Genomic DNA, 65399 nt, shown 5'->3' on the forward strand with positions numbered 1-65399 from the left:
CAACAACTTGAAAATGACTCTTTATCTTGCCAAAAATGTGTACTTTCTGGTTCATGGACCAAACACATGAACTCAAATGGTGAAACTTAGGAAAATGTGGTTTGGAGGGCACCAAAGGAATCCTAGCAGAGCTCCTAACAAAGGGCTCCAAGATTGACACCTAGCTTGGGTGATACAATTTGCCCTAGGGAACTCTGATTCTAGTGCAGCAAAACCAAGATCATTAGCCTAACCTATGCCTTAATCCCATTTGTTGATGACAAATGAGAATTTAATACCAAGTCAGAACCCTAGCTGTTATTACCCAAAACAGTAAGAACATTCTAAAAGCTAAGCTTAGCACTCTTGGTCCAAATCCTAGGAACGATTCTCTGAGGATTTTCTAAAGATTAAGGCTGATTTAGCAAAGATTATTTGCTAATCACCCCCTAAAACTCAACTATAAAATGGAAGTTCCCCATCAACACTCCAGCGGGGGGAACACTAAGAGATACAAACTCTAAAAAGCTTCTCTACTCTCTTCTCCTTAATTCTTTGAAAGTTCTTAGTGAGGTTCTAAATCTCTGAAGCTCTTAGTTTCAAACTTAGAAACTAAGCTCTTCAGCCTATAGCTCACAAACGTCCCTCACATCTCTACTTACAAGTTTCTACCAGTCCCTAGCAGAAAGTCCTAGCAGCTTCACTACGCACTCTCTCTCACCAATCATACTACCTGAAATGTCCCTCATTACTTACTATACATATTATATCCATGAGCATACCTTGGCACCATTATGATCTTACTACACTAGCTGGAATCTCTCTCTCTCCCTTCATCTTACACTAAATTTCCTCATTATTTGTTATAATGGACCCCATAATATTTATTTACTCATTTACTATTGAAGGTTATGATGTAACTGTTGCTATAGAATTTTTCCCTCATATTATTGTATTAGAAGTCTCTTCTCCAAAGCCATGGATGATGAGTTTGAAAATGTAGATAATTTCCTTAATCTTTGAAATAGCTAATAGCTAGAGGTTTATTCTGTTCTATCTTATTTTACCCCTAGGACAGCTTTTCACTAGGACAGCTTAACACTAGAACAGTTTACTGCTGGGATATTTTACTGCAGAAATATTTTACTGATGGGCTATTTTCTGCAGAATACTCTTTAATCATGCTGACGTGTTTGCTATAGGAATTGTTTATGGGCCACCCTTTTCAGTCTCAACCTAAGTCCAAGGCATAAAATAAAGTAAATTCTTTGGATCTTCACCGATAGCCTTTGGGCTGTGCTTCGAGTCCATCGTTGAGTTTCGGTTTAGGCCCCCAACCCAACACAAATCTCATTTGTCGAAAGGAAAAACTTTTTCGCCCCCGACATTTTGGCGACTCCACTGGGGAGCCTAATAAAGCCAAAAGTTCACCATGCCTCCTAGGTTGCAAAATAGCTGTCAGGAAGGGACTCAAAACAACAGTCCCCCAGCAGCGCAATGCCATCACAGCCTAGCCACACAAGGAGAACATGTTGGCCAACATGGATTTAATCAAGAGGGTTCTGACCATCAATTTGCTTCCTCTTGGAGATGTTACAAGGAATGCAGCAAGCTCAGTTTGAATTTGCTGAATCTATGAGGGTCTTGAGAGAGACTTAAAAGCCAACACCCTAGCCATTACATGAAGGACCAGATCCTAGAACACAGCGGGAGAGGGGTCAGCCGCTGGGAATCCTCAATCTGGTGAGCAAAATGCCTCTCTTCCTCAGTTTGTTACATTATCTAATCTCACTACTTTGCTAGAAAGGGAAAGGCTTAGCCAACCAAGGGAACCAAGGCACTTCGTTCGAAGGCCACCATACCCAGCTGAGTTACTAAGCAAGCCATATCTGGAGAAATATAAGACTCCCACCTTCTCTCTTTATGATGGGAGGAAAGGGAATGCAATCGATCATGTCAACAAATTTCTTGATTCTATGGGTCCTTTTGCTGGAAATGGTGATCTTTGCCCAAGGGAGTTCTCAAAATCTCTTACCGATCATGCCTATACATGGTATTCCACTCTTTAGCTGGGTTCCATTGCAATATGGGATGACATGGTTGAAAATTTCTTCTCAAAATACTTCCATGGAGAAGAAAAAGTTACTATTCTCACACTCCATAACACCAAGCAAAAGTCCTCCAAAGGACTCCTTGATTTCATCCAACGATTTAGGGGTGCTACTTTTGATTGCTATGGGCAGTACAAAGAACAAGAGCTTGTTAAGATTTGCATTGACAACATGTCTCATGAGTACCGGGCCCATTTAGGGAACCTTGAGATTATTCAGCTTGCCTAGTTGCTCCAGAAAGCTCGAAAGACAGCCATGTCAGTCAGGCCTCCCACCGTTGAAAAAGCTAAACCAAAAAATAAAAGTATTCCTCAAGCTCTCACAGTCTCCAGCGGTGAACCAATAGTTGGAGAAAAGCGAAGAAGAAGAAGAAGAACAAGAAGAAGAAGAAGAAGAGTACCCTCCTATACCATGCACCGATGAAGAAATGAATGCCGTCATTGACAAATGGATGGCTAATGGAGTACTTAGGCCCTTCAAGCCTACCGAGAGCCTACTCCGGAAGATATGAGAAACCCTTGCTATTGTCGATATCATTGAAATGTGAGCCATGGAACTAGAGATTGTAGAGTAGTCCGGAGAACATTTCATAGGAAAATTTCAGATGGTACTTTGAACTTCACTCATGAGCAAGAGGTCCAACGGAACCCACTGCCTCAGCATCACAGAGGGAAAGTCACAGTAGTTGTACTTTTTCATAATGGGGCTAATGAGGATGAAATGGCCAACGGTACAAGTATGACCCCAGCAGCTATCTCTGCCCTTCAAAGAAGCCCTACCTTTCAGACTTTGTTCAATCAATTAGGGCTCAAAGGGGAGTCAAGGAGAACAACGACCGAAGCTCTTGTATTCATTGTTGCCAACTCTAGAACACACTGCTTCACGACTGAAGCTCATGCCAGCCAAGCCTTCCTAGAGACTACTAATACCATTACCTTCACCAACGAGGACATGGAGGTACAACACCCTGATCATAGTAAACCATTATATATTGCTGCTTAGATTAATGATGTCCACATAAGAAGGGCACTAGTAGACACTAGTGCATCACTTAATCTTATTCCAGCCATCACACTCAAAGCCGTTGGGATCCCACTCAGCAGAATCACTAGGACTCCTATTGAGGTTTTTAGTTTTGCTGGAATTCATGAATGCACTATTGGGAGTATACAGTTAGTTCTCAAAGTGGGGCCCATTGTTGCCCTCACCAGATTTCATGTTATCGACTCACCTGTTTCTTATCATGCTTTACTTGGGAGGCCATGGCTCCACAAACACAAGCTTGTGCCATCCACTTACCACCAATGTGTCAAGGGAAGATTTAATGGTAAGCCTATACGCATCCTTGCTAATCCTACACCATTTGATCTATCCGAGGCACACTACTTTGAGGCTACTTTCTATGATGAGCTCACCCCAAGTGGGGAAGATTCTACTTCAAGGCCTGTTGGGATCCCATTACCCAGCTGACAAGATATTGAGAATGATTTAGAAATAGACATGAGATCTTTCCTTGATCAAAGGAAAAAGAAAAGGAGAACACGGGGAAACCCCTAGCGGTGTCTCATAGGCCCGATGTGTACAAATCCAGCCGGCGGATGGTCGTTTGGGGTATCATTTTTACGGTACGTGGGGCCTAGTTGTCCCAAGCATAAAGGTCCCAGACTGAATGAAAGCACTACACCAACATGTTGTTATACTCAAGAGACATAAGCCCCAACGATAGAAAAAAAAGTATGCCTAGCAGTCTGGCAGAACTACCTGAAGAGCCCTCAGTGGTAACTAATTTTTCACCTGATGTGGAGTTAGAGACCATTAATCTCAGTGATGATCCTAGTATCCAGCGGCCAACTTCGGTTAATGCAACTTTGCCACCGTTGGAAAAAGCTCAGCTTATTTCATTATTAAAGGAGTACATTGATGTCTTTGCTTTGGAGTACCATGAGATGCCCGGTTTGGATCCTAACCTAGTAGCACATGCTCTTAACGTGGAACCAGGGGCAAAACCAGTAATACAGCCGATGCGGACCTTCCATCCTGATGTCGAAAATCAGATTATTCAAGAAGTTCAAAAACTCCTCATAGCTGGGCTCATCAAGCCTATCATGCACCCAAAGTGGCTTTCAAATATTGTACCAGTCAAGAAAAAGAACGGACAAATAAGATGCTGCATTGACTTCCGGGATCTTAATAAAGCATGTCCCAAAGATGAGTTTCCACTTCCAAATATGGATATGTTCATTGATTCAGCTGCTGGGCATGCTATGTTTTCATTCATGGATGGCTTTAGCGGTTATAATCAAATCAGAATGTCATCCAAAGATGCAACCAAAACAGCCTTCCAAACTCTTATTGGCAACTTTTACTATACCATCTTGCCCTTTGGTCTCAAAAATGCCGGAGCCACATATCAAAGGGATATGACCGTAATCTTTCATGACATGATGCATAAAGAAATTGAGGACTATATGGACGACATTGTTGTGAAGTCAAAGACAAGAAGAGATCATCTTGCTATCTTACGAAATGTATTTGAAAGGTGTCGACTCTACAAGCTTGGCATGAATCCACTCAAATGTGCCTTTGGAGTTACAGCTAGGAAATTTCTAGGATTTCTTATCCGCCAAAGAGGCATAGATGTTGATCCTAGCAAAGTGCAAGCCATTGCTACTATGAAGCCACCTACTACACTCACACAACTTAAAAGTTTCCTTGGTAAACTCTCATACATCCAGCAGTTCATTCCAGGTCTTGCTGCCCTCACAACTGTCTTCACACCATTATTGGAAAAAAGAAGACCCTTCCGCTAGGATTCCAAATGCCAGCAGATATTCCTCCAGCTGCAGCAACTCATGACCAAACTGCCAACTGTATGTGCACCCATACTAGGGAAACCACTCAAGCTATATTTGGCTACCAATGATGAGGCAATTAGGGTACTTATAGCCCAAAATGATCAAGAGGGGACGAGCGACCGGTTTATTATGTTAACAGAAAATTAAAAGATGCTGAAACCCGCTACCCGAGGGTTGAAAGGGCTTGTCTTGCTCTAATATATGCTGCCCAGCAGCTGCGTCATTATCTGCTAGCTCACATGGTATAACTTTTAACAAAATCTCATCCAATCCACTCACTCTTGAGGTGACCGGTTCTTTCTGGAAGGCTAGCACAATGGCTCTTGCAATTATTTGAGTTTGAAATCATAGTAATCACCCCAACAGCTATAAGGGGTCAAGCCATCACTGATTTATTGTCAAATTTCCCTAGTGAAGGCAGCTGGGACATTATTGATGATGTACCTGGCGAGCTGCCAAAAATTGCACTGATGGAAACAGCTAGGGCTATTTGGACTTTACGATTTGATGGATCCTCTACCACTTCTGAAGGTGGGGCTGGAATAGTCCTATCCAAAAGTACCGAAGAAGCAGTAGCTATGTCATTCAAGCTTGATTTTCCATGCACCAACAATATGGCTGAATATGAAGCATATCTTATGGGCCTAGTGGTAGCTCGTGAAATGGGTATCAAACATCTTCAAGTAATTGGAGATTCAAATCTAGTTGTTTGCCAAGCTAAAGGAGATTTTGCACTCAAGGAACCATCTTTAGCTCCATATAAAGCTATGACTCAAAGGTTGGAGGACTCTTTTGAAGAATTTAATATTGAACACTCCCTAAGGTCCGACAATCGCTTTACCGATGCTCTAGCCACATTTGGATCAAAATTCAAATTTGAAGGTGCAACTACAGATGTAACTATTGTGAAAAGGCCTATTCCAGTTTTACAAATGCTAAAAGAAGAGTTCTTTGATGAACTGCTGGGACAGACAAATTGGCAGTCTCCCTTTAAAGAAGCACTGTTATCACCGAATGAGAAAGATCACTTATAGGTGCTCAAAGATTATGCTCTAATGGCAGGAGAGCTGTACAAAAAAATTTCCTAAAAGAGTTCTAGCTAGATGCTTGAGCCATGGTGAGTCCACTAAGAAATTAAAGGAAGTTCATGAAAAATCCTGTGGTGCTAGCGGTTCTGTCAGTCTCTACAGACGCCTCCAGTGGTTAGGTTATTACTGGCCAGAAATGAGCAAACAAGTTGCCACCGTCAAAGAACAATGCACCAACTGCCAATACGCTTTTGATCAGATGGATTCATGTGCAGCCTTTACCACTAGTGATTGGCGTATACCCTTCCTTGAGTATCTCATAGAGGGCATCTTGCCCAACAATCATGAGGAGGCCTACCACTTGAAAAAGTTGGCCACTCGATATTTTATGGAATGGGGTATTCTTTTCCGAAAAGGGTTCAATAGGGAGCCTTTGAGATGCCTAGGGACCCCCGAAGCACAATCGGTTACGCAAGAGGTACATGCGGGAGAGTGTGGTGACCATCAAGGCAAAAGGTGGCTCCTCTAGTAGCTGCTCAACCTGGGGTATTTCTGGCCCACCATGAAACAAGATGCAGCTGAATGTGTGAAGACTTGCCATACTTGCCAACCTCCAAAACATAATGACTTCTTGGCCATTCCATACTTGGGGGCTTAATCTAATAGGCCCAATCAATCCAGCATCCAAGGGTCATATTTGGATACTAGTGGCTACCGAGTACTTCACAAAGTGGGTTGAAGCCAATGCAATGGCCAAGTGGAAGCTACCAACCGAGTGCTATTAAGAATTCTCAGCAAGATTGTGCATGAATATGAGGGTGGTTAGGCTGAGCACCTGCTGGAAACCCTATGGGCATACTGAAACTCAAGCAAAACAGCCACCGGTTTATCACCATTCTCTCTTGTATATGGTACCGAGGCTATATCTCCAGTTGAGCTATTGGTTCCTACCCCAAGGGTTGTTCATGGACAAGAAATAGACGTGGATGTTGCCACTTGTGCAAAAATCAGAACTGTGGACCTTGAAACCTTTGAGGAAACACAAAATCTTGCCTACAACCATACCCAGTGGTATCAACAACAGATGGCCAATGCTTACAATAAGGTCATGAAATTAAAGATTTTTGTTAAGGGATAAATGGTTCTAAAGGCAGCAGATCATATAAGGAGGACTCTCTTAGCACCCTCCAAGTTTGCCCCAAGTTGGAAAGGGCCCTATCTCATAAGGGAAGCCAATGACAGCAGTTATTATCATCTAACTACGGCAGAAGGTGAAAGTCTCACGGAACTTATCAATGGCAAATGGCTTAAGTTGTACTATGCTTAACTCAACCTTTCAAGTATGTACTAAGTACTCTTCCTTGTATAAACCACTGCTATGTGAATAAGAATGAAGCATTGTCTTTTGCCTCAAACATGAATTTCTTATATTTGACAACACTCTAATATTACTTTCCATACTTAAGCATGCATTTTCAAAAAATATGAATAAAGTTACAACTTTAACAGCTAGGTATTTTGAACTTAAAATAGTCATAGGCACAATGAATATTTTCAAAACTATGTATATGATTTCCATGACTATATTTCGGCGTGAATATGCTATTCTTTGATAAATAAAGCATTTTTTTAAATAAGTTCATATACTTGGGCATAAACAAAACACAACTTGCACAGCTGAGGAAATATTAAGCTACTACACTAAGTTCACATGGCTGGTGCACCTTTGCACAAAACACAGCCTACATAGCTAAATAAGCCTAAAATACATAACACATTTCACTACATCATATATATTTTTTTTTTAAAAGTGTCCAAAATACCAAGCTCCTAATAATGAGAAAAAAATAAATAAAAAAATAGCTAGTCAAATAAGCCATTTGCCAAAGGTTTCCGCTGAGGAAGAAGCACCTTCGGCTGACAAGGACCGCATTATTTCACCCCTCTGACTTAACAAAAGTGAAAGCTCAGCTCTCTTTGCTGCAATTTCTTTCTCAAGATCAGCTATCTTCACTGTAAGCTCATCATCTCGAGCAATACAAGCCTCAGCAACAACCCGAATCTTATCAAGGATGGATTGGTCTCCGATCTTCATGAATAACAAGTCCTTGAGAGCATTCTTCCACTCAAGTGTTTTCTTCAAGTTTGAACTCTCAAGCTTTATATGCTGCATATCTAGCAGTACAAAAACAAGCAATTGAAGTCCAAATTTCCTTAATGAAGCACCTAGCTTGCATCCAATCATGAAGTGTGGATGCTTCCTTACAATTGCTGCCAGCAATGGCTGACCTTCTACAAGAATTTCATACTGCTAGAACATGACAGTATCACTTAAAAGGGGATGGAAGTCAGCTACCACTTTCTCATTCTCCTCATCCTCTGCAAATTTCTCCAACAACTCTTCAAGGCTCATTCATTTGGTAGTAGCACCAGAAGATTCAACCCGTAGCTTTGCAAAAAGGAGCATGATTATATCCCCAGCAGTAACAGAAAACATTCATGCTGCCAAGCATTATTATACAAGAAACTTGCTTTACTAAATTAAGTGACTCAAGATTATCAAACCTGGAGGTTCTTCGCTTTGGGGTACATCGTGAATAGTTGAAGAAGCAACGTGCCCTTGGCTGGGTACACCAGCAATAGCTTCCCCAGCAGTAACAGTATTATCAGGGTCCTTGCCAGCATGTTCTTTGCTGGACTCCCCAGCAGCAGCTTCTCCAGCAGTGACAGCAATAGTAGGACCTCCCTTGGCCATCTCTACATCCTCATCAATTGGACCTAGAGAACAAAGGACGTCAAGAGAGGAAACGCAGAAGAAACCGAAGTGAGGAATAGTAGTTTACCAAAGTCAGCAGCAGTGTCCTAAAAATCATACTCCTCCGATTGTGTCTCTTCACTACCACCGGACTGTTGCAGCCATAAAAACATATGGTTAGCACCAGAAATGAAGACAAAGAAGGAAAGAAAAAAGATAGAAAGGATGTAAGAAGATAAGGGCTCTATGAGAATACCTCTTCTGAAGATTCAAAAACCTTTACTTTGCCTACTCTAGTCTTGGTTCTGTATTACTTCAACGGCGAGCATGTGCTAGCAGATGCAACAGGTGGGACACTAGACTTAGTGCCTGAAGCTACACCTGAACCAGATTTTACAACAGCTGGGGGCTTAGGACTGCCAGCCTTGGGCTTCTCAGCACTTGCTCTTTTACGTCTCACTTTTTTGGGCTTGTCTTCAAAAGAGGGTGATTTGCCACGAGATCTCTTGGGTGCACCAGTGGCTGGATTAGACTCAGGGGCTCTTGCTATGGCATTTTTCTCACTCCATTCTATGGGAACATTGCCCCCATGAACCACCCAGCCATTAAGATCAGCCTGCCACTCAACAAATCCTAAGTTCTGTCTAAAAGCCCATGCTGAAGCTATTCTTGTATTTGGAATAAGCTGAGTATTGGCGAAAATTTCCCTCAAAGGAGGACGAATCACTACTTGCTCAACCTCCCAACTGTTCACATAATCAACAAAGGTGTTCATCACCTTCCTCAGATACAACTTCATGTTTGTGGTAGCATACCCCTCACGGTGTCTACTCAGAACCAACACTCTCTCTACCCCACTAGCCCAATATCCCATTGTTGTATCATGAACCAGTGGCTTCATTGCATCACTCAAAGGACATCCTGTGGCATTGATGTCTGGAACATCTTGATCAAACCCGAATTACCTCAAAACTCTATAGGGATTATATTGTCTCAAATCAAACTCGGCACCACTTTGATATGGAATGTATGAAGGGGATGTGATGAGCAGGAAGTTGGGAATCTTCTCATGATCATTCAGCCCAAACACTTGAGATCTGGGCCTGGCATTTGGAAAAAGGTTCGGACAGCAAAACCCAGCAACAACATAAGAATAGGGCTTCCAAGCAAAGTGAGCCCCATCATCCAACAATGTGATTAAAGGAAGATTCCAAACCTTCAACCCCATCCACTTCATAAGCAAAGGAAGAATATCTTCAAACCCATGAAATTGAAGCTCCCCATTAGGGCCAGCAGCTCCGACCACCCAATTGGTCGCCTTCACATCACCAACATCAACATAATCTTTTGAATGCTCTCATATAAAAGTTTGCAACAATACTACGTTAATACTAGACTCAATAATGTGATATGGTGATCCTTCAAGCTCATCACTACGTAACCTATCAAGCTCAGAATAAAGAGTGCCTAAACATAAAGTACCTAAAAGCAAGGACACACCTCTACATAATACTACGGCTAGAGGAAATGTAAAATGCTTCATGAACTGTACTGGGTCAAAATTAAACACATACTTGCTCATCCACAAAGCTAAGGATGCAACCCTTCTTGTATCAACATCCTCAGACTCTCTAAATTCAAAAATTCAAAAGGAGAACCTGGCTCTATTACCTCCCCAAGATGCAAAAGTACCTCCAAAAGTCTCCAACAGCTTTTCAGTAATCACAGACTCTTGCTCAGACAGCCCTAGCTCTAGCGGATTCACATCTCCAATGCTAGGCAACAAGCAAATCCTTTCCACATCTTCAAGGGTGACTGTAGTCTCACCCCAAGGAAAAAAGAAAGTGTGGGTATCAAGATTCCAGTGGCGTACCAAAAATCGAAGTGCTCTCACATCTCTATACATGCTCCACCCATGGGACACAACCACAGCCTTAAAAATCCTGGCATCCCTTAGAATTTGACAGAATCCTTCATTGGCAACCTCTTGCTCCACCCAATCAGACCAACCATCGGTTGTGTCACAAGGACACAAAAATTGAATATGGTCTGGCAGGAGCTCTTTCCGCTGGAACCGCGGGTCTATTGTATCAGAAGCAGCTGAGACCCATACTGTCTCATGACTGAGGGCTTCACCCTTCAAAATCCACTTCTTTGGCATATCGGGTGGGCTGACCTCAAAAGCATTAACTACTGGGAATAGAGAAGTTAAACAATACCAAGGGCTCTCTTAGCCTAACCTCTGCATTAGCACCCCCAGCAATTGCCTCAGCCACGCCCCCAATCGTAGCCTCATTCCCTGGCATAGTCACCCCAGTAGTACTAGCATCACCATAACCCAGTGGTTCTTCTCCTTTAGCCATAACTCGCAAAAGCAGAAATATTATTTTCTTAGAAACAAAAAAGAGGCAGAAGGACACTCATTGCCACCACGGGAAGCAAAAGAAGCTATGGGTCTCTCTCTCACTTGGCTGAAATCAACAAGGAAAGAGAGAAAAAAACTCAGTTTCCTTCTTAACCCTTGCCGAAGCTCTTTGTCTCTCTCACTCTTGGCTGACGGCAAGGAAAAGGAGGAAGAAAAGGCTCTGTCTCTCTCTCTGATTTGCTAGAAATCTTAGTCACTCTCTCTGCCTTGGTTGAATTTTGTGTTGCTCTCTCACCCTTGGCCAAAAATAAGGAGAAGAAGAAAAGGCTATTTCTCTATTTTTTGGTCCAAGCAAAAATAAAAGAAGAAATAGCCAAGGCCAGCCTTTTACTGGTAAACGTGAAAATTGCAAATGACAAGACATGGGGAAGAGGCCAACATTTAATGCAAGGAAACCTGGGGGAATATCTAAAAGTGCTGAACGTGGGAAAGTTGCAAAAGCCCACTATTCACAACTGCCACCAAATTTCAAACTCACACGTGTGACCAAACTGAAACTGCTCACATGTGACTCAAGGGGCAAAATGTTGAGGTACAAATTTTCAGGCCCTAATTTCATTAGCCCACTTCCTAAAAAAATACCCACACAGGCCTATAAACCATTTTGAGGCCACATAAATATTTCCCACATATTACCCAAATACTCTCTATATTATTGCCCAACTTGGGCTCCCATAAATATTCGCTATATAAGCCTCATAAATTACCTTAGGCCCTTTCACAAATATTACCCATTATATTCCACGTATTATCCAACTTGAGTTTTCACAAAAATACCCATCACATTGCTACCAACATCGGGCCACAAAATTATACTTCCTCCACAAAAAGGCCAAAAATCATTTAACTTGTGGGCAAAACTCCAAAAGCCCAACAAAACCCTTTACAAAACCCGTTGCTACACGGCACTCTTACTAAGTCTATTGCTGCACAGCAATATTTTTACAAAATCTCAAACTATTTTAGAAAGCCTAAATACTAATTTGGCACCTATTTTACAAAGCCCAAATACTAATTTGGCAACTATTTTATAAAACCCAAAAACTATTTTGGCATCTATTTTACAAAGCCCATATACTAGTTTGACACCTATTTTAGAAAGCCCAAATACTAATTTGACACCTATTTTACAAAGTCCAAATACTAATTTGTCACCTATTTTATGAAGCCCAAAAACTATTTTGGCACCTATTTTACAAAGCTCAAAAACTATTTTGACATCTAGTTTACAAAGCCCAAAAACTATTTTGGCACTTACTTTACAAAGCCCAAAAACTATTTTGGCACCTACTTACAAAGCCCAAATATTCTTTTGACAACTATTTGTAAAAGTCCAATATTATTTTGGCAACTATTTCTAAAAGTCCAATATTACTTTGGCACCTCCTTACAAAAACCCAATGTTATTTTGGCACATATTTACAAAGCCCAAATACTATTTTGGCAAAAATAATCACATTATGCTCAAAGCCCAAAATTATTTTCATGTGCAAAAATCTGTAACTCATGGGAAATACAATTACTCATTCTCAAGAACACTTCTCTTATAAAGTTTATGAAAGCCCATATGTATCACCCATGGCAAAACTCTTCATTTTGTAGGGATAACCAAGCCCAAAGAAGCTCAATTACAAACCCCAGCTAACCCAGCCCACATACAAATCCCAGTAGTTAAAGCTCACGTGAGCTGATCAGCCAAATTTCAGCACAACCTGACAGCTGAAGCCCATTGCCATCAGCTCCGACCTATCCAATCAGATCAGAAGTGGACACGTGTCTAGCAGGGGTTAAACCCTTCCTTGGCAAGCTGAATTCCCATAATTTCTCATGTGACACAAAGCTGAGGAGGCATGACATAAAGCTGGAAAGCATTTAGCCGAATATCTTTCCTTTCTTCCCCAACCTATTTGGTCAAGGGCTGAGAGTAGTCATAACCAAACCATGAAGGCTCCTGCAACAACTTGAAAATGGCTCATTATCTTGCCAAAAACGTGTACTTTCTGGTTCATGGACCAAGCATATGAACCCAAATGGAGAAACTTAGGGAAATGTGGTTTGGAAGGCACCAAAGGGATCTCAGCAGAATTCCTAGCAAAGGGCTACAAGATTGACACCTAGCTTGGGGTGATATAATTTGCCCTAAGGAACTCTGATTCTAGTGTAGCAAAACCAAGATCATTAGCCTAACCTATGCCTTAATCCCATTTGTTGATGACAAATCAGAATTTAATACCAAGTCAGAACCCCAGCTGTTATTACCCAAAACAGTAAGAACATTTTAAAAGCTATGCTTACCACTCTTAGTCCGAATCCTAGGAACAATTCTCTAAGGATTTTCTAAAGATTAAGGCTGATTTAGCAAAGATTATTTGCTAATCACCCCCTAAAACTCAACTATAAATGGAAGCTCCCCATCAACACTCCAGGGGGGGTGGACACTAAGAGATACAAACTCTGAAAAGCTTCTCTACTCTCTTCTCCTTAATTCTCTGAAAGTTCTTAGTGAGGTTCTGGATCTCTAAAGCTTTTAGTTTCAAACTTAGAAACTAAGCTTTTCAGCCTATAGCTCACAAACGTCCCTCACATCTCTACTTACAAGCTCCTACCTGTCCCCAGCAAAGAGTCCTAGTAGCTTCACTACACACTCTCTCTCACCACTCATACTACCTGAAATGTCCCTCATTACTTACTATACATACTATATCCATGAGCATACCTTGGCACCATAATGATCTTACTGCACTAACTGGAATCTCTCTCTATCTCTCCCTTCATCTCACACTAAATTTCCTCATTATTTGTTATAATGGACCCCATAATATTTATTTACTCATTTACTATTGAAGGTTATGATATAACTGTTACTATAGAATTTTTCCCTCATATTATTGTATTAGAAGACTCTTCTCTAGAGCTAATGGATGATGAGTTTGAAAATGTAGATACTTTCCTTAATCTGTAAAATAGCTAACAACTGGAGGTTTATTCTGCTCTGTCTTATTTTACCACTGGGACAGCTTATCACTAGAACAACTTAACACTGGAACAGTTTACCGCTGGGATATTTTACCACAAAAACATTTTACTGCTGGGCTATTTTCTGCAGAATGCTCTTTAATAATTCTAACATGTTTGCTGTAGGAATTGTTTATGGGCCACCCTTGTCAATCTCAATCTAAGCCCAAGGCATAAAATAAAGTGAATTCTTTGGATCTTCATCGATGGCCTTTGGGCCGTGCTTCGAGCCCATCGTCGTGTTTCGGTTTAGGCCCCCAACCCAACACAAATCTCATTTGTCGAAAGGAAAAACTTTTTTGCCCCAAACAATGAGTTGAAGCAGTGCTATTAATCATCCCTTACAAGAATGAATTGCTCAAATGAACAAGCTACTCACGTAATAATATGCTTATAGTATGGCTAGAAGGATTTGGATTGACTTCTGTTGTTAATAGAGACTGCAATAGTTTATAGAATGGTTTCTCACTTTTAACATTAAGTCTTGTAGTGTTGGCTAATTTGTATTTAGGGTCTCAAAATTTCATTGTTTCATGTAATTTTGTGGGCTTCTACTTGTATTGGGCTTGTACAGTTAAGTGGTCAAAATGCAAAAAATGGAGGACAACTGAAGAGGATTTCACTCCTACAAACTTCGAAGTCCAAAGATGAACTAAGATACAAACTTTAGGTTTGAAATTCTGCTGGATAATGAGTTCGCCCTTTATTCATATCATGTTCGTATGTGTGAACTTGACTACCCTAGAAAATTATATTATGAAATATTTTTTGCTATTACGGCCCCTTTGCCTACCTAGCTATTTAAGGCGCCCCATTTAACATGAATTTGCAAGACCTAATTCCCATTTGAAGATTTGGAGAGAAACTATAAAACCTAAAGCAAAACCCAGACCTATCTCTATATTTTCTTCCTCTCATTAATGCCAAATCCTAAGGAGGAGATTAAATCCATCACATATATATAAACTAATTTTCAGAGTTATTGTGTTGATTGGAGCTTGGGAAGCATCAGAGCCACCACAGAACAACCAAGGAGACATGGAGATTGTAATTGGAGCTCAATTACAGATCCGGTGATTAGAGAGAAAAAGGACTCGATGAGTCAGTTGCGAGCAAAAGCTTAAAGCGCTTGAGAATATTATTTACTTCTTAGCTTGGAGGTTTTGTGTGTAAGATGTACTAAAACTATTTCTTCTAGTGGATCACTTTCAGTGGTGAGCTGGCGAAGAGGTTTTTATGCTCGGTAATCGGATTTTTCTCTTCAATAACACATCCGTGTATTATTGTGATTGGAATTCTCTCTGGTTGTATTGTTATAGATATTATTCCATGCATGCTTATGTTAATTGTGACTCGTGCACAATTAGGCCTTAAATTATTAAATTATCCTAAAATTAACTAAGCCCTAATTAATTTAGGGTCTAAACATGTAGAGGTGTTGGAACTCTCAAACATCAAAACCACTTTGGCAAACATTGGCCACTACAACTTCTAGAAGATTATCAGGGTGAGAGTGAGATGTCAACTGGCTAAGGTTCATTCCACTGGCATCACAAGAGCTGTTCTATCATTAGTCTTCTCACCTTGCCAATCAAAATAATCTCTCTTTTTCAGTAAAGCTGGTCCGAGCGACACACGGAGCTCACATCCAGCAGGGAAATTCAAAGATGGGTTCGATATATCCATGTGACTTAATTGACTCAGTTTGAAAGTCCAGTTTCTCCAATCTATATGGACTTTAATCAATGTCAAAGTCAAAGGATTCAGGTTTCTGCAACAGACCATTTTCATGAAAGCAACTCCAACCTTATCAGCTGGAAGAATAACATCATATATATATATATATATATATATATATATATAAGTTAACAACATCAGTAGCATATATAGTTGTGTGAGAATGAGTTAGCATTATTGGATTCCGAACACTACAACCCCGTATCTTTGCAGCCACTAATCTCCCCTGCACATTTCCAAATTGAAAATTATTAGATTTTGTCATTTTGACCAATGCAATTTTGCACTTTTCATCACCTCCTTAAGTGGACAACTCTACTCAAGCCCCCATGCTTGTTGACCTCTTTTAACTTCCTTTTTCTGATAAAAATCATGCGGTGGAAACTGGAAAAAGCATAGGAACTATCACTGTATTTCCCCAAATATGGAAACATGGACAACCAAACATCAATCCGGCCTTTCTTTGTCTTGCATCTTTACCTGTTTTTTTTTTTTTTTTTGGGAAAATTCTGTTGAACATATACCTGCATTTACACACTATCAACATGCGATTTTAAGTCACATTTTCAAGTCCTAAGATGTGACTCAAATTCATGATTTTAGTTGTTTTGGGCAGTGCGACATTTTTTTATTCATTATCTAATCTTCATACTACTTTGTATATGACTAGAAACATGCTATATAGAAAATTCTTGACGAGTCTAAAAGATATCTCTACTCAAGCTTCAGGCCACGTGGCCCTGTTCCATCTTGACCATTTGTTTGTTTTTTTATTTTATTTTTTTCATTTATCTAGATAGGCATGTGTACACATGTATTACAAATTATTATTGGTTGGACTTTGATATAATTTTAAAAACACTTTAATCTTAATAAGTTGTTATATAAGCTTTGAACAAAACATATATAAACAATAATACATTCATTGCAATAATAACCCCGAAACCCACACAAGTATTTAGTGATACCGAAGCATTTTATTTCCCTGCTGCATTGAAATGGTCTCAAGTCTCTGGTACATTATTAATATCTTAGCATAACACTAATCAAAGTCAATATTGGTATCAAGGAGTGGGACTTCAAAGTTTTAACTTTAAATAGTTGCAAACGTAAGCAATGCATAAGAATATATGATTATTCTATAATGTGGTGGTATGATTTATTCTTTAAAATTTATTGAAGATAATTTTTCTTCCTTAAAAATTGAACTATTTCTAAAAGTATTTTCTATTTCTATCTCTACAAATATATTCTATTATTTCAGTTTTTTTTTTGTTGAAAAACTTTGATGTATTTGATTAATATTATTCTTTTTTTCCAAGTGGTCTATATTCTTCAAACTTGTGTTATTGTATGTTATGTTTTACTTTCTTTCTTTTTTTCGACAGCTAAACTTTAAGTTTCAAATTAATTACTTAAATTTCTTGTTCTTTTAAAGAGATTAATACGATAATCAAACGTCATCACAAATTTACAATTGACATTACTCAAATTGCCGTATACCCTTGGTACGATTGTTACTCTACAAATATAAGTGTTTGTGAGATGTGGGGGGTTAAGAGTCGAAGTTTAAATCTCCATAAAGGGAATTTTACAAACATATACACTTAAATTATGTTATAATAGAATTTCTATATTGTATAAAAAATATATATATTATATATATACACGCTACCTTAATTAAAAAAAGAAAAAAAAGGCAATATTGGTATTGGAGAGTGGACCTCATAATTCAACTATTCAAGTACTACTTTCCTTCAAACAAAAACAACAATGGTATGACAATCTTTGATTCTGGGTTAGACAAATGAGATGTTAAAGCTCAGTTGACCTCAAAAGATTTGAAGAATCAAAATTAATAAATGTTTATAATATTATGCGTTTCTCTTACTCAATACCAGATGTTGGGTATCCACTCTTACCCGTCGTCATGTATGCTGACTAATTGAGATATGATTCATTTCACAATAAGACTATTTTATTCACCCCAAAGCAAAAGGTCTCATAAAAAAAAGACCAAACGAACAATCACATTCCAACACTTACAAAACAACTATGCCAGCTTCTAGATGCTTTATATTAAGCATTCTTTTGATTGCAGTAGCTATCAGTATCACAAGTGGGTTGGGATTGTATGTAGTTGGTGAACTAATTGTGTTGCACTCTGTTTTTTTTTTAAGGAACAATTGCGTTGCACTTTGAAGTTGGAACCATCCAATCTAAATATATAATCATCGTAATTAGAGAGAAAGTAATGTGTTAATGTAATTATCTATGTAACATAATTATAAATAAAGTATTTGTGCTAGTGCACGAGTCTCTAAAAGTCTATCGTTATATTATTGTTCTCTTTTTGTCATCTCACTTGCGTTTTGTTGCTGAAATTGCTAGTTTATTGTTTGCTTTACTAGGTTTTTGGTATCTCAACAAAGCATCCCCTTGTGAATATAATTGCATAAATGCTTATTTTTTACAGCATCTAGTCACACCCCATTGAGATTTGAGACTAATTATTTTGCTTGACTTCGTAGATTAAAAAATAAAAAGGGAAAATTTAATGGATTTGACTAAGAAAATATTTTTTAAATATTTTTATAAAAAAATTAAAAAGTAACTTATTTTTTTGACAATTATTTATATTTCTTATAAAAGTAGTGTCAAAATTGGTCAAAAATATGAATCTCTTAACTACTTCAACTTGCAATGGCATGTGTTATATCCTCGTATCCATTACATATACATTTTCCACCCACCAATATAGGGTTAAAAAAGAAAAAAAAAAAAAAAAAAAAAAAAAAAATTGGCTGCGGTACTTGAACCACATGTTCAGCTAGACATTGAACGGAAAGGATGACCAAACACGATACAAGGTACCTACTGTAAGAGCAGATTTTTTCAACAACACACTGGCAATTTGGTTAACGTCTTTGGTAGTAGAATAATTGGGCTTTTACAAAGTCGTCGTTAGACTTATGATTATATGATTAAGCTCATCATTTCCTAATAGTTCTAGAATTTAAAAATTTTCAATTAATTAGGACTAAAACAGAGTATATAGAATGTAAGTCTAGTAAAAGTATTGATAATAACAAAAATCGTCAGTAAGTCATACAGTCCTCACGTGCTCTAAACAAAACCTACGCAATAAAGAAGAAGGGGACCTCACAGAGAGTACCGGTGTGGTACCGGTCAAATATCCTCTGAAGGTTAAGTTAGAGAACTTTTACAACTCTAGAGTGTCAGAGTTGAAGTGAATTATGCGTACCTTGATTTGTGAGGGTTTTTATGGTTTTTATAGTAGCGTAGGGCTGACATTCATTTTTCTTGTTAGAGAGGGTTTTTCCTTGTAGGGAAGATCCTCATTAATACATGCATCATGCAGGATCCTTTCCTTATAAAAGTTCCCTTGAATAGAGTTAGCCATAGAGTGCAAGACATTTCCTTATACAGATATTCTTGGAGGTCAAGCTAGGCTATGCTGGACCCGTCGGCCTCTTTATTTTCGTCGGCCTCTTTATTCCCGTCAGCTTCTTGCCTCGTCCGAAGACTTCCCGTCAACTTCATGTAGATGTGTTGTCAGATGTCATGGGGCAGTTAGCCATATGGCACCGTTGTCTGCTAGTATTAAGCCGACGGGTTCGGAGGGACTGTCGGCCTCTCTTTCATGCATTGACTTGAATCTCATTATGAGAGCACCCTTATCAGTTGCCCCCTACTCCATGGCTCCGTCGGGTTTAGCTGACGGGTCATGGAGTGTAATAATGACATGTAGCCTTTTTATTATCATTTATTGTCATTTCTTGGGAAAAAAAATGTTGTCATTAATGGCCTTTGGAGCAACTTTTAGTCAATGTTAGGACATGTGGCACAAGCCGGTTGGCCTCGTTTCTGATCAAAAGCATAGCTTCATTTCCTGCGCTCCTTCTCCCCCTAAACAGTTCATCACCTCCTCCTATTTTTCCTTATGTCATCTTTGCGAGCCATAAGAGAGAGAGAGAAAGAGAGATGTCGTTCTGTCGCCTTCATCACTGTCATCTTACTGTCGTCAACCATCAAATGGGCCGTTGCTTTCAACCTGTCCACTTATTATCGTAAGCTTTCTCCTCCTCGTATTGATTTATATCTTTGTATCCATCTCCACTTCTTACATTTTGAGACCTCGTCAAGATAGGTTCTTAGACAATACCTCCATCGCTTGTAAGTGGATAGATGTCAAATAGGGAAGCGATGAGTGAACTGTCCTCGTCAATTCATGAGGGTGCGGGCTACGATGAGGTCTTTCCGTCAGGGCGTCGTCCTAAGGAAGGTTACCCTAGGTCCCCAAAAAGGGAGTTGTCTACCCAGTTCTTGAGTGATGAGAACGAGGAAGAGGATGAGGGAGATGTGAAGGATGAATATGACGAGGGAGAAGGGGACGGAGAGGAAGAGGAGGGTGAGGAAGAGGATCACGAAGACAAGGGTGAGGATGACAAGGGGACACCCTCTGAGGGAACAGTTTCAGGAAGTTAAGAGGATGATGGAACCCATCCCTTCATCCTTCCTGTAATTTGGACAGTCAATGACTTTTATCCGACGACGACGACTAAAATATTCAAGAACCTTCGAGATCATCATCAAATCCCCAAGAATGTCCCTATTCGTCTGCCTAGGAAGTTTGAACGGTGCTATTCTGGGAAGACCGAGGACGTTGGCATGTATAACGCCATGTTTGCGACGGGATTGAGACTGCCACTGACAGAACTACACCGTCAACTAGCCAATTATCTAGGTTTGTCTGTCAATTAGATACCTACCAATGCTTGGAGAATATTTATAAGAGCTGAAGTACTTTGGGGTCGTCTTAGCGGTGGGAACCGTTGGCTTACTCTGGACAAGTTCTTTTATTGCTATAGACCCCAACACATCTCCTCATCCCAGGGGATCTATCACTTTGCAACAAGGAAGATGTCGCTTAGGCTGGTGTCAGACATGCCTGACTCGAATAGGAATTGGAAAAATAGGTATTTTTTGGTCCAAGGGATGAACTGGGTATGCCGTTGGGAGGAGTGAGACACTATGCCCTATGGCTTTAACAATACTTGGGGTATTGTAAAGGATTTAGGTTTAGTATCGTTTACATTCTTACTTTTTATTCATTTATTTTTTTTGTATATTTAACGTCGTCTGTTGCTTTCTTTGTTTCAATTAGTGTCCGTCCACAGATAACCGATGAGCAGGAGGCTTTCATCTGTTGTGTACTAGAGATCCCCTTTGGTGAACGGAAGTGGAAGGACCTCATCACTCTAGACACACTCTATGCCTACTATGGTGGTCCTAAGCCAACCTTTGCAGCTCAAGTAATTGAACGCCTACTCCCATCGTCGTAAGCACCCACTTCCTTTCGTTCATTCCTACTTGTACTAACATCTACTCTTCTAACATTCGTCCCTTATCCTTTGCGGAAATGGAAGCAGGAAGGCAAAGGGCTTTGGTGAGGCAGTCAGCTGCAGTGCGCAAATAGCAATTGAAAGAGAAGGCCTCGACGTCAGCTTCCAAGGTCGTTGTTAAGGGGACATCCAAGCAAAATAACAAAGGGAAGGACAATCGTCTGAATAAGAAAGGATTGGGTACTCCTGTTGTTGATAAGCAATCAAAGCAGCCTTCGCTTCCTAAACCAAGCCATAGAGCTGGTAAAGGGTTGATGACGGTGAAGGGTCTCGTCGCTCAGGGAGCCATTCATCGTCTGCTCATGCATAAGGAACATGTAGTCGAGATGGTTGAATCAATCATCAAGGAGACAGATCTGAATCCTTGTGCTGTGTAGATGACTGAGGACTTAGGGGCGTCGGGTCTCTTCGATCTGTCTAGGGTATGCTCCTTTCCTTAGACTTTGTTTCTCTCTTTTGTTTATTCTTTTGCTAATGGTTGTTTTGGTTTCAGGCATTGGTGCACATGAAGGCGCTTTAAGATAGGTGCGTTGCCCAAGAAGGGGTGATCCGTAGGTACAGGAAGCTTCAAGAGATTGAGAACAAAGAGCGGGATCAATACAAAGAGGCCATCCATACCCTCAATGAAGAGCTAACCGCTGTCACTGAGAAGATGAAGGGGGAATCCCATCTCTGAGAGGAAGCACAGAAAGCTAAGGTAGGTTTGGTGATGGAGCTGATGACCCTTCGTGAGCAGACGGAGAAGGCCAAGGCGGACGCCGTGGCGGAGTTCAGGGCTTCTCAGTCCTTTACTGATGCATGCGCCATCTACTACGGTGATGGGTTTGACGATTGCTTGAAGTAAGTTGGGTCTGTCTACTCAGACCTTAACTTGTCCAAGATCTCCATAGATGACCCAGTGCCGACGACTCCTGCAGGTAGTGATACCGTCTATAAAGAGTCTGATGATTCTGCTCATACAGAGGAGCAAGTTCATAAAGACGAAGGTGTGGTCATTGCTCAACCCATTCCTGATGGTGTCGTCACTCCCTCGGTCCCGTCTGCTGAAGACCCTCTTACCAAACATGCTGAAAACCAGTTTGCCTTGGATGCTCCTTCTACTTAGTCTTTTTGTAATTTTTAAATTTTGTGTACCCCGTCTCGTTTTCAAACAATATTTGGTGCCCTCTTGCTTTCGGGCTTAATTGTAAACATTTCCCCCCCTTTTTTATAGGCTTTTATTTAATATTTCTTTATCGTATCAATTGTTTTTAGTATTGTTATACTTTTTCCATGTGTTGGTTCCTGACTTTAAGACATGCGTTTGTCCTTCCACTTCGAGACTAGCATTTATGTTAGGATGCACCCATCCCCTTAAGGACCTAGTGAACTTTAAGGATGAACCCGTCCACATAGGTGTACCCGTCCCCTCGAGGACTTAGTGAATTTTAGGGTATCCTCGAGATGAATCTGTCTACTTGGGTGTACTCGTACGCTAAGGACTTGGGACAAGTCTGTCCACCTAAGGACTCACTAATGAACTCGTCGACTTAAGGATTTGATAAATTCTTGGCATCCCTTGTGTTAGGACATATGTGATTTGATATTAGAAACATAAGTCAACATTTTAAGTATTGGCTAATCCTTTGACAACACGTACTTTACTTGTGATTGGGTAGATCTAGGATGTGTTTAATACTTCAAGGAACAAGGTTTCAAGTTCAAGTGTTAAAACCATGCAAGTCTATCCAAGAATCAAGTAAGGAAGTGCTGGATTTTAAATCTCAACAACTAGTATCTATCGAGGTTTAAAAGCTGCTGAAGCTCGTGGCTTGACAGCTATCTCCATAGATGGATATCTATCGAGGTTTATGAAACTCAGTTTTTTAGAGTTGTTTTTCATTCAATCCGTGAGTATGTGTTTAGGTTTTCTTTTCTCACAACCCTAAATCTATATAAGGATTATTTTAAGGGTTGTCACAGGTTGCACAATTGCACAAGAGCACAATTGCACAAGTGTGAAAAAAAGTGTGACCAGAAACCTAGTTACCCTAGTTCATCTTCAAGAAGCTACTGTGTTTTGTACACCATAGGGTTTTGTGACCAAGCAACTTCATGATTTTCATCGTGTGATGAACTCAAAAAATTTGCAGCCAACATCTTTCTCAAGTTGGTGATCAAGTTGCTTACTGGGATCCGCGCATCTTTTGGTTAGTCATGTACTAGGAGCCGTGCAATACAAGGAAAGATTGTCACTTCAGAACAAGTCCAATTGGGTATTAAGTTAAGGGTTCAACTGTAGGTTGGTATAAGGTATTGGAATTCCTTTACTTGTAATCGCTTGTTTTGATAATAGTGGATTCTCAGGAGTGGTGACCTTAAAATCACCCAGTAGGGTTTATACCGTGTAGGTTTTCCCCATTCGTAAACAAACGACCGCGTCATTTAATTTCTGCTGCATATTCAGTTATTTGGTGATTTGTTCGTGATACCACGTATTTTGTATGTTAATTTGATTAATTAATTAAACTTGTCTAATTAATTAATTAATCCATCACAAGGGGTCAATATGTTTTTGGCCTATCACCTTAGGATGAACCCGTCCGCTTAAAGACTTGATAACTTCAAGGCATCCCTTGGGATGAATCCGTTCACTTATGGATTTGATAATTTCGAGGCATCCCTTGGGATGAACCCGTCCACTCATGGACTTAATAATTTCAAGGCATACCCGTCCTCTTAAGGACTTGATAATTTTAAGGCATTCCTTGGGATGAACCCGTCCACTCATGGACTTAATAATTTCAAGGCATACCCGTCCCCTTAAGGACTTAATACTTTCAAGGCATCCCTTGGGATGAACCCATCCACTCATGGACTTAATAATAGATATAGTTTTGTAGAGATGTATATATACATGACATATCTGAATATCACCTCTTATTGTGATAAACACGTGCATAAAACAAAAATTGTTCTTGAAAATGAAAAAGCTGCCCTTCAGGCCTAAAAATTACTGTAGATAGTAAAAAACTAGCTAAGAAGATATAAACTGAAAATGAGGAGTGGTGTTCTTCGTGCCATCGTCTACTGGTAGTTTCTCTTTAGGTGCTTGATGTTCCATGGAGTGGGCAACTTTTGTCCGTCTAGTGTCTCTAGGTGGTAGGTGCATTTCCTTTGCCATGAAGTGATTCTATAGGGTCCTTCCCAATTAGGTCCCAACTTTCCCTGGGAGGGATCTCTCGTAACGCCCATGACCTTCCAAGGGCGAGGTCTTCGACTTGGAAATATCTGCGTTTGACTTTGGAGTTGTAGTGTTTGGCCATGAGATCCTGGTACCGCGCTAACCTTTGTTCAGCCGTTGCCCTGACCGAGTCTACTAGGTCAAGCTGTAGGTGCATAGCTTCGACGTTCTACTCTTATCATGGTTCTCCACCCTGTAGCTTATGAGCCTGACCTCAATTGGGATAATGGTTTCGTTCTCGTATGCTAGTTGAAATGGCATCTAACTTGTAGGTGTTCTGGCCGTCATCCTATATGCCTATAGAACACTTGATAACTCTTCTGACCATATACCTTTCGCCCCCTTGAGCCGAGTCTTGATGATATTGAGCAAGGATCAGTTCGTGACCTCGACTTGTTCATTGGCTTGAGGGTGGACGTGTGAGGAGTAATGGTTCTTGATCCCCAACTTTGAGCAAAATTCCCTAAATGAGTCGTTGTCGAACTACTTTCCGTTATCAGATACCAAGACTCTAGGGATCCTGTACTTGCAGATGATGTTTCTTCACACAAAACATCGTATGCTTTTCTTTGTGATGTTGGCCAGGGCTTTAGCTTCCACCCATTTGGTAAAGTAATCTATGCCGACAATTAGGAACTTCAATTGTCTCATAGCTATTAGGAATTGGCTCATTATGTCTAACCCCTATTGAGCAAAAGGCCATAGGGCCCTTATTGGAGCGAGCTCTTCTGCCGGCTATCTAATGACGTTGCTGAACCATTACACATGTCACAGGTTTTGACATAGGCTTGGGCATCCTTTTGTATTGTAAGCCAATAGTTTCTTGCCCGAATCAGCTTATGCACCAGCGACCTTAACCCTGAATGGTTCTCGCAGATCCCTTCATGGACTTCTCTCATGACATAATCTACTTCCTCGGGACTCAAGCATCTTAGGTACAAGCAGGAGAAGCAACTTTTGTACAAGACATCCCTTATCAGGACAAATCGTGCCACTTGAACCTTCAGCTTCCTTACGGCCTCCTTACCATCAAGTAGTGCCATCTTTCAAATAAGAAACTATCGGTGTGGTCCAATTGCTTCCCGAGTCTATTTCCTACACACCGATGCCATCTATCAAAGGTGAAAGCTAAAAAAATGAAAGTACCTTACTAGGGATGAGCATATGTTCAACTGATGCGGCTTTGGCAAGACGGTCAGCTTGCTCGTTCTCTTCCCTTGGGATTTGAACAAACTTGGTCTGAAGGTCACCCACCCATTTCCTTACTTGCTCCAAGTATTTCTTCATCCTTTCCCCTTTGCATTCGTAGTCACCATTCACCTGAATTGTGACCACCTAAAAGTCGCAATACACAATCACACTTGTGGCGAAATCCAATCCTGCCACTAAAGCCTCGTACTTTGCTTCATTGTTAGTCGTAAGGAAGTCTAGACGAACCATGCATTCAATTTTGTCCCCTTCTAAAGAGTGGAGGACTACACCTGCTCCCCGACTTGCCTATTAGATGATCCATTTGTGTGGATACTCCATTGAGGATGCTCATCTGCCCATTGGTCTTCTGTATTGGTGAATTCCGCAATGAAATCAGCGATCGCCTGTCCCTTCATGGCAATACGCGGGTGGTATTACACGTCAAATTCACTCAACTCGATTGCCCATAGCGCCGTCCATCCAGCGGCTTTAAGATTACTCATTGCTCTCCATAGAGGCTTGTCTGTCAAAACAACTACAGTGTGGGCCTGGAAATACGACTTGAGCTTTCGAGCTGCAGTCACTAAAGCGAAGGCTAGCTTCTCTATCAAGGGGTACCTTTCCTTTACACCTCGGAGTGCTCGGCTAGTGTAGTATACTGGCTTCTACACCTTGTCTTCTTCTCTGATCAAGGCTACACTGACGGTAGCCGGGGAGATGACCAAATAGAGAAATAGCTCCTCCCCTGGTTTGGAGGGACTTAGCTACGGTGGGGAAGAGAGGTCCTCAAATGCTTGTTGACATTTGACCGTCCACTTGAAGGACTTCTTCAGCATGCGAAAGAAAGGTAGGCATTTGTCTGTTTCCCTTGACACGAACCTATTTAGCACAGCTACCACGCCAAAGGCTTTGTACTTCTTTTATGTTTCTTGGTAGCGCCATCTCCATTATGCCCAGATCTTCTCTAGATTGACTTCGATACCTCTCTGAGACACCATGAACCCTAAGAATTTTCCAACCGTCACTCCAAATGCGCATTTGCTTGGATTAAGCTTCTTGTTGTAAGAGCGGAGGGTACCAAAGGTCTCCTTGAGGTCATCTTCCCTTCGGCATTTTACTAGCATGTCGTCCACGTAAACTTGGACATTTCTTCCAATCTAATGCGCAAACATTTTCTTCATGAGCCTCTGATACGTTGAGCCCGCAATCTTGAAACCGAACGGCATTACTTTGTAGCAGAAGAAGCCTTGGCTGGTGACAAACGAAGTTTTATCCTGATCAGTTTCGTCCAATTTGATCTGGTTGTAACCAGAAAATGCATCCATGAAGCTCAATAACTGGTGTCTTGCTGTCGAATCTATGAGGACATCAACTCACGGGAAGGGGTAGCTATCTTTGAGGCACGCCTTGTTTAAGTCCATGAAGTCTACACACATCCTCCATTTTTCATTGGCTTTCTTGACCATCACTACGTTGGCCAGCCAGTCGGGGTAGTACACTTCCCTGATGAATTCTGCACCTTATAATTTGTTGACTTCTTCCGCTATAGCCTTGTCTCGCTCCTGGGCTAATACTCACTTCTTCTAATGAATAGGGAGAAAAGAGGATGATACATTCAACCTGTGCATCATGACTGCAAGGTCAATCCCAGGCATGTCTTCGTGGCTCCAAGCAAAGACACCCTGGTTTTCTCTTAGGAATGTCGTGAGCGCTTGACGGATTGGCGGGCTGGCAAAGGTGACAATTCTAGAGTATCTCCTCTAACCCCTCAACAAGCTCTGCAACCGTCCGTTGTTCTTCTATAGTCATGGTTTGTAAGTGGTCGTTGCAAACACAAAATTTTCCAATTGCAGAATATCAAACAATTGAAAAGAAATATGGTTTGCAAATATAAATTTGTATTGATGAATAATGAGTACAATCTCTATTTCAATTCTTTTACAAAAGAATACCCTCTGATTCTATCTTCATTGAACTTGACTCGAATAAGGAATCTTCCTGCCTTTAGTTGGAAGATGGATTGAATGGTCTTCACAACAAATCTCTTGCTTTGAGCTTATTAGAGATTTATTTTTCTTGAAGTCTTCGAATGTGAAGGCTCTTAGGTTAAAGTTCTTCGGGGCTTTAGAGGCTTGATCCATTGAGCTTCAAAGATTTGGATTTGTTGAAGTTTATGGAGGCTCTTTAACTTACTTCCAGTAAAACTTCAAAGAACTCGAACAAAAGATCTTCTTGACTTTGGTTGGAAGATGGATTGAACGGTCTTCACAATGAATCTCTAGCCTTAAGCTTATTAGAGATTTGTTGTCCTTCAAGTTCTTCAAGCAATCCTTTTGAATGTTCTTCAAGTTCTTTAAAGATGCTTCAAGTTCTTCAAAGATTCTTGAGACAGAATTTCTCCAGAGCTTGGGCCTCTTGAAAACTTCCTCCTAAAAATGAGAGGAGATGTCCTCTATTTATAGTGATTTTAGAGGATAAGCTCCACTTTAAGTTGATATGCTTGAAAGTATGTAGTAGATTTTTGATTGGCCCAAATTCTTCTTAGAGATAATTATCTTTATTTATCTATATCATATTTTGATAAAGATAACAATCAACAAAGATAAATCATTATCTCTATTTAATTTATTTTAATAAAGATAATTATCTATCAATTTTGAATAGAAAATTTATCTTTATTTTTTTTATTTTTTTTAATAAAGATAATAATCTATATATTTTAAATAAGAAATTTATCTTTATCTTGTAGGCCAAATGACATGTGGCAAATTTTAATATGCCAATGTGATGTCAATTTGGATGACAAATGTCATCATCTAATTTATTGACTTTAATTTAGAATTTGCTACTAAATTTTGATGTGGCATTTTATGATTGGCTTATAATTTTTTGCCTCCTACAGTCGTCCATTTCCAACATTTCTATATAGCACTTGCACACTGCTACCTAGTCCCTGCATACTTCTCCTACTTCGTACTCATTGGGGAACTTGATCATCAAATGATAAGTCGAAGTTACGACTTTCCATGAATTGAGAGTAGGTCGACCCACTATGGCGTTGTAAGCATACGAACAATCAATGACAAGGAATGGAATATCTTTAGTGATTTGTTGTGGGTAATCACCAACCGTCACGAGCAATATGACTACACTGAGGGGGTATACTCTCGTTCCTCTAAACCCAATGAGCGGTGCATGGTCTGCACCAGCCATTCTCTCTCAATCCTCATCTGTTGGAATGCCGAGTAGTAGAGGATATCAGCGGAGATTCCATTGTCAACTAGGACCTGGTAAGTGTTGTAGTCCCCTACCCATATGCTAACAATGAGTGCATCATCGTGTGGGTGGTGGAGGTGTCATGCATCTTCCTCCATGAACCCAATTACGGGGTTGTCGATCCATGTCATCTTCGGGACGAAACCCATCAGCTAGACATTTTGAACCATCCTAAGGTAGGTCTTGCGTGCCTTCCTGGACGAAATGGAAGTTGCGGTACCCCCTATGATCATCCTTATGTCCTCTAGGGGTGGCCTAGGGCTCTCGTTTTCCCTCCAGGTAGCCTGCTCTTGTGGTGGGTCCGTTCTTTCCCTGTTGACGAACTGTTGTAGTTTTCCCTGTCTGATAAGGGCTTCTATCTATTGCTTTAATTCATAACATTCAAATGTACCATGACCGTGATCACAATGAAAACGGCAATACTTGTCTCTAGACCTCTTACAGGGACTCCCTTCAACTTGTGAGGCCATGTCAAGGCCGTATCGTCCTTGATCTGTATCAGGACCTAATCAATCGAGGCAATTAACGGGGTGAAGCTTGCGAATCTTCCAGTGGGGGGTTTGGAGCGTCTATCCTCCCATCAATCTCTGGTCCTTGCTGTTTTCCACCCCCTGTAAAGCCGTGCATCTTCTTGCCTCTCCCTCTTCTTGGACTTTTCCTCTTAAGCTAGTAGCACGTCTTCTGTGTTCATATACTTAGTAGCTCGATAAAGGACATCCTACATGGTTTTTGGGTCATTTTTGTATAAGGAAAACAAAAACTTCCCCTTCCTTAATCCATTGGTGAATGCAGCAACAAGTATCTTGTCGTCAACTTCGTCAATTGAGAGGGCTTTTTTGTTGAAACGGGTTATGTAAGACCTCAGTGTATCATACTCTCATTGCTTAATGCTCATCAAGCATGCAGTGGACTTCTTGTACCTGTGCCCACCCGATGAAGTGCAAGGTAAGCTACGTACTTAGCTCCTTGAAGGTACAGATGGAGTTTGGCGTCAACCTACTAAACCATACCCTTGTAGAGCCCCTTAACATGGTTGGGAAAGCTTGGCACATGATCTCGTCTGCCACGCCTTGCAAATGCATGAGGGTTTTGAACGACTCTAGGTGGTCTAAGAGATCCTTAGACCCATCATAGGCTTCTACCTGCGGTATGCTGAACTTTAGTGGAAGGGGGACCAAAGTGACGGGTGCAATAAAGGACGAGTCCGTCCGATGGACCAGCTCGTTGAGGTCACTTAATACCCGTCCTCCGAGGGCGTTCATCATGAAATCCATCCGTTCCTTCATCATCTACATCTCGACAACCATTTACGGTGGGGCCATATTTGCTATGGATGGTCGGCTGGTATCTTGCCGCTCTTGTCTGCTGGGGGTGTTGTTGCCTTCGGGTCCTTCCTAGTCCCTTCTTTCAATGTTGGTACCTTCTTACTCGTCCCCATGATTGTTGGGTTCTACGTTTCTTTGGCGTAGTTGTTCCTCCAGGTCGTGGTTTTGCTTGGTGAGGTGTTCCATGACTGCGCAAGAGTCTGTACCTGTCTTTCAAGGGCGGTAGTGCGTTGTTTGTCTCCTTGGTTATAAGTGGTAGCCATCAAGCGGGTGAGTACCATACAACTCTTTGTCAGGGAAATGGTAGTACAACTTCTACTATAATGAAGTTGTTGATACGTGATCCCATAGACGGCACTAACTAATGATGACAAAAATTGTTAGTAAGTCACACAGTCCTCACGTGCTCTAAATAAAACCTACGCAACAAAGAAGAAGGGGACCTCACAAAGAGTACCAATGTGGTACAAGCCAAATACCCTTCAAAGGTTAAATTAGAGAACTTTTACAACTCTAAAGTGCCAGAACTGGAGTGAATTATACGTACCTTGGTTTGTGAGGGTTTTTGGGGTTTTTATAGTAGCGTAGGGCTAACATTCATTTCTTGGCAAAGAGGGTCTTTCCTTGTAGGGAAGATCCTCATTAATACACGTATCTTGCGGGATCCTTTCCTTATAAAAGTTCCCTTGAATAGGGTTAACCGTGGGGTGCAAGACATTTTCTTATATAGATATTCTTAAAGGTCAAGCTAGGCCATGCTGGACTCTTCGACCTCTTTATTTTCGTCGGCCTCTTTATTCTCGTCGACTTCTTGCCTCGTCCGAAGACCTCCAGTTAGCTTCATGGAGATGTGTTGTTAGATGTCATGGGGTTGTCAGCCATATGGCACCGTTGTCTGCTGGTATAAAGCCAACGGGTTTGGAGGGACCGTCGGCCTCTCTTTCGTGCATTGACTTGAATCTTATGACGAGAGCACCCTTATCAAGTATAAACATAAATGAAAAGGCGGTAAAACTTGATGATCAAGAGATATAAATGAGCGACAACTTTCAATATCTTGGATCAATAATTCATAAAGATGGAGAAATTAAAGATGACATGAATCATAGGATAAAAGCAGAGTGGATAAAGTGGAGAGACGCATTAAAAGTGTTGTATGATCGTAAAATACCCATTAAATAAAGTGAAAATTGTATAGGGCTACTATACAAACAACTATAAATAAGTGGAAATACACAGAAAGATAGAGTTCGAAAGGAGAAAATTTGCTTAAAGATAGGGGTAGCTCCTTCTAATGAAAACTAGTAAGTTACCTATGTGATGCACAGATAATGTTATAATGTTTTATGTAAGATGGTTTTTGATGCGAACCTCAATCGACACGCTTTGAAACCCAACAAAAATATTGGAATATTTAACCCAGGAAAGCTAAAAATCAGATTTATGATAGAAACCTTGACCCAACGTTTATAATTGAAACGCGAACCAAAGGTATAAGTTGACCTTCTAGCATTAGGGCCTCTTTGGGGACGCTCCTCACGCAAAGTAGCAATAACAGTGTCTTGCCTATCCATCCGATCCCGAATCTCATTAAACACCACATTCATGCGTTCAAATTGTTGTTGCATAGCCTGTAAAATGATGGACGACTCCTCCCCTCCTTCCCTATTTGATGTTTCACACCTGAAAGACATACTTTTGAAACAACAGAGAATTGTTAGAAATAATTCCTCACAACACTGCCTCACGTGTTTGCACTTAAATTATGTCACTCCCACTCGTGTTTCACTCTTAAATTGGCTTTTTCCCGATATTAGTCTCACACTCTCTTGCCTTTTTCCACTCGTTGCTTCGCCTTTTCAGTTCTGCAAAGAACTAACAAACTTGATCAAGAAATTCAACTTGTAGTGTTAAAACAAATACCAATGGCAAGAAAATATGAAAGAAACACTAAATCAAAGGAAGAAATACCAAATCAAAGGAAGAAGACAAAAGAAAACAATATTGTGGTCTGAGAGAACTGAAACTACAAACAAATTTTTTTTTTTTTTTTTTTAATAAAACCCTAAATAAAAGCTGATTTGGTCTGAAATTAGCAGATCCAAAATAGGAAAAAATCTGCCTTAACTGATACAGAGCTGGAAAGTCAATCAGCCGGAAAGTCAATCAGCCATTAATTCATGCCATAAATCACTCCCAATTAAGTCAAATCAGCCCTAAATAGCTTGAATTGAATAAAATTCAGAAAAGGTGAGGCTTTGCTCTCTTTTGGTTCTTCAAGAACTGTGAACTTATCAAGGATTCTTCCTTGTGGCGTTCAAACTTTATACCTTTGGTTCGTGATTCTTTATAATCATTGGGTCAAGGTCAACTTATACCTTTGGTTCGCGTTTCTATTATAAACGTTGGGTCAGGGTTTCTATCAAATATCTGATTTTTAGCTTTCCTGGGTTAAATATTCCAATATTTTTGTTGGGTCTCAAAGCGTGTCGATTGAGGTTCGCATCAGTTTTAGAGAATGTTATATATGTATTATAGCATAACTATTATAGAACTTTATTAGTAATGAATTCATCATAAAAATTAACAATTGTAAATTGCACGCACATGTCCATTATAATTATTCAATTGAAGTAGTAAGAAATAATAAATAAATAAAAAACAACTTCGGAGGAATATTGTAGAGTAAAAGTTAATATAGAATGTGTCTTTGTTTTTCTCTTTCTCCTTAATTCTAAAACAAAATACACATCCTAAACACCCACAGTCAATCACATCAATTACAATACCCACAATTCCACAACGTCTAACCTTAACATCAAAATCCTAATTGCCGTTGTCACTCAATATAAAATGCAAGCTCCCATTCCAACTCATACAGGTTAGGACTAGATGAAACAAAAATATTAGAGCTAGGTAGATGTCGTCGAAAGATTGAAGGTAAATAACATCGTTTTTGGTCTGTGTGTATTTGACATAGGATGGCACGAAGAGCCATGGGTAGGTAAATATAAAGGAGTAGAAGTGTAAGAGGTGAAAATTGTGAATTAAAATGCAAATAGTTTTGTTTTATGTGTGAGGGATGAAAAGTCTAGAAACGCATTGAACCAAAGGATAAAAAGAATACTTACTTTTTAATTAGAAAAGTCTTGAAATATTGAACCAAATAAAAAAAATAATATTTAATTTGTTCTTATCTTTGATGTAGCACTTGAGAATATTTCAATTTTTTTTACATAGAATAAAATGAACCACTTGGCAAAACCTCATACTTTCCCATTTGAAGTCTCTGCTTTTATATATATAGACACACACACACACAGGGAAGAGCAACTAATGTATTAATAAAAACGAATGAGTTTATCAAGTTATATAAAGGAACAAAAAAATGTAGATGAAGATAAAAAACAATTAAGAAAGTAACAGAGAATATGACTTTAGGTAGAGAATAATGAAGATTGGAGACAAATGATACATATAGTCAACCCTAACTAACATGTTAAAGATCTGTGGCCGACCCCAAAATTTTGGAATTAAGACTTTGTTTGTTGTTATTGTATTTCCTAACAGCTTAAATTTTTAGGATATTTAGTAATTTATCACATAGTTCAGGCCACTCACAAAAAGATGGAAGCTAGAGAGGACCAACTATCCAAAATATAAGATATGTAAAAAATAAGGTGTAGAAAGACTGATTTTGACTAATACTTTCAAGACCAAGTCTTGTTCATTTTGATAAATATACAATTAACACCACTAGAATCACCGTTATAGAGTAGATCATGTTAACGATATATTAGCCCAATAGAGTAGGCCTAGACCCAACTTACCATGTGTGCAAGCAAAGTCTCTTGCTTCTACTACAAGTCTCTTAGCCATAGTTAGTCTCTTCAACCCTCGTGTTAACTCTTAGAGTCATAGGCCTCTTGTCGCAACTTATTTGGCTTGTGCATTTTGTAACCAGAAGCATCTTGATCTAGTCTACCATTTTCTTGCAATATAAGCATCTAATTTGTGATCTTTTTAGCTTGAATGGAAACAAACCAACTTCTCAAATTAGACCAGAGTCACTCTCATTAATCACGGACCACTAAAACGACAAACAAGAGAAAAGTTATTTCAAAGCTAAGAAGTGAAGGAGTTTGATGATACGAAATTTCTGGAGTTGTAGACTCAAATTTCTGGATTCGTAGACTCCGGGGTGGTCAAAATTCCCGGGTTCTTCATCAATTCTTCTAGAACTTGCAAATGTGTCATCTACTTTTACTCATCTACAGATTCCAGTGACAGATCTTAAAGGCTATGAAAGTTATTTTTGAGTGGACATAGTGAAACACTAAAGGCATCTAAATCATGGGGTTTCTTTCAAATGCTTAACCATGGAGTTCCAGTTAGTAACAAGGAAGAAGAGATAATAGCAAGAGATTTGTATGTGTTAGTTTGCAACTGGCTTAAACATGAGCTAGGAACAGTTCTCTTAAAGATGGAGGTATTGTGCTAGATATATTACTTTATGTTAACTTGATATAAATGGTTTGTTTCTAAACAAGCTTGTAATTTTTGAAACAATCTGGTAAACCATGGTATTAGAGTCTGTCTTTCAGAAATTTTTGGGATTATATTTGTTTCACCAACATGGAAATTGAAACAACACGTGTCTGCGGTGAGCAAACACAGGAAGAGTATATGACTGTACCAAAGAAATTAACCGTACTATCTTATGAAGATCTAGGTCTTTGCAAGCACAGAATGAATGGAAACCGAAGCTTGGTTGTTCCATAAGTGTTCTGCCTGTCCCCAGCCAGAACTGACCCTAGACACAACCATGGATTCAGTCAGATCCATCTTTTTTCACTGTAATCTACAAGACAATATGGGAAGCCTGCAAGTTCTGCACAAAATCATGGGTTACGTGCCCCATAAGCAGGGAGAACCAGTAGCAAAATGTTGCCGGCATCATGCAGGTAAAAATATTTCCTAAAAAAATGTTAAAATTATAATAAATTTTACTTATGTAATAATAGAAAAATATTAATAAATATTCTAAGAGTATTAGGTTATGAATTATTTGTAAAAATATTTTACAAAAAACCGTAATACAATTTTTTTTTTTTTTAAATTTTTATATCTCTCATAAAAATAGTGTTAAAACTTTTTTAATATAATTTATTAACAATTGTCTTAATTAAAAACACTCATTAATATAATCCTATAATAAAATTTATAATACCTTTAATATTTTTCAATTTTTTGAATCTCCATCATCACTCTATTAATTCTTTAATTTGTTCAAGTATGTACATGTTAAATCAATTAAATTGGGCCAAGACTTATATAAAAATATAATATTGGTAATAAATGAAACTATTAGTTACCCTCTAAATCCGAAGAAACCGTGCGCGTGCGCTGCGTGCTGCGTGCATGTGTTGATTGACTAGCATTCACAAATCACAACATAGCTGCCATTTTTGAATCTTGATGTACGTAGATTGTAGCTTATCACCAATGACAAATTCAAATTCAAGTGTTAGGGCATAGGCTACTAGCTCGACAGGTTGGACCCGGCGTATCAGCTACTACGTGATTCTTCTATTTGAATGCTAGGGGCCAAGAAAAGAGTTTCTATCAAACAATAACACATCTTAAACTAGTTTCTTGCCCATTTTAGGTGCACAAAACCAGATGATTATAAGTTATAATTTGAAATCTAAACTATAAGATTAATTCTAGTGTCACACATAATTGCACAATTTTGCCCACAACTCGTCTATATAGTGAATTATGGTTGGTAGAGAGGTATGACACATGGACCTATCATCACTTCTCCACCAACTACAACTCGCCACATGAGCGAGTTGTGAGCAAAATTGTACAAATGTGTATAACACTAGAATTTTTCAAACTATACTGATGCATGCTAGGCAAATTTGAATAACTTGTTGATGAATGATGATGTCTAGTCTAGTCAGGGTATCCAACTTGTGATTGCGGTCACATGCAAGACCAACCCCCAACCCCAAGTTTCTCATCTTTCTATCTATCTTTTCATGCCCTAAAAAACCGAACACAAAAAGGCTAGCGGCATAGGGTAGTGTGCCACTCATATATTATTATTATTATTAGTTTTGGCATGAATTTAAATTCTTAAACCTATCCATATCCTTGCCGACTCGAGTCTCGAACCGAAAACCTTGCTCACCCCTAGGTATTTGGAATCGAGGGAGATGCCATCAGTCATTAAGTTCATTGGTAGTGTGCCACTCGGAGATGCCATCAGCTATTATGGTCATTGGCAGTATGCCACTCATTTTATTGAATACAACTTCTTTTTTTTACAATTATTGATATTATCTTTACTATATTTGAAGCATGATGAAAATGGTGTAACTAATATATCGAAACAAAAATGATATATATTACTTTAATCACATCATGCAATGTTAATAGTTGTATTTCTAACGATACTCTTATTCCCGAGTAATTATCAGGCTACTAAATTAACTTTGATTTTTGTTACCATTATATATATATATATATATATATATATATATATATATTTATATTTTTTTTTTTTTTTTTTTTTTTTTTTTTTGGGTTACCATTATATTAAGATAAGGTGAGTAATGAATAGCCGCAGCCTATCCCTATAATACGGAAGTCATTTCCTAATAATGATGAACAGTGAGGAAATGCTATATAAATTATAAAATAGTATCGCATCGCTTCTTACCAAACGTGACCAACATTAATTTTAGCTGGCATGCACCGTGCAATATAAGAAGACTTTGACTAGGGGTGGCAATTCGTGTTCGCGTGTCGGGTTCGTGTCGTGTCAAGTCATGAGTATTCGACTATATAGGTCAACACTAACCCGACCTGTTTATTAAACGGGTCAAGATTTCTCAACCCTAACACGACCCATTTATTAAACGGGTCAGTCGTGTCGACCTGTTTATCAGATTTTATTAAAATGAAAAATAAAAATTAATGAAAAAACAAACAAATAAATATTTTTAATATAAAATTCAGAACTAATGAGTAACTGCATCACAAATAATCATTCAAAATTAAAGCATATCTCAATATCACAAATAATCAATCACAATATGTCAAAAAAAATAAATCACAACAACTAATAAGTTTATATACCTAGAGTTTGAAGGGTATATTGGTAAAATATCATTTAATTAAACGAGTCAGACGGGTCAAACAGGTTCTATGTGTTCAACACTAACCCAACCCATTTATTAAACGGGTTAGTCGTGTCAACCCGAATATGACACGAACCCGTTAAACCTCAACTCATAACCTGCTAATTTTGTGTCGTGTCGTGTCGGGTTCGCGGGTCGTGTCAAATTTTGCCACCCCTAACTTTGACATCATTTTTATTTTTTTATTTTGACTCAAAAGGATAGACTACGGTGTCCTTGACATCATTGGGATACTATTTTATTCAACAATTAAGGAAAATGCATCTCTTGCATGCCCCCATGCCTAAATTGTGTCCACGTTTACTGTTGGGATGTGCATTGCTGGAGTTCACGTTTTTTATTTTTTATTTTTTTATTCTCTTATTAATGTTTTAAAAACCATCAGATCTTAACGCTTACTTTATAATATCAATGAAATTCTAAGTTTAAAATTTTTTGCCAACATTTTAAAGTCATTTTTAAAAAATTTCTCCCTATAATATTTAACTTAGTGTGTGTATGGTATAAAAGAACTGTATACACTTGAGAAAATAGTCAAATATTCAAAAATGTTTAATAAAACTTGTTTGTAAAATAAATAAGAAATTTTAAAAATTATTAAAATAAACTATCAACCAGAAAGCTTTACGATTCTGTTCAATTATTGGATATATAGTTCCGTGATGCAAAAGTCAAGTTAGAAAAATATTTACAAAAGAAAATGGGTTGGTTAGAAAAGCAGCTAGAAAGTAAAATTTTTACAGCTAGAATTGAATACTGCATATTTTATGCCGAAAATCATTTATTTGTTGTTCTAAAAAATATTAAGTTTTCTGGTTTATGGTACTGTTAATTTGAAAATCTAGACTGATCCAGGTTTTAAGCAATGAACTTACACTACTTGCACAACCGTCCCCTCATTTTGGCAAGTAGTGACTAAATATAGCCGAAACATTATCACTTCAACATTCTTTTTTTGGTTATTGGTGATGTGTGAAGGGCCAAACAATCCAAGGAAAAGACATTTTCTGTTCAACATATATTATTGTATTGTAAGGTCCAAAGATTGTGATTGTTATTTGTTAGGCGAAGGTAAAAAGTGGGTATCTCATTATCTGTTGGCCTTTTGTCTAATATAGGTAGCTTTCACATTTTTATAATCATAGGCATCTGATCTACTAGTTTATTCAACATAGGCATCTTGTACCCTTCTTTAATTTGCTTATATAGCCACTTCCAACCCCTCAAATTGTAAGCAATCTGATTTCCATAATCCAAAATTCACCAACTCTAGGATGGATCTCACTTCTAGTGTAGGAAATAAACTTGTTCCAGGAGATGAATTGGGCTATGACAGAGCCAAGGAAGTGAAGGAGTTTGATGAAACAAAAGCTGGAGTTAAAGGACTAGTAGACTCTGGAGTGACCAAGGTCCCAAGGTTCCTCATCCATCCACCAGAGAGCCTTCCAATGCTATCTCCAGCCACTACCCACTTCCAAGTTCCAGTGATTGATGTCCAAGGCTTTGAACAAAGTTTCCAGAGGATGGAAATCGTTGATCAAATACGTAAAGCATCAGAAACATGGGGCTTCTTTCAGATGATTAATCATGGAATTCCAGTTAGTGTTATAGACAACATGTTAGAAGCTGTGCGACAATTCCATGAGCAACCAAAGGAAAAGAAGATGGAGTGGTACTCGCGTGATCAAAAGCAACGAGTTAAGTATTACTGCAATGGTGATCTCTTAGTGTCTAAAGCAGCAAATTGGAGGGATTCAATTGCATTTGATTTCCGAGATGGTCCCTTAAACCCTGAAGCACTTCCCCTAGTATGCAGGTACTGTACATGCAATATATATATATATATATATATATATATATATATATATATATATAAATACTGTGTCTATATATGCAAAATTAGTTAACACTTTTTTTGTGTCTTATTTTTCAGGGAGGTTGTAAGTGAATATATGAAACACGTGATTGAACTAAGCAAAGCACTATCAGAATTACTATCAGAGGCTTTGGGGCTTAACACTGACTACCTAGAAAATATAGGATGCATGAAAACTGAAACATTGGTATGCCACTATTACCCAGCTTGTCCTGAACCAGACTTGACAATTGGCACAACAAAGCATTCGGACCCAGCCTCTCTAACTATACTCTTACAAGACAGTATTGGTGGCCTCCAAGTCCTCCATCAAAATCACTGGATTGACGTCCCACCAGTGCACGGAGCACTAGTAGCCAACATTGGTGACTTTATGCAGGTAAGAGTACTAGCTCTTTCCACACTCCACATACTTCTTTTTCATCTATTCAGCTACGCAAATGGGGTGCGTTTGAACTTTGAAAACTGAAAAAGTGCTAAGCCTAAAAGCTGTTCTTGTTTTTTATTATCGTCTGATAGTTATAATAACAGTAGAGTAAGTAGTATCACTGAATTATAAGGTTTTTGACATTAATAAATACCATTGAGCTATGAGGTTTTTGATACTAAATAACAACTTGTGTTAAATTCAAAATGAATTTTGTTAATAGATGCCCTAAAAGTGATTCGTTTAAAAAATAATTTTAGAAACTTTTAATGGAAGAGGAAAAAAAATTAATTACTTTTTTTACAATTTTTTATATTTCACATAAAACGGATAAAAAAAAACTTTCCTTAAATGATTCATTAACAAATGTGTTAAATGCACTTATTAGCTAGACCCATTGAAGAATACTATATATTGGTCAACCTCAAAACAATTATATCTACTAAACAAACTAATGAATTCTTTTGTTGACATAAAGAATTAAATAAGAATTTGGTTAACATATGTAAAATACTATTTTTAGTTTTTTACCTTTATAAGTATAATAAATTTATGTTTTGTAATAATTGTACCAACTATTAGGGTTTAAATTATTTAAAAATAAAAAATAAAAACCTTGATCCTAAGACTATTCTCATTTTTTTTTCTTTCCTCACTTAGTTTTAGATTTTGGTTTTTTTTTTTTTATGTTGTTAGAATTAAATTTTTAAAAGATAAAGAACCTAGAAACTGTGAAGTATTCTCTTTTCTTTCTTTTTTTTTTTCATTCCTCACTTAGTTTTAGATTTTGGTTTTTTTTTTTATGTTGTTAAAATTAAAATTTTAGAAGATAAAGAAAGAAACTGTAAAGTGGGGGAAAACCGTAAAGTGGGGGAAAATGTAGAAGGTAAAGCTAAAAGCTTGGAAAAGCCAGTTGAACCCACCCCACCCCACCCCACCCCAAAGAAGTTATCTCATGTAATGAGATATATGTATCATCTTTCTTACAACGTGTGGATTATATTGTCTAATATATGCATCCTTACTTTCATAACATGTGGAATGTGGATTCCATGATTGCAAAGTCCACACGCTATAAGAGAAAATGCATACATCCTATGTATAAGATGCTTTGCTTGACTATGACATAATGTAGAACAACTCAACAAACAAACAAACAAAAAATAAAGCAATATTATGTAGAATCTACACATTGGGGAAGAAATGGTGCATGCATCCTAAGAGATAACTATTACCCCAATCACCCCCCCCCCCTGCCTCCCTTGCACCCCAGGAAGGTAAAATGTATCGTGGGGATTTATCACCCCTCTCTCACAAGTTTGTGAGCCCCACACTTGTAAGACCCACATGCCTATGAGAGGTGCACTCCATATGTCAGACACACAAGATACCAACTCCTCTCACAAAGCGTGATAGGTCCACCCCAAACCTTCCTCGATCCCCCAAAAGGTATTATGTAAGTTGGGAATACATCGAACTCTCTCTCTCTCTAACCACCACCAACACAACACCCCCCCCCCCCCCCCCCAACAAAAAATAAAATATAAAGAAATAATAAAGAGGCAAACACTCAGCTTGACTACTGTTTTTTTTTTTTTTTTTAGTATATCTTGCGTCACAATCTGGCTCTCTTTTTTTGTAGCTAATCACCAACGACAAGTTCAAAAGCGTGGAGCATAGGGTACTGGCTAGACGTATTGGGCCCAGGGTTTCTGTTGCATGCTTTTTATATCCAAGTGCTACACAAAAATTTAAAGCATATGGGCCAATAAAGGAGTTTCTATCTGACAACAACCCACCCATATACAGGGAAACCCATATTAGTGAATACCTTGCTTACTACAGATCAAAGGGACTTGATGGCAACCCAGCCCTTCCTCATTTTAAACTCACATCTACCAATAAAATGCAAGTTTAAGCTACCGCAACATTTTCAATTTTACTTTGAGGAAATCAATAAACCAATCTGTATTAAAGTTAATAAATTATTGCATTATTGTTAACTTCTATCTTTGTTTCATTTTATTATTTTACATTTTGTTTCTTGAAGATGAAGGGGACTTAGCTGGAAATCTTTAATTGATAAAGATTTTCAACAATTGAAAGTACTAAAGAATTGGCAACAAAATTAGACATTAAAATACTGCACTTTTTTTTATTTGAAGAATCAAACTTCCAAACAAATCGCAACAAAAATTTGAAACAAGAAACAGTGGTAAAACAATAAATGGCATCTTTACACACTTTAAAGTAGAGAAACAAAAATTATCTTCACATAATCATTGGGTTTTTTCCCATCTTCCTTGCATTTCATTTTTCCCCTCTCTTTGGGTTTTCTTTTCTTTTTTTGGCCCGGGGGATGGGGGGTGGTGGTTTTGGGTTTGCAAACAAAAGCCACAGACGCAAGAAGCCTATTAAAGATCACATATGACTCACAATATTTTACAGAGAAGCCCTCATGAAAATCTCCAAGTGTCACCAGACATCACTGTTGCATTGCTTGCTTGGGTTGCAATATTTGAACAAGGGACCACAATATATCCATTCTGTGTATGTTTCTGTTGTTCTGGCCCTGTATAATTAATAAGTTTCAAATAACCAAACATATGAAATACACGTGATCAATAAGAACCAGATATCTCATCCAGAATTCTGAACCTACCTCAACAACAAAACATATCCATGTCTTCTCACCATGGGCTTCTGTTACACCTTTTAAGATTGTCAGACCCAAGCTTCTGATGGCTTCTGCTATCTCAAGAAAATGGCTGCATTCCTCACACAACATCTGCACATATCAGCCATAGTGTAATACTGGAAACATATAGAAATCAACAAGGATAAGGAAACAAAAAATAGGAAGATGATAAAATAGGAGAAGCAAATTGGACTGGCATGCATAACCTATTCAGTGGTTTCTTCTTGTTTTTTTTTCTTTTCTTTTCCTTGTCTAATTCCCAAAATAAAATTAAATCTTTCACAAAATTTTATGAACCGTGCATACCTCTACAAGCATCTGTCCATTCTTGTTAAGATTCTCTACTATTATTGAACAAACTTTCAGATGACCTCCCACCTCCACTGCCCAGCTTGAACCATGTTCAGAACTAGAGCATGATACCATACCTGGTTCCTTGTTATGCAACTGCAAATTCAGCAGTAATATATAAGAAGAAAAGAGAGTAACATATTAAGTCATCAAACATACAAGTTCTTTCTGATAGGTAATAGATGGTCAAAATTTTAAATTGGATAGTATCACTTTGATGTCTGGCAGTTTGTTACATAGCAGAGGGTAGGGAAAAGTATATGTAACACTCAAAGATTCCATGTACAACATGATTATTTTACCAGCACTTGATTATAATTCCACAAGAGTGCTAGGTGGGAGCCCACTCCAATCATAAGCAATTATCTAAAAGCACTGCCTCTCAATTGAAAATTAAAAATTCAATTTTTGCTTCTTAATTTATGATGAGAGCCTGGTTAAGCTCTTTATCCACCAAGCCCAGGTTAAAAGATACGTGACACATGAATGCCTAAGTCTTACCTTCAAATTGGCACATTTATTTAGCTTGTCAGCATGCTTAGTTATGCTTTGCAGAAAGAGCATGTGCTTGATTGTGCGTTCCAGCAGTGAATCAATGCTGCACTGTGCAACGATCATGAAAATTTCAGCATATTATACATAAAGAACTACAAATATCACCAGACCAAAACCCAGCAGGCAGAATGGTAGAAAGTTACCTTTGATCCGTTGGGCACCAAATCCCGCAGCTCCTTAATACGATCTTGGATCAATTGTCTGTCCCTGGGCCTAGGCCTACAATTTTCACCAGGCCTGGCTCTTTTTTTGTTGTTCTTAGCTGGTTCTGATGATCTCTCCAGCTGCTCGCTACATGTACTTGGACAATTTGATGAAAAACCTGTTGGAGATATCGCACCACAAACCCCCGATGAGCTCAAGCAGTGCTGTTTGTCATCCCCTACGAGAGAGGACTTCTCAAATGAATAAGCTGCTGACGTGATAGTATGCACAGTATGACTAGAAGGCTCTGGACTGACTTCAGTTGTCAACAGAGACTGCACTGGTTTACAGAATGGTTTCTCACTTTTAATATCACTACCACTTTGGCAAACATTGGCCACTACAGCTTCTAGAAGATGATCAGGGTGAGAGTCAGATGTCAACTGGCTATTGCTCATCCCCTCTGGCATCGCAAGAGCTGTTCTATCTTCAGTCTTCTCAGCTTGCCAATCAAAATAATCACTCTTTTTCAGAAAAGCTGGTCCAAGCACTTCTTGGAGCTCACATCCAGCAGGGAAATTCAAAGATGTGTTCAATATATCCATATGGCTTGACTCAGTTTGAAAGTCCAATTTGTCCAAATCTTTATGGACTTTCATGTCTAAGGATTCAGGTTTCTGCAACAGACCATTTTCATAAAAACTTATACCATCCAACTTAAATCTGTCACAAACAGCTGAGTCAAGGAGGTCTGAAGATAAGTACGTGAAATCAACTCCAACCTTATCAGCTGGAACTATAACATCATATAAGTTAACACTATCAGTAGCAGAATTGTGTGAGAATGAATTGGCATTGGATTCTGAACACACCCCCATATCTTTGCAGCCACTATTCTCCCCTGCACATTTCCTGTCATCAACCGCTCTCACCCCTACTAGTTTCTGATGCTCCAAATTGACAATTTCAGACTTTGACAAATGAAATTTTGCACTTTCATCACCTCCTGAAGTGGATAACTCAAGCCCCCCATGATTATTGACCACTTCAGCTGCTTTTTCCTGATAAAAATCATGTGGTGGAAAAGCATAGGAACTATCACTGTCTTTCCCAAAATATGGAAACATGGAAACCCAAACATCTGGCCTTTCTCTGTCTATGGCTTTATCTAAATTGCGTAAGCCATCAGGAATCATCTCTGAAGCCAAACTATTTGTTGACATATGTTGCTGAGAAAAACAAGAGTATTAATGTGTCGCACAGTTACAAATTATGATATTGCTTCATTTATGTGCATGAGAGAGTTACCAGACGTAATAAATTCTTCATACTACATTGTATTGGACTAGGAATAGGCTCTATAGAAGAATCTTGAAGAGTCAAAAAGACATCTCTTATATGATTCACCAGCTTCATATCTTCATTGACCTGCTTTTCTCAAAGAGGAAATAAACATAAAAGTAAATCCAGCTTTAAATGACATGTAGGTCATGAGTTTAAAAACTTCAGCATGCATTAATTTTGCAGATCCTTGTAACCAAGCTGATGCATTACTCCCATGATGGTCAAAATAGAATTGAAAGTTCACTACTGAGAGATATTGCATACATTAGTACATCATCTATCCTAAAACAACAAGAAACTAACAGTAAAAAGATGCAGGATAAAATTGAACTTATAACGTAAGAAATGTGGGGGGCATACTGTGAAGAATCCAAGCATGCAAATCATAAATTAGGGGGCAAACAAACTGCATAAACTGTGACATGTTAATAGCAATTCACATGACGATTTAACAAATCAACTTGGGGCAGAATACATTATAATTTTGTTGACTAGAAGCAGACACAGGAAAATCATTGCCCCAGTGGTTTAGTGGCATCAACACTGCCCCTTATTGCCAATAACTGCTCCACTCCAAATAACTTTTTCATCCACTATAATGACCTGGTCTTAAGGTAGACATCACTAGGGTTGTGTATCTTACCACTTATATTAAAAGGAGGAAGAGAAGATATATAAGTTCACTGTAGCAAAATAATAAAAATAATTACACCAATCGCCTTACAGCCTAATGGCATGCAGCTCCCTGACTCTCAAATCCTCAAATAGTCAAATCCATAAACATAGTATGGTAAAATGTGGACTTGACCAATCATTGAGCTTGACATTATTAAGATGACCTGAGGTGCTCCATTGAATCTATGTTATGGTGTGAATGACTTAGCAGAATTTTCACCCAATTATTATAAAATCCACGTTTTATACTATTGATCCTGCCAAAACAGGGCCCTGAGAGGGGTGACTTGGTGATATCTCCATCCTCTCACCATTACAATGGTCATTATTTTTTTTAGTGTAAAAGCACCAATAATCATCAATATAGCATACAAACACGACAAATTTGATCAGTTCATCGATCACTATTCACTGAAGAAGCAAGTGGTGCAACAGAAGTGAATCATCATCTGAATAGCTATAACACCAAACACATAGCAATGTTGAAAATTAAAAATAAATAAATAAATAACAAAGAAAAAGCTAAGTTCAATATCTATCCTGTAACCCCATAGGAAACTGCACAAACATCAACTTGGAGTAAAATTTTCAGTAATCATGCATGATTGTGACAATGCACCAAAAGAATTTTGAACTTATCGTACTTTATTTATAGAGCCAAGCTGTACAACTCCATGCGGGGCAACAGAAACAACAACGATAGTCTACAGGACAAAACAAGAGCAATATTGTTAAAAGGATATCAAAGTGGATTAGTGAAAACCAGAAACCATAAAAACAGAGAAAAACAAGATACAGTAAATGGAAATGTTGGACCATCTAAAACCATATCTCCTACCATGTAGCCATCAACTTATCACAATACAACTAGTAATAAGTTATCTGTTTATTCATCTCTGTTGTCCAAATGTTAATAAATTGCACCTCAGGTTATGATAAGTCAGTAACACACGTAGCAAATTAGGAGTTGAATGAATACCTTACTCTAATTGATATTCTACAAGGTAAGGTTAGTTTGATCTGAGTAGCCTATCAGAGTGGCATGTACCACTACTGTTAGTCCAAGCAGAATAAATGCTTGCATTGGTCCAATGGTTGGAAGACATTCAGACACTTAGGTGTGGCACATGGACAAACAAATAGTATGTTGTGATCCACAGTCATATGTATATATATATATATATATATATATATATCAACATGCTTTAAGTAAACAAACTTCAGTAAATTAACTGGTTGTTCCATTATCAATCTCAGCCAATTAAATACTATCGCAACAAATGAACATCAGGTTTATTGTATTTCTCATAGATATTATTATGACCTATAACCATAAAAAGATAAAAATACAATGGGGAAAATAAATCAATGGCATTTAAGCGTATCACAGAAACAAAATCCTTCACTATCCCTAGCAATCATCAGTCACCACAAAGTTAAAACATCAAAAGAAAGTAGGCATACCCTGATCCCCGCTGAAAATTGTGTTTGCCACCCATCGCAGTACTGAACATAACAAGAGAGGGAAAAACAGATTAACAACAATAACAATGAATGGTGAATCAATTAGATAGGTGCTGAGCTATTCATCATACATGCAAAAAAGCATGTTATTTAGTTTCATTGAAGGAAGTTCGGCACCTCGTAAGATAAGCAGGAATTTGTAACATGCTTATCTGCAAAGATCCACTGATGCTTTCCGGTAACTGCCACCTGTCCAACAATCCTATGAAAAGAAGAATTAAAATGTAAAGTTAACCGGTGATACTCTACTTTAGTCATCAAGTTCCTATTCTTCATCTGCAATTTTTTACAGTTATGCTGCAAACCGAAAAGATTGAACCCGAGCATAAGCTTATTTTAAAGTGATAACATTTTCTCAACTTAAAATCGCCTGTTTTGTGAAAACTTAAAAGACAGTTATATGGGATTTGAAAAGGAAAAATATAAAATATGCAAGATGTTCAGAAAAATGTCCTTGTATCACAGTAGCATGACAAGAGCACCCCATACAGCATATCAAATTGTGAATAAGTGAGAAGAGTCCTACCCTTCTCCCAGAGAATATACATGATACGACATCTTTGCCACAGCTAAACCTAGGGGATCATGCGAATAATGGCCATCAGGCAACTTCTCTTGTGTCTTACTGCTGTAATTATTCGCCAAAGAGTCATGTTGCTCATGATGGCTGTGGTAGTAAGCATCCTCCCACGTCAACACCCTGCGTAAAACAAAAAAATAAAAATAAAACACCATACCCCAGAATGAAAATCACCCTAACATACCATGATGTTCATAAAAATTCAGAAGAATTGACCAAATCCCACTTAACACAATATCATTAATTTTGATAGAAACAATAGGATTTGAACACATGACACATCCGCTCCATAATGATTACACTCTTAATCATTAGACCAACACACCAATCGACGATTTTTGTCTTATTTGATGACAAAGACGAGACTTTCCAAGTTAACTGAACAACCCACAACCCAATATTATTATTATTAATATTTTCAAACCTTCTTACATACATATATCCCAAAAAAAAAAAAAAAAATTGTACATATTTAGATGCATAATATAAGTTCAAAACAACCATGACAAACTCCTGTTGTCAACTTAGAAAACATTAAAAGCAAGCAATTAAGCATACAGAAATTTTAGCTTAAACTCATCCAAACAAACAACATGTACTCATATATGAAGAAAAAAAAAAAAGAGTAAACAAAGAAAGAAAGAACTGACATCCTGGCGCGATATTTGAACTTCCAAAAGACTGCATATTTCCAGCCAGTATTCAAACAGAGGGTCCTCAGCTTCTCACTATAACTACCCATCTTTCTCTCTCTCTCTCTCTAAAACACTACCCCTCCAAAAATCAAAACAACAACTAAAAACTCACTCACAAAACTCTCTCTTTTTTTCCTTCTCTTTCTCTTAAGTATTTGTTTTTTCAGAGTTTCTCTCTCTCTCTCTCTCTCTAACTCCCTCTATAAGAGCCTCTACCAGCCTGCTTTCTCCGCAACCCAGCTCGCCGCTTTATCGGCGGTCCTACTGTCGGTAATAGCAGACTATCCCTTCCCATTCCTCTCCTTTCCATCAACTCCGAACACCTCCGATCCAGATTTCTCTCACCCTTCTTCAACTTCCACAAACTCTCCCTTTAGCTTATATCCGACGACATCGTTTCGCTTCACTTTTTGCTTCCACGATCAACAAACAACAAAGCTAAACGTTTTCGTTGAATTCAATTCAGTTTCAACCTTCAAGCTCAAGGTTTCACTTTCACTTTCACTTTCACTTTCAGCAGGGGGGGGGGGGGGCGATTTGGATTTGGTTTTGGTTTTCTAGAGAGAGAAACAAAGAGTGGATTTGATTTTCCTTTTCTTTTGTTTTGTGTGATTGGTGCAAAGAATAGAAAAATAGTTTCTCTTTTTCTTTTTATTCTTCTTCTGTTTTTTCTTTTTTTTTGGGTATGCGCTGTGCGCACACGGCTCAGTCTAGCTTTTAATGACAAGATGTGAAGTCACTAATACTCCCACGCATTTTATATGGTGCGCATGATGCGCAGTACGCACCACTTCTTCATTTTTCTTTAATAATAATAATAATGCGCACTTTAGCTGTTGTTGTTTGAGGTGTGAAAATGTGTAATAAAGGAAATTTAGGCATAGATTGAGAGAGAACAGAACAACGAAAAGACAAAGACAAGGGGCTATAGGAGAAAGAGGAGAGGCTATATCTATATTTAAGGAAAATTGGGTTCTTGAGTACACTTTCTAGGTAGTGTTTTTAGATGGCCAACAACATCATGCCTAAGTGAGGAAAATGCTCCTTATCTTCCCCAACATTTTTCAATCCCTTTTTTGAAACCTTAATGAAAACTTACCCTCCTATCTCTCTCTCTCTCTCTCCAAAAGTCCTTTTCAACAATCATTTTATTGCCCAAAAGTTGTGACACCCACACCCTCATTTTCCTTTGTCCCCATTCTTCCCCCCTTATAATAAGATTTATTCAAAACTAAAATCGAGATCGAAATTGAAATTGAAATTGAAATTGAAAATTAAAATTTTATGAAAAATGTTACGGTTGTTATATAAACTATTTGCAAACTTATTTGATAATTAATGTAATTAGTGGATTTCAATAACATAATAAATTATTGTTAAAATTATTTTTTAAGAAAAATTGGTAACATATCAATTAGTAAAACTTATATGACAAAAATTGAGTCTTGTAACAGATGCCCTTAAAAGCTACTTTTGAAAAGTTTTAACATCACTTTCGTGTAAAATATAAAAAAATTTGTTAAAATAATCAATTGTTATTTTTTTTCTTATAAAAATTTCTAAAAATATTTCAAATCAATACCTTTAGGATATTTATTAACTTTACTCTTAAAATTTTGTAGTATCCTCTATATCAGTAATTGGTATTTTAATCCTTGGTACAGTTGGACCAATCGATGCTCATCAAGTGGCATTTGAGCACAATGATCGTGCATTGGCTTTTTCTGAATGGCTAAGTGTTTATCTTGATCTTTATTTTGCAATTATGTCTTGCTACATTGTCTAGGAGCTGTTTGTATGTGGTCATGACATATTCATGAAGTAATGTTTCATGCACCACACCAACTCAACATCATTTTTCGAATCCCATGATTTTTGTTGTAACAGTGGGATCTTCAGTGATTATTGTCATTGATTTCTAATCATTTTTTCACTATTTTTATTCAATTTGCTACAATTAATTGTGGAACTGTGGTGAATTTACTGGTCATGAAGGACAAAATTACAAAAATAAGCGAAATGATCACATTATATTCATCATCAAAAACAATCACCTACCAAACGTTGCTTTTGTTTTAAAGATTCAATTTGTCGGAAAAAAATTTAAGAGATAGTTTACCTTGTTCACTGGTAATATTTAGGCATAATCATGATTTATTTCTTATTGTATGTTGTATCTTTATTTTAGGATTAGATATCTTAATTATTTTGTTTGAGCTAGGAATTGAAAAATAATAATAATAATAATAATAATAAATTTATAATAAAAAAAGAACTGTAGGTTTCCTTTATTATTCATCATAATAATGGTCTATGAACAACTAAGCTTAAAAATTGACTGCATGAGAGAGAGAGAGAGAGGCCTGCTGTCCCATGGGTCTACTAGTTATCATCTTTACAAATTTTATAGGTCAAAACTTTTCAACTTATTTAAATCGTACAATTATTATACAAATGCAATTTTTACCATTGGCTTTTTTTTTTTTCTTTTTTATGGTCCTCTCTAATGATGAAAAGATTGAAATGCTCTGGACGGTTGTTAATTTTTTTCCAATAAATTAATACCCAGAAAAGGAAATAAATGTACCTATTGAGTCTATTGACCCCTTGTTGAATCTCATTAAAATAAAGTCAACCAGCTTGTGCAATGTGCATGAATAAGCTGAGCTAGTGAACCAAATGATAGGTCATTTTCTCATGTATAAAGAAAACAGTGAGAGAAATGAGTAGGATCATGAATGCAAAGAGACAAAGCACAATGATATCTTTCTCTTTCTCAGTTTCTCTCCCACAATTTTTTCTTCTTTTTTTTTTGTTCTAATAAAATGATAAACCTCAATTTCTATCAATTACATGGGCTCCTTCCCATATGAGGTAAGAAATATACAATGCTGCAAAATCATAAAGAAAAGAGATGGTTTTGACAATTTTATAGGGTTTTTTTTTTTTTTTTTTTCAATTTGCAACCAGATTCCAAAGGCCACACCTATTATCATTTCCATCACCTTCTACTTTTTCCAAGCTTTCCCTTTCTCTCTATATAAAATAGAGTTTTGGAACCAAAATCATCCTAAGTAGATTTTGTTCTTAGCTTTTTACAAACATGCGATCTAGAGAGGTGACTTGGTCTATAAGGTCATGAGTAAATGTTTGATCTCTCTCTCTCTCCGTGTCGCTCTCTAAGTCAATATTGTCCTGCTTGAAAATGGAAGATCCATTTTGAAAATCCAATGTTTACATATGATGTATAAGTGACACTAGTGGCCATTACCTGAATAAAATTATCGTACTTAGGATACAGTTGGTACACTGAATAGGAATTATGATAAGAATTGTAATCTTTATTACTAGTAATAAAATGTGTTATAATATAATAACTAGATATATTCATTAGTTTGGTTGTGAGGTATAACATTAGAATAAAACTTAACATTTATTTTAAGAAATATCTTACTCATACAATTATATCTCCTTAAAAATTGTTAGTTTTAAATTTAAGAGAGATATGTGTTATTTTTTATGATTTTTTATTTTTATAATTGTTAGATGTATATGGAAATTTTGAAATTATTGCACTTACTAAGGAATAGTTAATACAATATTTTAAAGAGGAATAGTTATTCCTCATTTTGAAGAATACATATCTATAAAGAATGATTATTCATTGTAATAAAAACATAACCAAACTAAAGAATAACTAAACTATAGTAATAACTTTTGCATTACAACGTCTATTACAGTCTACTACACATGCCCTTAGTGATTTGGGATTGTCACTTTTTATATTATTTTCTTGGAAAACTTTTTCCTAGAATCTAACTGAAAATAAAAGCAAGAGCAGCAATTAATAAAACTTATTCAAAATTTTATTTTCTCTCAGGCTAGTCATCTTACCAAATCGGACAAATCTGCTGATAGGGAATCCAATGGAGAATATAGTTTAAACTATTTAGCGATTAGATAACTTTCCATATTACTATAGTATAAGTATGGAAGATTCATGATTACGTTGATTGAAGTGATCTTCACAAGCAAAGTCACCCAGTAATCTACAAAATTTCAAATTAAATTAATAGTATCAATTATGAAGACATAGCTGGACCATTATTCCTTTTTTTTTTTTTTTTAAGAAATGAATGGATGAAACTTATTATAATTAAGAATTGAATCAATTATGCCAAAAGCCTTGTAGTTGAATTGGCACCTCCCATATACAAAGAGCTTGAGGTCTAGGGGAGAAAGGGTTCAAACCTCCCACTTGTGAACAGTTAAGGAAAACCTAGCAAGCCCAACACAATATATTTGTTAGAGGGAGGATCCTACAATAAAGAATATTTTTGCAAACCAAATATGGGTCTCAATTGAAGGAGATTAAACCATTAAGAAAAACACAATATGGTATAATGGCACTCCTCGGTAAAGTCCGAGGATAAGTTGTTCTTGTATATACTCATGTTTTTTCTAAGTACAAGGTATTCTCTCTCAGTTTTGTTTGTTTTCCAGTGATTACATACCTCATTTTTCACCAAGGCCTTTTCTTTATATAGTCCTACTCTTTTTCAATCCCAGCTTTCCACATGTTGATTGTATAAGTGATCTCCTGGATACTTTTCCCATCAAAGCCCTCCTGGAAACTTTGTATGTAGCTGTAAGGCTAAATATTACTGTCCAGACATCATTTCCACGTAAATGCGGCCAATTGGTTAGATGCAGAACATTTAATGTGGCGGTAACAGTCTTCTTCTCAGATATTTCTTAGTTCATTGTTGACTCATTTCTCTTAAACTTATCTTCCAAAGTATGATTGCCTCTTACACGGTATTCTCTAAGTGGCCGGGCTCCAACCTCCCACAACGCCTCCTGAGGAAGTTTGGCTCCTCGGGACACATTACTTGTTTGTTGTTATTGGTCCTTGTCCTCGGCCCATTAACCCACATGCTTATCTTACTGTTTAATCATCATTGGGCTCCTTGGCATCCTCGAGCATGACACACGGCCTAATACTTCTACTCGATTCTTTTATCCCCACAAAATATATTCCTAAAAGTATGTAAACTTTAAAAAAAGATTTTTTTTTTTTAGCTTTCCCAAAAATATAAATGGTCTTATTCTATTTCTTTTATTTTTCTTCTTTCTTCTTTTTTTTTCGGTCTAAACTAAAAGAGAACATACTTCCTCTTTTATCTATATATATATATATATATATATATAAAGAGAGGAAGTATGTTCTAATTTAGTGGCACTAAATTAATTCCATCCCCCTCCTCATGGATGGAGGGAGGGGAGAGGCCATCTGGCTTTTTAAAATCCACCTCTCCTAATTATAATGTATTTTTTAAAAATAAATATATAAAATTTAATTAATAGCCCTTTTTATGATAAAAATAAATAAATTTGTACTACACTTGTGTAAATAAGTAATGCATTTTTTTTCTCTTATTACAATCATAAAATAAATATTCCATCAAACCAAAATGTGTTCACAATATAATTCTAAAGATAAATAAGTTTATGTAAAGGACAAATTTAAGCTACAAAACTGATTGTAACCTAACAAAATTTAGTTACAAAATTGATTGCAGCCTTAGGCTACAACTTTACTCAATAAAATAAACATTACTACAGATTTTAAAAATCTAATCGTTTAATTGCATGTTCTTTACGCTTTTAATACACATGTCAAATTTTGTGTCAATTGGATATTATTTACTATATAATCTATAAGCTCATATTTTATGCATAATTTTAAACTATAAAAACTTGCAATTTAAACAATTTATTAATGACATAGCTATTAATCTTTAATTTTCTAGAAATTTTGCAAGCATAGAGAAAATAAGAAGAAAATGTGATCCAATGGTAGATTTGTCAAAATTCACCTTCAATAAAAAGATATTAAATAAGGTTATAACTTTAAGCTACAACCAATTTTGTAGCTAAATTTTGTCATTATGTAAATAAGTAATACAATAATTTTTTGCCAAAATTTAGCTACAAAATTGGTTGTAGCCTTAGGCTACAACCTTACTTAATATATTTTTATTACAGATGATTTTTGACAAATCCACCATTGAATTATATATTCTTCTCATATTCTCCATGCTTGTAAAATTTCTAGAAAATTAAATATTAATAGCTACGTCATCAATAAATTGTTTAAATTGCAAGTTTTTGTATTTTAAAATTATGCATAAAATATAAGCTTATACATATAGTAAATAATATTTAATTAACACAAAATTTGACAAGTGCATTAAGAGCGTAAAGGACATGTAATTCAACAGTTAGATTTTCAAAATATGTAGCAGTTTTTATTTTATTGAGTAAGGTTGTAGCCTTAGGCTACAACCAATTTTATAGTTAAACTTTGTCCATAATTTTTCCTCTAATTACTCTTTTTTTTTTTTAGATTCTTATTACTCTTGTGCCATTTGTAACTCTTAAGCTAAATCATATTCAAATTTATGCTACTAAAAATAGATAAAGAAATCTCTTTCTATCTTGCACTTAGAAAATTAGAGATAGAGACGCTATATTTTCATTTTTCATTTTTAGAAGAAATGACAATTATTGGTTTTGTGGGTAGAAGTTAGAGATCCTTGTTATTGCATTTGTCATATATATAAAATAACTAAATGAGTATTTTATTTTTTTAGTATTATTATATATTTATTATAAGAATAATGCTAAAGATACGAAAAATTTTACAAACTGCTGATGTGGTGAGTGATTATTAGTAAATGAAAAAATGTTATTAATGGTAGGGTTAGATGAAAACCAATAAAAGACTGATCACATTAGCAATTTGTAAAAATGTTGTAAAATAGTTTGTAACTGTAACATTACTCTTATTATAATGACTTGTATATGTTTGAGCATGTAAAGTGATATTTATTATTTTATTATGATTCATATGATTTAAAATGTAGTTCACAGTTTGTTTCAAAAAAAAAAAAAATGTAGTTCACAGTTTGCAAGTTGACTTTATAATTTTTTTTTTTTTTTGAATTTTGTAAAAGCTAAATTAGTATAAATATTTTTCTTATATACAGAAAAGATAATAATATTTGTTAATTCAGGTTTCACACACACATACATATTTATAATAGTTTATTTTATGAATTTAAATTTCTTTATTTTTATAACTTGAGTCCTCTAAAAACAAAAATTCTAACTCTGTCGTTGCCCTCCCTCTCCCCTCCCAAAAAGAGACAGAGACAAAGGATTCTAAATTTCTTTACTAAAATAGAGTAATTACTGCTTACAAACCCCACATAATCCTATATTTTATGAAATTTTAGTCATGTAATGGCACATTTGAATTTATTAGTTTGACAAAGACTTTGTTTAAGCAGATAATCATAAACGTGTAAGATCTTGTAGTCTTTTCCTCAACCATTAATCATTTTGATACTATAATTACAACGGTTAATATGGTGCAAACCCCAAGGTGTTATCTTCACAAAAGCAACTTTCGGAGATTACAATGAAATTACTATTGTCAATTTCTATTAAGATCAATTCAAAAAAGGCATTGACCGTATCAACATCGTGCAAATCCTAAACGATACAGTTTATAGGAAAAGTCGGGCATGATGGGTTTAAAAAATAAATTTGTACTGAGAAAGTGATCTCTACCCACCATGGAAAGGCACAAAATGCTTTCTAACCTCATGTAATTAATTTTGTTAAGATTAGGTGCTTAATCTAATTTGAGCACTTGGAAGATAAGGTGGGTTTAGTGCTATTTCTCATTCAATAGACTACTCAAAGTTGACGATCCACTATAATTCAATTAATTTTCTTCTTTTTAATTATTCTTATTTTGATTTTAATACTCAACTCGACTTAGCTTGTTTATTGCCCTAATTTCATTCCACACTTTATAAAAGCCAACATAGTATTAATAAGTTTCTCCCCAAGATCAATGCTTCATAGTTCATAGCAGCGTGTTAAAAAAAAAAAATACCTTATAGGTTGTTGGCACTAGGCACTATCTTTGTACTTATCTTTATTCTTTTTTTCCATTTTTCCTCCATACTCAAAGTGGTAAGATGGTTAATCACAAATCAAAGTCATGCTACGGATTCAACATGTACATTAGAGGACAATGCACTATCCTTTTGAAGTTGTCATTGGATTTGATCACAACTCTTCACCCTATACTATTGTTTAATGGTTAGTGACAGCTGACTACACATGAGATTTTTATTACCCAACATTTGGAGCAACCCAGTATGTTAGAGTATGATAATTATTATTATTATTATTTGCCATTGGAAATTTGGACTTCAAGTTTTGTGTTAAAATATTCAAATATGAGTGATTTGATTGGTTAATAGATAGATCATCCCGCATTGCATATTAGTAATAAAGTAAGTGATAATAAACATTAATATGCCTAAACTTATTGATTTAAACTTTTGAGTTAAGATGGTCTCCTCATAAGCTTCAAAAAAAAAATGGCCTCCTCATATATTTTACTAAGCCCTTATTATAAAAATAATAGGTGTTATGGTTTGTTTATGCTTTCTACTTTAAGACAATTTGAACGTAATAGTACTTTGAAGTGTGAACATACTAAACCGAGAATTTGATTCTAATGGGCAATTTTTTTTTATTATTATATAAGTCGATAATTACAACAGAAAAGGAAGATTTGAATTTTGAAAATCATGAACATATCAAAAAATGTCAACTAATTAAATTACAAAGCTTTTTATTTAAGGGAACAAAAGTTACATACACATATATGCACGTATAATTAAACACACACACATATAAGTACTTGAGATCAATATGAAACATATAAGTCTATTAAGGGATGTTTTAATCTTTTACCCTAAGAAAAGTCAGGAAATGATAAAATATTTATTATATTTTGTTTATTTGTTAATAATTTCTTTGTATGAATAAGCCAATTTTTTTTTTTTAAAGTTCAAAGTCAAGATTTGACTTATGAATGAAAAGATTTTTAATAGTTAGATAAACATCAAATGCAACTTACAAAAATTTATATTAATTATATAATTATCTCAAAATTTATTGATTTATACAAATAATTTGAGTTCCTGTTAGCTCTCTCTCTCTACTCTTTTTTTTTTGTTGTTGAGAAAATCTCATTACTTTTTAAATATAACAATAATTTTCTTATTTTGTCCTTACTTTCCTTTTCTATTAAAGGTTTTGAACCTTAGAAACATAGATAAAATAATGTAAGATTGTCTTTCTTTTTAAAAATAAATTTTGACATATTTAATAGTTTATGGAAGTGTACTGATTATAAGTGTGTGTGTGTGTGTGTATATATATATATATATATAAACAAAAAACTGACACAAAAAAAAAAAAAAAAAAAATTTCAATATAGGGGAGGGTGGAAAAGTTGTGAACTACCGGTCAACTATTTTGTTTTTTTTTTGGTTTGGTGGCGAGGGAGGATTTGGACCCCTTGGACCCCCTAGCTCCGCCTTGCTCACAACCAGCAATTACTTCTATTAGAAGGGCCTCCTGGGTGAACTTATAGTAGTTGCAATTTTTTTTTTTTTTTTTTCAAGGAGATTAGAGATCCAATATAATTTAAGAACTTTCACGTCTGCTCGATATCAGTTGTATCAATTGGTTCGGTTTTTCCTGTTTTATGTTAGTATAATATATAAGAGATATGGCAAGTTAGTTGGTGTTGGATTTCTAATCTGTTTGTAGGGGTTCTAGGTTTTTTTTTCCCCAGTAATTGTGTTTTGATTAATGAAATTTATAATTCATCCAAGAAAAAAAAGGTAAGATCACACCAATTATTCTCCAAACAACTAGCTCTTTAATAAACGTACGTAATAAATTAACGTACTTCAATTTTGGATCTTATATGCTTCAAGAGGTGGAACTCTGTCATGAGTGTCTGCTATATAGGTTCTAGGAAAATCTTTGTACACAAAATATCTATACAGTGGAGGACTGTAATCACTAAGAAGCACTTTCGCAGGTTGGATGAAGCTCGTAACTGTTGTCCGTGCAACTTTTTTGTTCGTCACAACTAACTCTGTGGTCAGCACTGCTTAGTTTCCCCATCGCTAATAATCTACGCTCATAATGACAAATTTGTGATTAAGAAATATATGGTGTTAGAGATATATTAACCTTCCTCCAACAAAAGAGAGATATATTAACCTAATAACATAGGTCTAAGCCTTAGCCTACTAAGATCTAGACTAATCATACACTAACTATAATTAATAGACTTACATAGAAGCAGTAAACTTGACTCGCACTTTTTGTAAATTTTGGAAGGCTTAAATATATGCTCTTGGGCTAATATAAATTTTTGTTGCGGACTCGCAACTACCCAGAAGAAACAGAGGCCGAACTTTTTAAATAAACTAGAAACATAACGTATATTAAATAAACTAGCATTGATCTTAATTTCATTTTTATCGTCTTCTAAAACTAACAATCTAGGACTAGGACAAAGACGTCACATACCATAGGCCACTCAAAGCACACTTTATTTGGAAAAGCTGACTTTGCATTGCACCAATAACTTTCAAACCTGAAAATTGAATAAGTTTATCTTAACTTCTTTTCATTTTTTCTGTCCTTTTTGCCAATTTTTCTCCTTCTCTCTTATGCTACATGGAGGCATGTGGTAGATTGAACACTTAATACTAGCATTTAGGTTTGTAAATCGGTTTCTATTTTACCATTTAGAAAGTTATTTTATCTATTATACCAACTCATTTTACAATACAACCTACAGTCCTACATTTCAATTTCTATTCTTTAACCACTTCAATTAAATATTCTTTTTTTATTCTTTATTAACCATTTTTTAATTTATTCTTTCTCTCTCATTCTTTTTGTACAAGAATGACCACAAATCTCCTAACACCACCTCTACCACCACTGCTGCACTACACACACCTACCGCCACTACTACAAGCAATCTACAAAAACCCACAATCCAACATCAACATTCAACACCCAAAATTAAAAAAATTAAAAAAAAAACCAACTCACGGTCTCCACCACCATGAACAAAACCCAAACCCACATCAAACAAAACCGATACCCACGGCAAACAAACCCAAACCCACGACAACAAACGCATAGCAAGCAAACCGACAAACCCACACCAATGAAACACAAGACCAATACATCGAAACCTAGATTGCAACTACCCACGGCGAGCAAACTGAAAACCACCAACCCAATTACCACCCAAATCGGCCAACCACCACCACTGAAACCCAAATCGCAACCCACTGACCAAAACTTAACCCACCGGCCAAAATCTCAACCCATTACCACCTAAATTGCAAGACTCACCGCTGATCCACAACCCTTCCAATCCACTACCAAAAAATCAAAAGAGAGAATCGAAGAAAGAATAGAGAAGAAAGAAGCGTGAGAGAAGAAGAGAGAAGGGGCAAAGCCAAAAAGTGAGAGAAGAAAAAACAAAGAACAAGAGAAAAGAGTGAGATAGAGAATGAAAAGAAACACCACCGCGCACATTTACACTTAGATTAGGCTAAAGTAGAAATTTATCTTGTATAAAATAAAATAAAAAAGAATGAAAAGAAATAGAGAAGAGAGAAAATAATATTATTTTAATTATACATCCATGCTATAGTAAGTTCTAAATACCCATACTTACTATAGCTAGGATGGAAAAAAAAAAAAAAAACAAAAAGGCTTACATACTCGGATGTAGTATAATTTTAAATTTTAAGGCTCTAGTTGGTAAAATTAGCAACTAGGGGGTTTTTACACCCCCTAATGCTAATGCTCTAACAGGGCGAATGAAATCATGATCTTAATTTCATTAATTCCTCTTTCAAAATCAACCTACTAAATTTTAGAAGGTACTAGTATTTTATGCACATGCAATGTACGATTGAATTAATTAAGAATAATAAAAATAAAAGAGAAAAAAATATTTTTAGTTACATGAGGAATGCACTTTATGATAATATTTTTTTAATTTAATTAATTTATTTAAGAAAATATTACACTTTTCCCCCCAAACTGTCGCCCCGATTATGTGAAACCAATTTTGGTACAATTTCAACTTTTAATTTCAGGTGTAAGGATCCAATTCAATCAATTGGTCCAGAATTCACATGCAAGCAATTTCGGTTAAACTTAACACCAAAACAGAAGAGAGGGAGTTAAGTGAGTTTTAAAATTTTGGGGTCAATCGTGCGTTTTCATAGTTCTTTGGGTTAAGTGAAATCATGATGACAAGTTAGGGTGGAAAAATATAATTCACCATTTTTTAAACATATAGTAATTTTTTTAAACTATTTTTTCTGCAGAAATTTTGGCAATGCAATTTTACTTGAAACAACCATGTTAATCATTTTAATGTGTCATATGGCATCAAGAGAAAGAAAATAATAGTAATAATAATAATAATAATGAAAAAAAATTAATAAAAACAAGAGGTGTACCTTTGGAGCAAATACAATTGTAAGACGCAACTTTTATTTTAAAGTATAGTTTATTATATGATTTGGATATAAGTTTATATATAATATATAATATTATTTGTAAGTTCTTTGCTGATGATGATTATAAGAATACTTATTACATAATTTCACACTTTAATATGGTATACCTAGAGCTTTTATAATTTCACATGGAATTGTTTTTTTAGATGATTTTTCATCACAACTTATGCAAATTTTTTTTGTTACTTTTAGTTAATAATAACTCATTGAGGGTGCAAATTGAAATGATTTTAAAAGTTAATGGCTTTAGTTATAAAAAAAAATTTTAATTTTAGGGTTTAATTTGAAACCACCCAAAAGGGCCAAAACTATAAGAAAAATATGTAATTTTTCAAAGTATTTGATGAAGAGTAGTGCAACCATAACTTTTAAAACTGAACTTTCATGATATGAAATATGACACGAGCGCTTGTTGAAAAAATGGGCAATTAAATGTAAAAAAAGAATAAAAAAATATGGACTTACATGCAACATGTGGCCTACATTAACCACAAATGCATTAGGGAGAGGCTCAACTGCAAGCCATTGTCCATCTTTTAAGACTTGTAGCCCATGTGATTCCCCTTGGAGAAGAAAGGTTATGAGGTTAATGATAATGCCGGAAATCATCAATGAACCGCACGGTCCTTACATGCTCCAAATAGGAACTATAAAATGTAAAGAGAAGAAGAAGAACCAACAAAGAGTACCGGTGTGGTACCGGCCAAAAATCCTCTGACGGTTAAGTTAAAGAAATCTCTTGTTTTATAACTCTAGAGTGCCAGAGCTAGGGTAAGTTATGTGTACCTTGGTTTGTGAGGGTTTTGGGCTTTTTATAGTAGCGTAGGGTTGACATTTGTGCCTTGGTTCAAAAGTTCTTTCCTTATAGGAGAGAACCTCTTTAATTTACGTATCTCCTAGAGTTCTTTCCTTGCAAAGATCTTCTTGACTAGGGTTAAGCGTAGAGCACAAGATGTTTCCTTATACACGCATGCATGGAGATTAAGTAAGGCCACATTAGATCCGTTGAAGATTTGCTTATCCCCTTCAGCTTACCTCCGTCAGCTTCCTGTGCTGTTGCCATGGTAGGGTCGTCAGCTATGGTGTGGAGCCGTAGACGTTACGTTGTTGTCGTCTGTCATGAGCAACGCTGAAGACCTTATTATGACTGTTGTCTTTTGCCTTATCATGGGTGAGCATTAATATTGCAATTTTACCATTATCAGTTGCCCACTACTCCATTGCTTTGTCAGCTTTAGCTGACGGGTTATGAAGTTAACCCTATAGCTTTAATCATTATTTGTTCAGAGAAAAGACAGGTCACTTATGAGCAATTCCTCGAGCAACCTTTATTAAATGCATGAGCACATGGCGCGAACTGATTGGTTCCGTTTCTGGACGAGCGTGTTGTTCGTCTTTTGTGCATTTTCTGCCTATATATATATCTTAGCTCTTCCCTCATTTCCTACATTTTAAGCCTCACTAATCTTGAGAGAAAGAGCTTGTCGCCTTCTGAATTCCTTACCTTCATCAGCATGCTGGTCTCATCACCCTTATTGCCGTCATCTCTCCACGACCATCCTTTTTTCCAAGGAACCGCTTACTCGTAAGTTTTCTTTCCTTTGATTCTATCCTTTATTTTTTTTTCTAGTTAATTAATTCCACAATGAGGCCGTCAACTTAGGTTCTTAGAACGAATCCATTGCTTGTAAGCAGTCAAATGTCTAGAGAAGCGATGAGTGAATAATCGTCGATCCACTAGGGAGCGGGCTACGACGAGGTCTTCCAGTCAGGTCATGAGCCCGAGGAGGGCTTCTCCTGGTTGTCAGAGAGGGAAACGTCAGCCCAATCTCCTGACGAGGAAGTGGAAAGTTGTAGAGGAGAAGATGAGGGAAAAGTAATTAGTGAGGGCGAAGAAGAGGAGGATGAGGGGGGAAAAGAGAGAGAGAGAGAGTGATGGGAATGGAAATGACGGTGGTGAGGAGGACTTAGAGAGTACTTCGGGAGGCCCCGGAGATGACCATCCTTTCATTCTCCCCAAGATATGGACTGTCAATGACATTCTACCGACGATGTCGAAGAAGGTTTTCAACACTTTACGTGACCGTTACCAAATCTCGGACGACATCCTAATCCGTCTCCCTAGGAAGTGTGAAAAATGCTATTCAGGAAGGACAGCCGATGTCGGCATGTACGATGCCATGTTTGCGGCAAGATAGAGGCTGCCACTGACGGCACTTTATCATCAGTTGGCTAACTTTTTGGGTTTTTCCGTCAGCCAAATTGCCTCCAACGCTTGAAGGATATTCATTACGGCTAAGATTTTGTGGGGTTGTTTAAGTGGCGGGAACCATCAGCTAACTCTTGACGAGTTCTTTTGGTGCTATCGACCTCAACATATCACCTCGTCCTAGGGAATATACCACTTCACAACAATGAAGAAGGAGCTGAAGCTGGTATATGATATGCCTGATTCTAATAGGAATTGGAAAGGCAGATATTTCTTTGTGAAAGGGACAAACTGGGTATGCCATCAGGAAGAGTGGGAGACGATACCTCATGGTTCTGACAACATTTGGGCTTTTGTCAAGGATTCAGGTTAATCTCGTCTGCTTCCCCCCTTGGTTTATTTGTTCAAATTTATAACATCGTCTTCTTTCTTTGTTTTCAGCTAATGTTCACCCACGTATCACAGCCGAGCAAGAAGACTTTATCCGTCGAGTAACAAAAATCTCGTTGGACAAGCGGAAGTGTCGGGACCTCATTACACACGACACTTAACATCTTTACTGCAGAGGTCCGGAGCCGACGCCGGTAGCTCGTAAGCTAAACGCCTATTCTCGTCGACGTAAGTATTCCTTAATTTCTCTCATTGCTTTCTTTTTGTCGTTTCTTGTTCTAACTCTCGTCACTCATCCTTCGTAAAGATGGAGGGAGCTAGGAAGAGGGCACTGGTGCCGATAGCTGCTGCTTGAAGGAAGGAAGAAGAGAAGAAAACAAAGGGGGAGGGGATGTTCTCGTCAGCCCCTAAGGCCGCCAGAAAGGGGGTTCCCAAGAGGAAGGCCGACAGAAAGAAGGACCGTCTCTCTAAGAAAGCTACCGTCACCCTTGGGGAACCGTCGCCCCCTAAACCAAGCCACGGGGCAAGCAAGGGGTTGATGACGACATCAGGCCCCGTCACTCAGGATCCTGATCCCCGCCTTCTCACCCACAAGGACTACGCTGTTGAAGTGATGGAATCCATCATCGATATCGAGTAGCTCCTTGTGATGAGCAAGCAACGGAGGAGCTAGGGGCGTCAGGACTTTTCGACCTTGCCCCGAGTATGTTTCTTCCTTTCTTTCTTTACTAACTTTCATGTTCAATATGCTGGCGGCTTTTCTGTCGTGTAGCCACTGGTTCGTATGAAGGCTTTGCAGGATAGAGGCGTCGCTAAAAAGGGGGTGATTACTCGTCTACACAAACGCATAAAGAACTTGACCGACGGGCAAGAGCAGTACAAGGAAGCTCTCCGTACCCTCAATCAGGAGGTGAAGGAGCTAAAGGAAAAGCTAGAGAAGGAGGGTCGTCAAAAGAAAAAATAGCAAGAAGCTAAGGTGACGGTGGAAAAGGAGCTGACGGCTCTTCTAAGCCAGGTGGAGACGGCCAAGACTGACACGATGGCAGAGTTTAAGGCTTCGCAGCCTTTTATAGATGCTTGCGCCGTCTATTATGGTGACAGGTTCGAGGACTGCCTAAAGCAGGTCAAGTCCCTCTACCTTAACTTGGATTTATCCAAGGTCACTATGGATGATCCTCTGCCGTCGACACTTGTGGGCGACACTGTCTTCAAAGAAAGTGACAGCTTTACAGAGTCTAAGGCGAACCCGAAAGGTGATAGTGTCGTCCTCACCCAGCCCATAGTGGACCAGCCTGTTATCCCATTGTCCCCGTCGGCCAATCCTCCTATTGCTAAAGACCCTTCCACTCAAGGCGTCCAGGACCTTCCTCCTATGGGTGACGAAAACCCACATGATCCCCCGGCCTCTTGAACTTAGCCTTTTCTTTTATTGTAAATTTGACCTAGTTTTCGGACAATGTTTGATGCCCTTTTGTTTTTTGGGATTTGCTTGTAAAAACACTTTTTATGCTATAGCATTTCTCTTTATTCGTTGCTTTATATTGATCTCTATGTATTACCTTAGTTGATCTTCATATGTCTTGATCTAGTGTGCTTTCTGTTTTGTGAATGTGTCCTTGTTGAGGACTTTGTATTTCTATCTTAGGATGTTAGGACAACTCTGTCTACTTGCAGTTTTAGACTCATCCATTTGCGAGCTTAATAAGCCTGTCAATTTGTAGACTTAATGGATTTAGACTCGTCCACTTGCGGGCTTAATAAGCCTGTCGGCTTGTGGACTTAGTAATGGATTTAGACTCATCCACTTGGTGGACATAGTAATGGACTCGTCCACTTTGTGGACTTATTAATAGGCTCGTCCGTTTTGG

General features: G+C 37.3%; 3 protein-coding genes across 5 annotated transcripts; 2 read left to right on the forward strand and 1 right to left on the reverse strand.

Moving 5' to 3' along the window:
• Positions 1-4908: 4908 nt before the first annotated feature.
• Positions 4909-5979, forward strand: LOC142620573 (uncharacterized). Its single transcript, XM_075793929.1, has 2 exons — positions 4909-4960; positions 5297-5979. Exons 1-2 carry the CDS (start codon positions 4909-4911, stop codon positions 5977-5979), a joined length of 735 nt encoding a protein of 244 aa, XP_075650044.1.
• Positions 5980-38710: 32731 nt separating this feature from the next.
• LOC142618880 (1-aminocyclopropane-1-carboxylate oxidase homolog 1-like) lies at positions 38711-41914 on the forward strand. The gene is made up of 3 exons (XM_075791920.1): positions 38711-39373; positions 39491-39812; positions 41503-41914. The coding sequence occupies exons 1-3, from the start codon at positions 38832-38834 to the stop codon at positions 41776-41778; spliced, it is 1140 nt and encodes a 379-aa protein (XP_075648035.1). The 5' UTR covers positions 38711-38831; the 3' UTR covers positions 41779-41914.
• Positions 41915-41988: 74 nt separating this feature from the next.
• LOC142618879 (transcription factor bHLH155) lies at positions 41989-48909 on the reverse strand. 3 transcript variants are annotated; one of them, XR_012841384.1, is made up of 11 exons: positions 48382-48909; positions 47678-47851; positions 47269-47353; positions 47092-47133; positions 46272-46331; positions 44917-45039; positions 43608-44837; positions 43411-43512; positions 42865-43005; positions 42523-42628; positions 41989-42432 (listed from the first exon to the last, which is right to left on the reverse strand). XR_012841384.1 is itself a non-coding variant. In XM_075791919.1 (11 exons), the coding sequence occupies exons 1-11, from the start codon at positions 48471-48473 to the stop codon at positions 42346-42348; spliced, it is 2259 nt and encodes a 752-aa protein (XP_075648034.1). In that variant the 5' UTR covers positions 48474-48909; the 3' UTR covers positions 41989-42345. The 3 variants fall into 3 exon arrangements, 2 of the variants coding, with proteins under 2 accessions (XP_075648034.1, XP_075648033.1); XM_075791919.1 differs by having other exon boundaries at positions 42523-42648; positions 44917-45036; XM_075791918.1 differs by having other exon boundaries at positions 42523-42648.
• Between the last annotated feature and the right edge of the window lie 16490 nt (positions 48910-65399).

The sequence above is a fragment of the Castanea sativa genome, chromosome 12 (assembly GCF_040712315.1).
Source record: "Castanea sativa cultivar Marrone di Chiusa Pesio chromosome 12, ASM4071231v1".
NCBI classification, from domain to species: Eukaryota; Viridiplantae; Streptophyta; class Magnoliopsida; order Fagales; family Fagaceae; genus Castanea; species Castanea sativa.

What these genes read in the sequence shown, in the direction of transcription:
- LOC142620573 (XM_075793929.1), top strand. Translation starts at nt 4,909, where the DNA reads ATGCCAGCAGATATTCCTCCAGCTGCAGCAACTCATGACCAAACTGCC. An exon ending in TCATGACCAAACTGCCAACT is followed by an intron (nt 4,961 to 5,296) that starts GTATGTGCACCC and finishes TTGAAATCATAG; the next exon opens with TAATCACCCCAACAGCTATA.
- LOC142618879 (XM_075791918.1), bottom strand. Translation starts at nt 48,473, where the DNA reads ATGGGTAGTTATAGTGAGAAGCTGAGGACCCTCTGTTTGAATACTGGC. An exon ending in TGGTGCCCAACGGATCAAAG is followed by an intron (nt 43,513 to 43,607) that starts GTAACTTTCTAC and finishes ATCGTTGCACAG; the next exon opens with TGCAGCATTGATTCACTGCT. An exon ending in ATGGACAGATGCTTGTAGAG is followed by an intron (nt 42,649 to 42,864) that starts GTATGCACGGTT and finishes TGATATGTGCAG; the next exon opens with ATGTTGTGTGAGGAATGCAG.
- LOC142618880 (XM_075791920.1), top strand. Translation starts at nt 38,832, where the DNA reads ATGGATCTCACTTCTAGTGTAGGAAATAAACTTGTTCCAGGAGATGAA. An exon ending in GCACTTCCCCTAGTATGCAG is followed by an intron (nt 39,374 to 39,490) that starts GTACTGTACATG and finishes CTTATTTTTCAG; the next exon opens with GGAGGTTGTAAGTGAATATA. An exon ending in ACATTGGTGACTTTATGCAG is followed by an intron (nt 39,813 to 41,502) that starts GTAAGAGTACTA and finishes CTTTTTTTGTAG; the next exon opens with CTAATCACCAACGACAAGTT.